General features: G+C 41.6%; 4 protein-coding genes across 4 annotated transcripts; 2 read left to right on the forward strand and 2 right to left on the reverse strand.

Moving 5' to 3' along the window:
• Positions 1–2,893: 2,893 nt before the first annotated feature.
• On the forward strand, positions 2,894–12,128 carry c4h15orf39 (chromosome 4 C15orf39 homolog). The gene is made up of 3 exons (XM_015964405.3): positions 2,894–3,059; positions 5,470–8,669; positions 10,640–12,128. The coding sequence occupies exons 2-3, from the start codon at positions 5,513–5,515 to the stop codon at positions 11,665–11,667; spliced, it is 4,185 nt and encodes a 1,394-aa protein (XP_015819891.1). The 5' UTR covers positions 2,894–3,059; positions 5,470–5,512; the 3' UTR covers positions 11,668–12,128.
• Positions 12,129–14,570: 2,442 nt separating this feature from the next.
• arih1 (ariadne ubiquitin-conjugating enzyme E2 binding protein homolog 1 (Drosophila)) lies at positions 14,571–31,079 on the reverse strand. The gene is made up of 14 exons (XM_015964406.3): positions 30,623–31,079; positions 25,873–25,940; positions 25,600–25,747; positions 19,904–19,996; positions 19,621–19,676; positions 17,829–17,895; positions 16,487–16,593; positions 16,341–16,383; positions 16,171–16,242; positions 15,931–16,061; positions 15,706–15,763; positions 15,151–15,411; positions 14,815–14,927; positions 14,571–14,732 (listed from the first exon to the last, which is right to left on the reverse strand). The coding sequence occupies exons 1-14, from the start codon at positions 30,905–30,907 to the stop codon at positions 14,648–14,650; spliced, it is 1,587 nt and encodes a 528-aa protein (XP_015819892.1). The 5' UTR covers positions 30,908–31,079; the 3' UTR covers positions 14,571–14,647.
• A 919-nt stretch (positions 31,080–31,998) lies between these two features.
• On the forward strand, positions 31,999–40,683 carry hexa (hexosaminidase A (alpha polypeptide)). Its single transcript, XM_070550749.1, is given in 17 exon segments — positions 31,999–32,056; positions 32,169–32,228; positions 32,284–32,361; positions 32,721–32,828; positions 34,190–34,255; positions 34,366–34,412; positions 34,584–34,694; positions 34,783–34,884; positions 35,012–35,144; positions 36,728–36,905; positions 36,996–37,082; positions 37,172–37,244; positions 37,407–37,567; positions 39,231–39,335; positions 39,448–39,555; positions 39,641–39,677; positions 39,679–40,683. Coding segments are annotated over 17 exon segments (1,539 nt in total). The 3' UTR covers positions 39,706–40,683.
• Positions 40,684–40,949: 266 nt separating this feature from the next.
• LOC139069760 (zinc finger MYM-type protein 1-like) lies at positions 40,950–43,877 on the reverse strand. The gene is made up of 3 exons (XM_070550672.1): positions 42,299–43,877; positions 42,095–42,203; positions 40,950–41,647 (listed from the first exon to the last, which is right to left on the reverse strand). Exons 1-3 carry the CDS (start codon positions 43,828–43,830, stop codon positions 41,120–41,122), a joined length of 2,169 nt encoding a protein of 722 aa, XP_070406773.1. The 5' UTR covers positions 43,831–43,877; the 3' UTR covers positions 40,950–41,119.
• Between the last annotated feature and the right edge of the window lie 18,643 nt (positions 43,878–62,520).

Here is a 62,520-nt window from a genome sequence, read left to right on the forward strand (position 1 = left end):
GCCAACATTTCTAAAGAATGCGTTCAGCACCGAGTTGAGTCAATGCCACGTAGAATTAAGGCGGTTCTGAAGGCGAAAGGGGTCAAACACCGTATTAGGGTGGTGTTCCTAATAATCCTTTAGGTGAGTGTAGAAACAGGTGTGGGGCTAATGTGTCATGATCCTTGCATAAATTTACAGCTGTGCTTTGTCATAAAGTAGCCCCAAGTCTAAAATGGCACCTGTGAATCCTTTATGTTACTTATTTTCACTTGCAGTCAATATGATTATTGAGGTCACCAAGCAGAATTAGAATCACTATTGAGTCATTTTAATGACTTTTTCACACTCAAGGCTAGTGGGTACCATTCACTAGCCTTGTTATCTATATTAGTGTACATTTTACGTGTGTTATTAAGTGAATTAATATGAGTGTCATATTTCAAAACAAGTCTGTTGCAAATTATATTTTCTATTCATGAAATAAAAAAAATCTAAATAATGTGGATGTTGACCCTGATGAGCCATTTTTGTTGACTTGAATGTTGGATCTCTCCTCTGAATAAACAAACCCATTCTGGAACACAGAAAAATAGTCCTGCAGAATTTTTTCTGATTATAATCGGTCACTCTGAGTTTAACATGAAGGTTAGACATGACGATAGGAAAGGGCCAAACAGAGCCAAACACTCAGTTCAGAAATAGCTATTGGCTAAAAGCCACGATAAGTTGCTGATTGATATCACCATCTTATTTGCATTACTAGGAAAGAGGAATGAAAGTGACAAGAAGTGAGTAAAAATAAACACACTAAATATGTGTCAAATTCTGAATGAATAAATCTTCTGTCATTTATTTTTAATGTTACAATTCCAACTAGTCCAGGTGTGGAGGAGTTGGTATGTATGATGACTGGGTCACCTGTGAGTACTTTTGTGATGTTGAACACATCACCTGGACATGTAAGTAAATAGCTTGTATATGTATAGCACCTTCTTGGGGTACTACAATCGCCCAAGGCACTTCGTAACACAATCCATCATTCACCCATTCACACACTGGGGATGAGCTAGAATGTAGCTACAGCTGCCCAGGGGTGCACTGACAGAGGCAAGCACTGACGTCGCCGGTCCCTCCGACCACCACCAGGAAAGGCGGGTTAAGTGTCTTGCCCAATGACAAAACAGCAGAATTCTCTGGTCAGAGCCAGGATCAAACCTGCAACCTTCCGATTACTGGACAACCCACTCTACCTTCTGAGCTACTGCTGTCCCAGCCGGAAATGTAATTGGTGTATGACCTCTGCAAAGGCAGTGAAAATTTGCCGTTAAGTCAGTGTGCTTGTTTCCACTGGGCGTGTCTCGACACACAGAAGCCCGTGTGGCAGCGCTCTGCTAAATGTACGTTTCGGGTTTATTTTTTATGTTTGCAGAACACCTCAAGCATAGCAGTTCAGATTGGGGCAGACAGATCAAGCTTTATTTCTGGAATTTATTAATTTGCATTGTCATTAAATTGAAGTTGGACAGATGACTTGATTATGACTTGAAAATCCAAAGTTAAAGACTTGGACTTCCACATCATTGAGTTTGGACTCAACTTGGACATGGTTGTCTTTGACTTGGACTTGACTGGAAAGACTTGTGACTTACTTGTGACTTGCAAAGCGGTGACTTGGTCACATCTCTGTTTAGAGGTGCAGATCACATGAAGAGGTGGAAGAGAACTTGGGACAGATTTGTATGTGTTAAAAAGTCTCTGAAATACAATAAAACAATGTAAACGCGTTATCTTGACTGACTGTAATGGGGGCTACCCCAGATAAGCGCTACACCCTCTGTTGTCCTGGCAGGTAATTGCTTTGCACCCAAAATTTGACCCTGGCATGTTGAATGTGACCGGGGGGTACCCTTGGGTATAACTTAGGCTTTAGTCTCTGGGCGACACCATTTTAGACGTGATGTTTCGTTCTACGTGAGCCCGTGAGGACGTAGCACATTTACTGATTTGTAAAAAGAGGTTACAAATATGTCACCATTCATAAATCTTTTACACATTTACCTCTTCACTCATGGCCAGTGATGAAACAGTCTGATGTGCTTGTCATTTTGCTGGAGGTTGAACTATCTTACATACAAGTTGGAAAATTGCGCTCCCATGGACTTTTGACCCCAATGGCCATCCTTTGGTAAGGTCTTACTCAAACACAAAAATACAGCTTGTTTGTAGTGATTTCAGTATGTACTGCCCACTATCTAACTGAACTTTCTAGTTCAGCATAAGCACTTCTGACTATGATTTCAGCACTGAAATCACCCTGCATTGCTTATATTTTGATCATAAAATGGAACTGACATTTAGATCTGTGAAACTTTTCAGACAAGAAAGTAAAAAATGACAAACATGTTTTGTAACTGACCATTTGGACCCTTTGTGATTCACTTTAATGGCCGGTCAGAACTGATCCACATTTCTCCAAACTGAGGTCGTTCATTGAGCCGTGTACAACAGGTTGGTTCACGGCCTTTTCATAGCAACGCGCGGGCAAATAGGCTATGTGAACTGTTACGTCTGGGAATACTTTTCGTTGAAGACACCGGTTCCCTGAAGGATACGGACTTTGTGGTTTTCGGAAACGGAGGAAGGCGTGACAGGAGAGCAGCCGAGGGCACACGCGCGAGAGCCAACAAACACATGACTCCAACTTCACTTTCAGGTGCCAGCTGGCAGCTGGCATGGTAGAGATACAGCCAATAAAAACGAGGGAGTCACCAGTGGGAGAAACGTCCCCTGTGACGAAAACAAGCAGAGGTTAGAGTCGGGCTCCGACTAACCCCGCCTATTGATCAAAGACCATCCTCCTCCACCCTTTTGTCTTTTCTCCGCTCTGTTAATTTCTCCGAATGCCTCGTGGATTTCGGACCAGCTGCGCAAACTTTTTGGCATGCTCTCTGTCAACTTGGCGGGATTTATTCGCATCGGGGATGGAAAACTCCAGAAACAGACCAGAGCTTCACCTCATGTGACTTATAAGCATCTTTACGGAATACATGTGGAGGTTATTGATAACAGCACGCGAGGTAAGACATTTTCATCAAACGCTCGCGCCGGAACGTGTGAAAAGTAGGGAAACAAACGACTTAAATTTGGGAAACAGCGAAACTACCAAAACCCCACAGGTGCCGTGTGAAAGTGTGTGTTTTGTCATCCGCAGTTAAGTTTCTTTTAACCAATGCTTAAGGAGCCTTTTGAAACTCCTGCGTGGAAAAGAGCAGCACAAACTCACTCGAGCCGAGGCGTAAAATGATTTCCATGTTATTTGCGTCCTGTTGAACGGAGCTGCGCTGTTTTGCGCAGGCAGCACAACGAGGTCGCGTTTACGCATTCCTCAAAACATGCAAACCATGCGGATGCCAGGAAAATCTCTCTGGCGAGTTCCGTTTCATATTTATACGCGAGTCATCTTTCTTGGACGATGTCATGTGAAACGAGTTGTTCATTAGAGTCAAACAGCAGAGACGTAACCCCGCTCCCCATCTTCTCGCGTGGTTTGTGGTCTGTTTGGACGGTTTTCTTTCGGAAGTCACTCGCACTCCATCACCCTTGCCCTACAGATCATGGGAGCCGGAGCGCGCGCGCGCGCGCACGCCAAACATGACGGAGCGCTCCTTCCTGCGTCGTTTCCCTCCATGCAGTGAAACCACACCCCTCCTCATTCTGCAGATAAGCTGTAGAAAGTGTTTTTTTCTGAAAGGTGTCAACAGGATGGACTGATAAGATCTGTGCTACTCCCCTGGATGAGGAGGCCATACCTGTTTCAGCACACACACTCGCATGATCTGATATTTGAAGGTATTTAGTGCACGTGGGTTTAGCAGTCTAAAAACCACCACTAATGTTAGGCATTATTTTGCTTCAAAACCTGTATTAGTGAAATTTATTTCCTAAAACTATCTGGAGTGATCCCTGACCTGCATGATTTTAGTTCACATCGCACTCATCCAGTGGTTAATCTACCAGCCGAGCATACCCAAGTTCGGCAGAAACCAGTTAATCACCTATTGAATTCCCAACAGGTGTTGGAGCAGAGAATTGTCTAACTGGTTACCAGACTTTAACCAAACAATTTGCATCAAAGTTGTTTTTCTGCATGTAAAATGTCATCCTGTTAAATTCTCTATCTCACATTACTCCAACTTACATCAACAAACAACATGGATTTATCAGAAAAAGCCTCAGTTTATCAAATGCATGTCCAATTTAAAAAGAACATCTTTACCAACAAGACAAGAGCTAATTTAGGCTTGACTTCTGTTATTTATTTTTTCTAATAAGTGGTTTGATGAAGCATTTTGTTCCTCCTGAGCTCCTCTGACACCGCTAATGGCTCCTTTTGGGCAAAGTGTAAGAGGAAACAAGAAAGGAGAGAAGAAGCACTTCTGTATTTTTTACTTTTACAAGTTGATGACCTGTGCAGCAGCCACGAGGTGCTAAAACCACAAGCACTAGAAGTGATCTTTTGAAATCCAGTTTCCTTTAGCAAACCTTCGTGTGATCCCTACTTCGTTTGGACACTGGTGGAGGAGTTCGCAGTCCTGGTCCTGGGGGCCCTGCTATCCAGCTTGTTTTTGTTGTTCCTCTGCTCCAAAACACTTGATTCAGTGGTTGAATCACCTCTTCTGCTCTGCAGAAACCTGTTAATCACCTGCTGGTTAAAATCTGGTGTGTTGAAGCAGGGAAACAACTAAAACATGTTCACTCCAGGACCAGGATTGAGAATCCCTGTTGTAGATGTAATGGGTTTCGCACTCATGAACCGGATGTTTGGAGCTTAAGAAGATATACTTTTTAAAAGATTCTGTTTTAAAACCCAAACCAGCAGCTTTGCTGAAGAGCATGGGAGGCAGTTACTAAAGGATGCAAAAAAAAAAAACCTGAAGTATGATTTGACTGAAAGTTTGTGGTCAGAAAAAGCAGAAGAGAAACTTTGAACGGGTCCAGTCATCTGGTGTCCAAAACACAAGAGGAGACAGGCATTTTACACTTTGGTTTGGCCGAAGAAGGAGTGATGGTAACGTCTAAAATACACCATGGCAACTTGATAATTATGGGTCAAACTAATTGCACCTTGATCAAAAGCAGCATGACCGGAGGCTTTGTAGAAGAGTTCCTAAATCCCAGCATTGCTCAGTGATTCATGTCCTTGCAGGAGTACTAAATAATAAATCATCCTCCAGCATTCCTCAGATTGCAAACTCCACAGCAGCTTGTTGCAGTGTTTCGATCATTCATGCGCATCAGCTGATAAGTATGCGCATGCATGTGTGTGATAAGCCATGAGATTCATCAAGGTTGTGAAAACGCCTCGAGCGGGTTTTTATCTGTTTCTTTTTATGTGGAAAGTGTTTTTGTTCCTGCTGTGAGTCTTTGTTTTGGAAGTGGGAGTCTCAGAGGGACGGCTTTATTTACTTTTTTTTTTTTCATTTCCAGGTCTAAAGCCCTAATCGCCGAACTGCAACGCCATTACCAGAAAATGAGCCGCGAGTCGATGCAGACCCTCACAGATCCAGTGTTTCTCAACAAGATGCCCTTTTTTGATGGAACAATCACATCTGCAGGACTCTCAAAACCACAAACTATACCTGGTTTCCTGGGAAAACAAAACCCGCAGTACAATGGAGCCTATTTTACTTATGAACCCTGGGTGACAGACAGTGCGGCCTTTACTCCTCCTTGGAGCAGCTCAAAGACATCCCCGCTGGATGACAGAAGTCCTGAGAGTCACCTTTCTGGTATGGTGGTACAAAACCACATGGTATACAGGAAAGACGGCATTTCTGCAGAGGACGGCCAATCTCACCCTGCCTCTGCGTGTCACACCCCAGTAAAACAGGGTTTTGTGCCGTACACTAAAAGTCCAGAGATCAACAGTCCAGTGGTTGCTTCATCGGTAGTTATGAGAAAACCAAAAACAGGAGGCGAGAGTTCGTCCTCTCCATCTCAAAGCTCTGTTTACATCGCAATCCCTAAACCGGTTTACAGAATGAACCCCTGCTGTAATGAGGTGGGCTGTGCGATGGGACAACAGTACAGTGTGGAGCACGTCTCTGCAAGGATACCAAACTCTGTATATGAGCACGACTGGGTGCAAAGCAATGGACACTACACGGAGAAACCTCCCGCCCAGAGAAAAGACACGCTGCTGAAACACAAAGATTTACAGTTTGAGTGCCACGCAGAGCAGCTGAAGAGGCTGAATGTGGAGGCGTACAGCCCAAATAGAGCCAGGACGTTTCCTTCAGTGATGGAACCAAACTACAGCAGCTTCTCCTGCACCCCAACTCACACATTGTTTGGTGCCATTAGAGATCACAGGAGCCAGCCTTTACAGACTCTCCCTGGAGGCTACGCCGGCTTATACGCTCCTCATCCTGCGTATGAGCATATGACCTCAGAGGTTTATCAGGAATGCTCTCCCATGTCCAAATATGGCCAGCTAGCGCAGCGCCCAGTGTTTTATTACTCCCAAGCAAACGGAGAGGTAGAAAGCAGGACACAGAGGAAGGATAGCGGCAGTAAGCAGGGGGAGGGGACCCCTCTTCTTCATAAACACAGAGTCTCAAGCCCACGGGAGCACTATGTAGTGTCTCGGCCACATCGCGCTGAAATCCCTTTGTCGTGCACCGAAATATTACCAAATCATTCTTTTATTCGAGAGTTTGAATATCCGTGTTACACACTTCCAAGGTTCCATCTGAGTGAAAATCATATCCAAGCTCCTTTAGAAAGGCAACATTCACTGTCAGCTTTCCACCCGAGTCACAGTAACATGGCCCAGTCCAGCCAACATATAGATCACCCCATAGCCAAGGATAAAGCGAGCTCCAGCCTGCATGCTGACCGGCATCATGGCTCCAGAGTGGACCAGAATAGTCCCTCCAGACGTGGAAACCAGTCGGACTTGTCACCGTCCAGCATTCAAGCTGGCAGGTTTTACCAGCCGTTCACCGGTGTGCACATAGACGCTCCAGGCGTCCCATCAGCCGGTGTTATTGTGGACAGAGTCTTGGACCAGTCCTCATGTGAGGCTCATGTAAAACAGCCAAAGAGTCTTCCTGTTTCCCCAGCAGCCTGGCTGCACCAGTCACCCGGTCACGGTTCAGATCGAATCCACACAGCTGTGCCCAACAACGCAAATGTCCGAAAAATTATCTACTCCCCTGTTGTTACAACGGGAAGTAAACACAATGGCCTTGTGTCCCATGCAGGAACCGCTGATTATAAAAAATGCTTAAAGAGAAGCACTTCTCCCTCATTTCCACCTATGAAAATAAAAGACGAGGACGAGGATTCATATGAGGCGGAATGCACCAACAAACGACAAAGGGTGGAAATGGAGAACGTCAAAGAGTGGAATAAAACAGACTCTCCCCCTATGCCTGTTATCAACAGTGTGTTCAGCTTGGCATTTTACCAATCCCAACTGCAGGAATCGGGAATAAAACAGCCGGAAGAAGACCCTCGGGTTTCTGAGCAGCGCGCAAACGAACTTGATCAAAACACCAAAGAAGAGAGGCCTGATCAACAGGATCAGCAGCCCGTTGTCAGTCTGGTTTCTAAAGAAATCTCAGATCCTCCAGCAGACGAAGCTCATTTTAAAGTTCTTAAACCTACAAGGATTAAATTAGAAAAAGTAGATGAAGATGAATGTGAAGAAAGCCACAATGACCACAACAGAGTAGCAATCAAAGCAGAGCCCAAAGAGACTGATTCAACTGAGGGTGAGCCCGTGTTGTTGAAAGAGAAGCATAAATCGGATGAAGTTGAGAATAAACTCTTACATGCAGGTGCAAATGCAACTTCAGGGGAGTTGAGACTTGCTGATCTGATGACACAAACAAACCCATCTTCTGAGGAAAGCACGCTGCACAGACAGATGGCCACACTTCACCCCAACGCCACGACTCCACTTCCGCTGCCTGTGAGCGAAGTCAGTTTCAAAAGCATTCCTCCGCATTGCCTTAAGCTGTCCACCTACAACATCATCGTACCAAACGGCAAACACTGCAGGACTTTCCCACACCCGCAGGAGAAGCCGTCTCCAATGCCTGTTACCGTAGTCGCATCAAAACAAGACCAACCACCGGTCCGCAAGCACTTTCTGGAGTTGCACCAGTCGCTCTGCAATCTGGTGACCAAATCTGTGTCTGCCTCTTCGGAGCGAGGCCTCAAAAACTGGTTGTCTGAGCTGGAAATAACCGAACACATATCTCAGTCGGAGAAGGTCCAGAAGGTTTCCTGCTTGTTGGGAGTAAAAGCTCGCGAGGCGTGGATCAACGAGGAGGTCAGATCTGCCCTCTGCCAGGTCCTGGAGAGGCTGAGGGAGTACACCGCTCATAGGCACTGTCCTTTTCCTCACGTCATGCGGACGGGAGCCGTGTTCCTCCCCATGCTGGTGGTGAAGGAGCTGCTGTTTCCGATGGTCCAGAGCAGCTTCATAGACCGGGTCCTGCAGGAGCACAAAGTGGAGCTGCGGCCCACGACGCTCTCTGAAGAGAAGATCCTGATCCAGCTTCATAAACGAGCCTGCTCCTCCAGGCTCAGGAGGCTGATGTCCCTCAAACACCTGCCGGACATCTACGCTGAGGCGGTCAACCTGCTGTATTACACATGTGTCTGCAAACATCTGGGTGAGTACACGTGCACCCCAGACTCTCCAAACGACACCTGTTTTTTGTCTTGTGTAGAACAGATCAGGTTTCCTTACAAGAGAATTGCTAAGTGCATCATCCTGGTTTCATTCATGATGTTTTAACACTTTCTGGTTTCTTTCCAAACCTGGGATGCTTCGTGGAAATGTATTTCTCTGGTACTTCCTTAATGGACTTAACATTAAAGCTGCTGCAGCACTCCCACGAGGAAGTGTTGGACTCTGCTTCTTGTTTGTCCAACGCTAAAAGCGAACTGAGACGAGTGAGGAGTGCATGATTTAATTTTCAATGAAAGAGCGCACGAAGAGAAAAGAGTGCAAAAGTTTCACGAGTTGGTATACAAGACATTTTATTAATGAAAAAATCGAAGCTAAAATAGCTCAAAACTTAAATTCTAAAAATTCTTTCAGTTTATTACAATTTGTTCTTTGTTGATAATTATTTGGATGTGTTTGTATATGACCGGGGAATCAAATGAACTTTTAAAAGTACATGGTGCGCTCTGATTGCAATATATGGAAACAAACAATATAATTTAAGGCATTTTTGAGTCTCTAACTTTCATTTTATGGGTCAAAAGCTAAAACGTTTGAAAAACGTGACATTTATGATGGTGCACAGACTCTTTCAGAGGTTTTCCATATTTTAGCAAAGCAACACCAAAAAAGGGCATAATGTCACACTCAAGTAGTTCTCCCAATTTATCCTATTTTTTTAAATAGATATGACGCCAAGAGTTAATGGGTTGTGTTTATATTATGTAGGTTTAAAGTCTGCTTCAGTGGCAGTGAAATAATATTTTTCTGCAAATGTAATACAAATGTTTATATCTTTGTTTTTAGTTTGAAAAGTGATTAATTTGGCTGGCTGTGTTTTATCAGTGCAGCTTGATCACCAAGCAGAACTTCCTTCCTTCAAAGGCTTTTAAAAAAATGTAGATTTTGGGAAATCCCCTCAGGGTGCACGGTGAGATCTAAAGCCAAAAGAGTTGGAACATTTGAGGCCTAGCTCTTGCATTTATTCCTATCCAGCATTCTTCATTTGTTTTATTTCAGGCATCAGATTTTCTGCATTTGTTGGCCCTTTTGTAAAGTTAAGAATACTTATTCCAAATAAAATTCATTTATTTTTTTACAGAATCAACCTCACCTGATGTCCAACAGAAAGTCCAGGTATATATAATATGTGCATCTATGTATTTTATGAATGTTATCGATTTGCTTTTTGTCTGATTAGAAAGCAGGAAATCTTTTCTGCTACTCTTCAAGCACAAACCAAAAGAAGCTGCATGATATTTTTTACTTGTGCACTTGTGCAGGAAGGGGCCGTGAGGTTGGCTGATTAATGTGGAAACACTCAACTTATTGATGAATTTATCCGCGGGTGAGATGTGATATTATTAGACACCAGACTTTTATGCACATGCATCCACTTCCTGAATGGGGCTTTTAATGGAATCTCTCTTCACACGGCTTGGAAACGCTCGACTCTGGAGACTGAACTCTGCTCCTGTCCTGCTCTCTCCTCACCACTGTTTTATCCCCTGACTAGTAGCATCCTCTGTAGCAGCTGACTTTGTTCCCAGCCTTTGTTTTTACTCCAGACAGCTTATCTCCCTCTGTCTATGCTGAAACAGTGTTCCGTGGTGGAGGATCACGGGATCATCTTATTGTTTTGGTGCACTGGAGAAGATGCCCTTGGAGCTCTGCTTTATTCTGTCTTTAAGGAATCTTGGGAAACAAAGCAAAGTTTTTCCTTTGAATCCTTAATTCTGAAAATTGCTTTCTTCAACCTTCTGTCATCTTCCTGAGCACTAAATAAATCCTATTAACTGCTTTAATCCTTTTTTCCCCCTCCCTTTGAGAAAGCAGCCAGATTTTTCCTATTGAATCAAATGTTTTGACGGTTGTTCAGACCTTCTCCTGACTGCAGTATTCCTTGTGTTGCAGGAATAAATGTGGATTCTTGTGTCAAAGAACAAGACGGGAGCGGTGAAGCTTCCGACAGCAGCGCTGCTGTGCTTTCAGACACTGCGTCCCCAGCCTTGCCGTCAGAGTTGAGCCAACATGAGAAATGCACGAATGACCAGGAAACGCCCAACGAGGGACAATTAAAACGAAGTCTGAGTCTCGTAGACAAAAACCTGTCTGATGAGGACGAGGCAGATGGTGTGGAGATAGTTGATGAAGGTTCTCCAACCGAATCAAACGGCGATGAGATTAAAGAAAATGACCACGTGGCTGCAGAGCTGGATTTCAAAGTGGCTCCACAGGATAATTCATGGACTTGTCCATTAACGTTAGACGAGTTTGCGCCCAGTGATACAGAAAATGAGAACTTCTCGAGTTTGACTCCTGATGATCAGCCCGTAGCATGCCAGGTCCAACCTAAGGGCTGCTCAAGCGTGATCCTCAAGCTCAGGAAGATGCTCGGAGGGGGGCTTAGCAGAAAAAAGGCCTGCTACCAAGCAGTGTCTGAGTCTGGGACTGTGGGCGAGACGTCGGTGCCACAAACTGATGTAGAGGACGTGTGGAGCAACTCGAGCCTGCACAGAACACCCAAGTTAGTTCGCGGCTGGAAAGGAAAAGGGAGCTTCTCTCGTACCTTGAGGCCCCTCCGAGGCCCCTCTAAAACAAAACCCAGATCCCTCCTGAAGATCAAATACTGTCCTTACTTGTCCGCCTGCCACAGCGCCGAACACAGGAGGCGCTGGGTGCTGCGCTCAGCCGTCCAGACGGCTCGTAGGGCCATGAGGCTCTACTACCCGGACTTGGTGGGAAAGAAGATCCGTCACCTGTATGAGGAGGATGACAAATCAGAAGTGTGGTACAGAGGGGAGGTGCTGCGCATCCACGAGGCCCACAGCAACCCTCTGAAAACCATATTTGAGGTCCGCTATGATAGCGAGCCTGAATGGAAGTACTACCTGGAACTGATGATAGATTATAAAAAAGGCTGGCTGAAAATCGAAGACTAGTTCCCACATGTAGCTGTTGACAGTTTAGCCTTTTTTTTAGGTCACGTGAACATTTGTCACTTTGAAGTGACATCCTTTACATGTTTTACAGGAAACTGTTGCACATTAAATGAAGTCAACTGTGAGTTGGTTCAAATTTTCATTTAACTCTAGAGAATTGTGGTAGAAAAACCAGCAACTCCTCGCACACATTTTTCATATAAAGCAGTACCTCACGTGCATCTATGTTTACATGACTTAATGTCAAGTTACTTGTTGCAAAAGTGATTTTTTTTAGACCGTATGTTGTTGTAAATAAAGTTCAGCATTAAGGTACTTTGTATAAAGCTGCTCTTAATGACGGAGTATTGAAACTAAAAAAAACTCGTCACCTTTCAGCCCCAAACCACTTCACTTTTGTAATATTTTTTACACTGAAATGTTTGAATTTTCCTGGTTTTGAATAAATGTTTTATACCGCTTTTGTGTTTTCTGTCAAACCAATGTTTGAATTCATTCCTTAAACACCTCCACTCTTACCATGAAAAAGAAGTCTTATCTTAAATATAAAGTTAAGTTGCATCGCAGCCATTTTCTTTTACCAAAACACTAAAAATCAGCCAAACTAGCAGGTTTAGGTTAACATGCAGTTTGTCACCCCCCTGTGGAAGAACGCTCAGCTGCATATAGGTTGGCTTTTATTTTGAAGGATTAGTAATACAAGTGATTATTGTACAAATAGTTTTATGTTCAAATAAAAGTGGAAAATTGTTGCAACAACAAATGCGGTGTATGTAATCAAACCACCCATACCAGAACATTTGCAACATCTTGCACTTTAATATTTTTTTCTCCAAAACAAACATCTAATTTCCCCCACATCTTTACACTATTAAGAAATAAAACACTTTTTGATAGCATAAAAGAAAAGATATGTAGAAAAGTATTCAAAGTTTTTGGATGTCTCATTTTTAATGAAGGTAGCTGCTTTAACTTCAAACTTAAAAGGTGAAATGGTTGTGAACTACTAGACGGTGAAGAGTGAGCCCCAGAGAGCGGACTAGGTTAAAGTTACTGCAGGACAACGCTGAGACTAAAAGATTTTAAAAAGCCCATCTTCGATCCATTTATCTTGCATCATCATCAGTTAAGACTCCAGACAAAATGTGATCTACAGACATAAAAACATCTTTAACGTACAATCTGCAAATAAAACCAGGTGCAAAAAAGCTAACATTTATTTTACCCCCAAAAAGAAAAAAAATAAACCTAAATTTTGCCAAAATAAAAGCTTTTCTGGAAGACGCAGCTCTGCCAGGGTCTAAAACTCATACTCCAGAAACACATGATGGATTTTCTGTTAATATGCTTGAGACCAAACCTACTCTAATTACTCACACAGTACTCCCAAAAAAAGAGATTTCTTATGACATTTATTCAAATAAACAACACAGTTTATAATTTGCTAGGATAAAATAAGTTGGAACACATAAGAAGCTTTTTTTTTAGGAGGGAGAAAATTCCCCAAAGAGCTGAAACTAGGGCAAAAGGATGTGTATTAATGATGGCCGATGCTTTGGTGTCATCTTTCTGACTTGGATCAGTGCCTGTAGTAATCATGTCCGTTCCCGTCAGTCCCGTGAAGACTGTCCCGCTGCAGACATGAACGAGCATTCACAAGCAGAGAGCTGGACGACCAGAGCCGAAACCACGTAGAACAATGTAAAAGCCTGGAGGGGGCACTGACATTTCAACGCTGAAACCCACGTACAAAAAAAAAATACTGTCATTATCGCTAAAGCATATTAGAAAACACCCCCGCAACCTTAAGAAGTTCCCCATCTTCTAATAGATAACTCAAGTCCATCTGCACAATCTGGTTTAAAGCAAAGTTCAGTCTCATCGAGCCGCGTCGTCCTGGCAACACCTGACCCCCTGTGCCGTCTGTACATTCTGTCAACCCCATTCTACCCCTAAAGGTGCAAGCTGAGCTTTGAACACAAGTGCCTCCAGCCGTGTCAGGAAATGAAAACTAGAGAAAGGAGTGAATGTCACTCATTTGGCTCTTGCAAATAATTAATAATGTCAAACATCTTTAAAAACAACTGAGGGAACGGCAAAGCGTCTGCGTAAAGGAACAGAGCCGGTGTGTGAAATAACCAACCTCGCTGCCTTGACTGTGTGCTTCTCTGAGTTACTCATCCGATCATCAGAGAAGATCAGAGTCCTCACTCAGATAAAGAGACAGAGGGTGACAGGATGAATGTCTTATTGCCAACATTTTATGGAGCAAGTAAACAGACTCAACCTACAAGGCAAAAGCACACCATTTTTTTTCTCCACCCAAGATCAGTAAAGAATAAATATTTCAAAATTATGCAAACACGTGCCACTCTTGCTCTTTAACTTCCATGCATATGGACTATTTACAAATTGAAAAATACAGAGTTGCTATTTGTTCTTTTCTTTGTCTGTTTTTTCTCCTTTTTCCCTCCTGAAATGTCTTTGCCCCTTTACAATCAGCCCATCAATATTCAGCCACCCAGAGCCAGGATTTCACCAAATATTGCAGACGTGGCCAGGACAATTAAAGCTGTTGAAAACATTTTCACACTAATGAGAAAAAAAGTCAAACTCAAAACAGAAAAAGGTCCACAAACAAAATAATAATAATAATAAAAAAAAAATAAGAGAAGATAGTTTAGGGGAGTATTACGATACAGGCCAAAAGGATGCAGAAGTTTAAGATGGACTTTTCCCGCTTTCTCAAGACTCCACTCAGTTCCTAACAATACTGTAGTACACTTTCTTTTATTACTCTACACTTTCTTTAAATATAATTTATTTTAAGGTTTCTGTTAAACAAATCCAAAAAAAAAAAGATGCAAAAGTGGTTGGTTGCCAAAGAAGGGACGACAGAAGGCTCGTGCTGCCCTGTTTAATTGCATCAGCGCTCTAGTTTTTCAAGGTACTCAATAGTCCGTTGCATTGGGACGTGTCCTCAATCTTCAATGTACTCCCACAGGTCCTTCTCATAGCCTTCATGTACATGCTGTAGCAGCACTCTTCGCCTGCTCTCACAGTATCTAAAGACACAAGAAAGATTTTATTCCGAGGTTCATGAAACCTTAAACTCAAAGCTAGCAGCATCACAACTCGTCCACTGACCTGTACTTATCTTGAACTTTCTGCTTTATGTCCTGCAAGGAATCCTGGGAGATGTCCCGCTCTAGGTAGCCAGACAACACCTCAGTGGCATTTTCCAGGTCTGCCTGGTTGTTCTGGCGGAAGGAAGATTCAAAGACAACAAAATTATGTATTAAAGATTTAATCGAATAAAAAGATTCAGTTTTTCCCTGAAGATATTCTGTAAACGCTAGAGGGTTTCATTTGAAATCAAAAATAAAATTTTACAATTTGACAGGAATACTATTAAAATGACTCATTTCTAATTTAGCAGAAGGGAATTTTATGTATTTATGAACATGCCACCTGTTTCCTCACCTCAAAAATAATGGACTGGTTGTTCTTCTTGAGGTAGAAGGCAAAGACGTAAGTGAACATGAGCGTGGAGCGGCACTGGCACAGAACATCCACTGCCTTCTTCAGGAACTGCACCTCGATCCAAGACATGTTGTGCTGCTGCATCTCCTCCATCTTCTGCTTCACCTGAGCGTAGAGCTTGTGCTCGAAGCGCAGACTCTGCATGTGGTTCATGTAGCGATTGCAGTAGAACAGGTACCTCTGCAAGGCTGCCCTGGAGCGCTGCAACACAGCATGAAGACTAAGTCAAGGACACACACATTCTGCTTCTATTGTGATCACAAACACACACTGCAGCAAAGCTTGCTGTGGTTTAAAAACAGTTTTCACTCATGGAGACAAGAGAAAATCTTCCTAAACAGCATCTTCAGCAGGGAAACAGAATGAATAAACCTTTAAAGGGCAGCTAGCTTTGCAAACCAGAACTCCATCTTGACTAAAACAAAATACACATTATAAATGTTTCTGGTTGCTCTTTCTAAATAAAACTGCATAAATAATCAAGTATAAAATTACCTCTTGAGCATCCCTTGCAGCCTTAGCATCATCTTCATTATAACGGTTGCAGTTGTACCTAAAAGGAATGAAAAGAGTTGAGATCAGGTAGAAGGTGATGTAGCCTGTTCCAACTTACTTTAGACGCTACGGACCATTAAAACCACTACGTTCTACTTGTTTAGGGAGAACCAAGCCATGCGCCAGGCACAACACTGACCTAAGCATTAAGACATGGTTTCTTACCAGGCGGAGCCGTGAGGTTCCCATGGGCCCAGACAGACCCAACAGAACTCGGCTTTACAGTTCTGGTTCCGACAAACCATGTGATTGCATCCGCCATCTTTCTCAATGGTCACATGGCATTTTGGACACTCCTGATGAATTAAATGAGCAGTAGTCAATTATGGGCTTACAGGGCTTCATTAACATCTCAATAAAGCTTAAACCAACTATAATTATAATAATTATTAATCGTTTACTTACCTTGGTATTTGCTGCAATCCAGTTTGAAGTTTCACTGTCATCGTCACACTTCTTAATCCATTTTCTCAGCCACTGAAAAGAACAAAACACATAAGGAATAATCCTCTTTACAATAGTTACTAATGTAGGTAAAACTTAAATAGAAGGGTTATATTTTTATTTTAACATACTTTACACTTCACAGGATCATGCCAGTTCTCTCCACAGTTGAAGCTGCAGCAAAAGAACCCAAAAGTCACACGACGTTTAAAAACACAATGAAGAGGTTGATCTAATAAAACTGTTTGCTATTTTTTAAGAGACTTTTTTCTTTTACCAGAACTGACGGCCACACTTGCATCTCACTGGCTTGGCATCTGGGTACTGGACTTTGACAACATGATGGCAGTCTGGTGCAGGGCACCACTTTAACAGTCGATTGCACTAAAAACAGAGATTTGAGAGTACTGATTACATGGGCCGGGACAAACAAGCTAACCATCCTGAGACTAATGCAGAGTTAAGTAGCATGACACACACTTAGAACCAGTTAAATCACCTAAAACATGGAGGCACACAGGAGTTTAAAAGCTAAAGGAATCACAAATATATAAAAAAAAACAGCATTATTATAAACACACGGGGATCTATTTTCCATCATTGAGGAATAATTTAGTTTTGTTAGAAGAACCACCAGGGTACTGTCTTCTTCCCACCGTAGAACCAGCGTTAGTGATGTTAATAGCTTTGGCTTCTGGACAGTGACCATTTACTCAACCAAAATAAAACATCTTTTTGTTTTAAACTGATATTTAATGGAACGTTTTACAGTTGACTACTGTTTTTGAGTGTAAACCTTGCTAGCACGCTGGATTTGCTCTCCACTGTTCTCATGAAACCACAAATGAATCCCTGATGAATATTCCTCCTCTTCCCCCTTCTAGTTTCTCTGGCTACCATCAGCTAAATTAAATTCAGGTTTATTTGATCAGACTAAGAATGTGACGACTAAAACAAAGCAACTGTTGTTTTGTCTGTAAGACTTAGTTGGTGTTGGAAACCCTGCTGGTGAGGCTTTTAACTCAATCTGTAAAACAGCTTGTGAACATTTGAAAACACGTCAACAATAACAACAAAAAAGCTAATTTTGGAAAAAAAGACACACAATAAACATCAGTGATCATAAAACAGAGCAGGAAACAGGAAGAAACCTGCCTTGTAATTAGAAGCAAATGCAGTTTGTGTTTCTCATTTATAAGAAATCTTTTCAGTAACTAAACCTGCTTTATTTTACAGCACATTATAAGTATAATAATTTAGGGCAGCAGCAGCTCAGGAAGTTGGGCGGGTTGTCCAGTAATCGGAAGGCTGCAGGTTCGATCCCGGCTCCGGACAGAGAATCCTGCTGTTGTCTCCTTGAGCAAGACATTGTAGCTCATCACCACCAGTGTGTGAATGTGTGTGTGAGTGGATTAATGATAAAGTGCTTTAGAGTCCCCTGACAGGTGCTATACAAGTGTGAGTCATTGTTTATTATGATTTTAAGATCACTATAAATGTCATTATAAAGCACAAACATATATTTCTTATTGTTAAATTGTTCTAACTACATTTTTAGTGTATTTAAGACACAGAACTATTTCCTCTTCAAGCTGCAAATTCACATCCCCAAAACTTACCTCTACAAAACTATTCGTGATTAAATGCTGGTACTTCAACTTCACTTTAGAGTCTGTTATGAGGCGCCTGTTGGAAAATACAGAATTATCATTCATAGGTTATATGAAACTGGTGTCACCTAAAGACATATATGAAAAAATATAAAAACAGTTCATTACCTAACAAATAAACTACAAACAAAAAATGTATTTAGTGTTTATGCAGACGTATCTATTAGAGGTGTGAATCTTCACTTGTCTCCCGATTCGATTACGATAATTGGGTCAACGATTCAATTCAATATCCCGATGCATCACGATTATTTCATATTAATTTGTTTTCATCGATAAATAGAAGATGTCAGATAATAGCTTTTAATTTGTATTTATTGATTTTTTTTTAATCAAAAACGTAATTGACACAACCTGCCATCCCTCAAAATCTCTCCATTCACAACAGGTTAGGACAAAACATTTTAAACATTTAAGAAGATTTAACAAAGTAAAACCATCTGTTTCCTCATTCAACACCACGCCTCAGGCTGAGAAAAACACGATTTGCAAAAACTCACAAAATCTGAAAAAGTACTGAAACCCTACCGGACACATAATGTAATAATAAAATACATAATGGGTTCATATATGAGTGTTTAATGTCTCTGAGCAGCTCTAGAGTCAAATATTTATGCCGCAGTTGAAGGGTGTCAGAAATAACACCAAATGAAATGTTTGACTTAGTTTGTTATTTTATTTGAACCCAGTGGTTCATTTCTGAAATGATGGAGAATGAATCAAGTTCTGTTTGATGCAGAAAACAATAAAACACAAAACAAATTCTACACTTCCAATAATATTTAAGATGTGTGTTTTTTTCTGTCTGATAACACCAGCAGAAGGCAGTGGGCTGGATTAGGATTAAATTACCCAGCTGATGGATCTCCTTCACTAACCAGCTAACTACAAACTTTTCCACTAACCTGTCCTGTGGGACCCTCACCATGTAACCCTCATGTCCATGCTGTCTCTGGAGGAGCAGACAGGAGACAAGACCTCCTGTAACCTAAAATGAACCAAAGCTTCCTCCCAGCTTCTCTTTAAGCTGAATTTAACATCAGTTTATCATCATGAAACAAAAGAATGAAGTGGAATAAAAACTTCCATCTTCTATTTCTCTCTCCTTTTAACTTCTCCGTGTCCCTAAATAAAAGAGACAGATGATTACGCTGCTGCCGTCATTGACCCCGCCCCCTCCCCAAGACCGGATCTCCCAGCATCACAACACTCGGTCTGACGGAGCGCTTCGAGCAGAAATAATAATGAAATTATGAAAATAATAATGCGTGTTTGGAGGAGCGTCCTCCGATCCTCTCTCTAGTGTGAGCAGACAGTGTCCCTCTCTCTCTTTCTCTCAGTTGCTGTGCAAGCGAGCGGAGCGCGCCGCGTGACAACCCGCTCAATTAACATAATTCACGGCCCAAATCCAACAGAACCGGTCGGGCTGATTCGGTTCCGGTTTGGTGTCTGGTTACAACTCCAGCGCTCAGCCCTGCAGTACCACATTAAGGTGGAACAATACTTTGTAAATGTGGAGGACGCTCACTCTGACAGCTTTGGATGCTGCGCTGGTGCCGCTGTTAAAAAAACAAAACTACATTCCACTATAATCGATTATGGCGTACTCTTCTACGATGCCGCATCCCGATGCATCAATTATTTGATTATTTTCCTCAGCTCTAGTATCTATCCTGATTTTTTTTTTTTTTTTTGCATTATTTTTCCACTGGCAGAACTAGAAACTCCATAAAGTACTCACATGACTGTGTTGTCATCAACCAAAATGTCACAACTATGAGCAGGGCAAGAAATAGTCTGGGAAAACAACGCAGAGTGGAAACCATTAGTGAGTTAGTCAATGACATCATCATTCTGACAACTGGTGCTAATTGTGTGAACAACAGAGCTCATATTTATCAAACAATTTGCCTTGATGGCTTGCTCTGTCACTATGGCAACGAACCACCAAACCTAAATGAAGAATGCAAATCTTGCTCCTGGCGGTTTGAAGACTACCTAGTCTTTTAAACAAAAGCTGGTACCTGTCCCATTCCTTCCTCTATGATTTTGGTGGTCAAATAATCTCCCCAGCACTGCATGCAGAACTTGTGTCCACATTCCAGGCCTGTAAAGAACTGCAAGAAAAACATCAATAAATTACAAACACACCTGGTCATCAGGTCACTTAAAACCTTCAACATCAAGTCATCAATGAGAAAAAGAAAATCACATCCAAATGAGACAAAGGTCTTCACAGAGATCTACATAAAAGTGGTCTTTAACAGAAGATCGTTTTTTTGACTTATACATATAAAAATTGAGCAGTTACTGTATCCATGTATGTAAGCACCATCTAGCATGCCTGCCAGGTTGGCTTTAGATTGTTCCTAGGCGTGTCTGCATGTGACCCTGTGATAAGACAGGTGGCCTGTCCAGCATGTCGCCCGTCTCTCCCTCGTTGACAATTGGAGGTCCACACCAGCTCTTTGCGACTCAACACTATTTTTCACATCTAACCAGAGTACAAGTAGCATCCACTAAAGTTCTTGACTTTCCAGCAGTGACGGGTCAATGCTCAACTTACTTCAAGCTCAGTGAATCACTAGGCTGGGCGATATGGCCTAAAATTAACATCACAGAATATTGGGGAGATCACATTGAAAACGATAAATGGACGATAACTACATTTATCCACAAAAACAAAAGTTGTTCACTAGATGGGGCTGTCACGTGTTATTGAGTCCGTTGTCATAGGACTCCAGGTGGTACAGCTTTATAAAGGGACATGAACATTGACAACCTACACACATCTATTCATTTTTTATTATCAAATTTACTGACATGGGCAAAAGGATCTTGGTTATCGGCCTAATTTATACTTCTCTGTCAGCTCCATGAGGAAGCGAGGCAAACAAATTGAGAGAGACATTTTACTTTCAGACTTCGGCGCCACCTGGGGAGTGTTGCAAAACAATTCTCTGCCAGGACAACAGAGGGCGTAGCGCTTTTCTTAGGTATCCTGCAACCATTAGTCAGGTATCCAGTCCACAACGGTGTACCTATCTACTGGTGTGTTTATATTGTTTTAATGTATTTCAGAGACTTCATAACACGGAAAAAATTTATACCTCATTCCTCTCCACCTCTAAAGCCAAATTTCTCATCTTTTCTGCCCACAAATAAAAAGCTTGCTGCAGATTTGTGTACTCCTTCAGTCACAGGTGAATAAACGTTCATATTTTCAGACTTTTTCTATGAGGTATTCTTTAATCTGTTCCATGTCTGCCGCTAAAAATCGTTTTACTTTATGACGGGGTAATGGCTGTGCTGTTGACGAGATCGCAGGAAGCAGCATCCTGACCAATCACAAGCTTGCAGTCTGTCCCTTTTGTTGAATAGTTAAAAGTTGGGCATGTCTCAGTCAGCCTCTGCGCGCTCGTCGGTGAGCCCTTTTGCACCGGCGCATAATGGTGCTGCTCGTCTCCGTACTGATGCAGACAGAGAAGTATAAATTAGGCTTTAGAGTCACAACTTTCAATAACGATACATTTTCGATATTTTACCCAGCCCCACTGCCCAGCCCAAAAAAAGGTTGTCACCTGGATTTAGCTAGGCCAATAGGTACATGCCTCCTATTGCATAGTCACCAGAGTAGATAATACTGTGAGAAACTGCATTTGCAGTCAAATTTATCAAGACTGCAGAGGAACAGGAGTTCTCCGTTTATGAGCATGTTTTGCAATCAGCTTCTAATTCAGAAAAACACACACTGGGTTTGTCGTGCTGAAGACAAAACAGACCATCCAAGTCAGCTGGTGTATGAGGACTTTGATTTCAACACAATCACATCACTGACTACCATATGTCTAAAGCTACCACTGACTACAATGTGCAAGCAACTTTTCTGGAATTTATACAGCTACAGATAAGCAGGGCAAGGTCACACCCTGCAAAGACAAACAACAGTGTGCTAAACTGGGTTTGCTTCCAGTTCAGATCTGCCTCAAGGACCACCACAGACTACAGAGCAACTTAAGCCTTGTCTTCTCATATGAGTTAGTACCTTTAGAAGCCCTTAGCCACCTTCTTCAATGGGACGACTCCTATCTGGACAGAGTAGGCTGCACTTTGTTGACAAGTTCTTAGAGAGGAGGTGCTTTCTTTTCTCCAGAGATTGATAAACATTACTTATTATAGTAAATATTTGGTAGACTGCTTTGTGGCATGATGTGGCAACAATACCCAGTCCTGAATGTGAAGACAAGAGACTGAAGACATTACAGGGAGTAGAAATAGGCCAAAAACTACCTCCATTCCAGGCAAGGTGGTGATGGTGGATATAAGCTGCAGAGAACTCAGCTGGAGAACAGACTGTACTGGAAACGCAACACTGACTTTTTCACCAAGATACAGTACAGCTTCAATAGAGCTGTAGTGAAAAGTGCTGTTGATTTTTCTTTGTAGCCTATTATTGTCAGCAGCAACAGAACCAATGACTCGAATAACTGAACCAAAAACATAATTAACAAGGTTGTCTCTGTGTTGGGCATTGCTCTTGACCCCCTAGAGCTAACAGAAGAAATATGCTGGTTAAGCTACAAAACAAAACACAAAGTTCCACAAGAACATCAAACAAACTGATGAAACACTTTCTCAGTTTAACAGTAACCTATTTCAAAAGACAATGGTGCCACTTTGCCGCCAAGCTGAGGTGGCATCAGGGAGGGGTCAGCCTGTGGCAGTAACGATCATGCATTTGTCACAAAAAATAAAGCGATGTTGGTAGAAAGGGGGTGCATGTGGTCTCTGAGCTGCTATGGACATGCTTTTATCTTGGATGGAACTGGTTTCCAACTGAAGCCTAGTGATGGGACTAATGGTCTTTTGAAAGGAGCTGTTTGAGTCGTTTACCTCAAAGAGCCGTTCCCAAAGGTTTTCTTTCACATTCCCTGTGAACTGTCTTGCGATCTGAGCTTCAGCTCTAGCGGCCATAAGCTACCGGATTTCTACATCACTCCAGTTTGCCATCTCAGCTGATACTGTTTACAAATGTGAAAGTTACTCCCCATGTTTTCTTGCATTTTAAGCAGTGATGTCAGCTGGGGCTCATGACATCATGACATCACCCTCTGTTGCAGGAAAGCGTGATCTTTATTCAAAACGCTTCCATTGTAGTAATATTATTATAAAGTTTGGTGGAACACTCAAAAGACACACCGTGGCAGCAAATCCACAGTGTTATTTGAAGCAGCTACTAGAATCAGTACAGAAAATCCTTACCTCTGGAAGTGAAACTTTAGATGGGGAGATTTTCTACAGTCAAATGCAAATATCTGCCTTTGTTTTGAATGAGTTTTTCTTTGCTTTGCAAAAATGAATAAGATAATGAAAGGTAAGGAAAAGAAAGGAAGATTAGCTCATTTAAATTTCCAGTTCAGAATATTTTTTAAGAATTGTTGGAGTAAATTTTACGTAAATGGACATTGATTTATCTTGCAAAAGTCAATTAGTATCATTAGGTAATGAAACGGTTAACTAAATCTCATCAAAAGAATCAGTTAAATAAAATCATGGTCAACATGCATCTAAAGTATTTTTGAGGAAAATTCTAAAATTGTTTACATTTCTAAACAAAATACCGTAAATCCTCTAATACAGGCCCGGGCCTGTATTTGACTCAAGCCCATCAAGCTCCAGGCCTTTATTGGAAGGGGGCCAGTATTAGAGGCAGGCCTCTATTTCTATTTGAGCTAAATTAACTAATGGTTCGCTGGAGTTTTTGACAATTAATATTGCGCCCACATTTTCAAAGTTAAACACATTTCTTTTAACAACGGTAGTTTCTGCTTCAGCCCTCTCTCCCCTCCCCCTGCGCAGCGGCCGCAAACTCACTGATGCGCCTGCAGCCTCTCAGAGTTCCTGCTGCTCTAAACATTAAAATAATTATTTCATTTTCTGTTCCTCACTTCTGATTACCTTCAATGGTGTCTGTTTGTTGCAACCACCAGGTACAAAAACTAACTTGTTTTTATTTGACTATTTTTCTGTCCTGTCTGTTTATTATCTTCCTGCATCTCCTCTCAGTCCTAAAGAGAAACTGCTACCTGGGTTCATATATATTCACCTTATGAGTTACCTTTGAACAGCAGTTCGAAAAGATCTACCGACCGCAAAAACAGCGGAGTGCTCGCTGCTTGCCGGCCGCAGTGATCAGTGCGTCGGAGGACAAGGTGTGCCCCGCTCCAGCAGCGAAACACATCAGGCGCAAATAACACTCTGGGGAGCAGTAGCAGGGGTTGTATGAACTAGTCGACTTCACTATAGTGACTTTTTATGCCTGTCGTTGACTAGTCGCTGTCACGTGATAATGACCGGCAAGATGCAGCCCTCGGAAAAGACAGCAGCCTGCTGTCAGCAGGTGACAAGCTCCTGCGCTCAGGGGGGCAACGCGCTGTGCCAGTGCGTCGGTACTGACGCGATCGTTCATGTCGGTTCATTTCCTTTAATGTTTTCTGTCTTTTATTTGCGCCTGATGTGTTTCGCTGCTGTGGAGCGGGCACATCACCTTGTCCTCCGACGCACTGAAGGAAATGAACGATCTCGTGTTAAATAATTTGGCAACACCTGATTGTTACTGTGGCCGTGCTCAGGAGGCAGATCCGACCGCAAAAACAGCGGAGTGCTCCCTGCTTGGCGGCCGCATCAGTGATCAGTGCGTCGGAGGACAAGGTGATGTGACCCGCTCCACAGCAGCGAAACACATCAGGCGCAAATAAAAGACAGAAAACATCAAAGGAAATGAACAGACATGAACGATCGCGTGTTAAATAATTTGGCAACACCTGATTGTTACTGTGGCCGTGCTCAGGAGGCAGATCCGACCGCAAAAACAGCGGAGCGCTCCCTGCTTGGCGGCCGCATCAGTGATCAGTGCGTCGGAGGACAAGGTGATGTGACCCGCTCCACAGCAGCGATACACATCAGGCGCAAATAAAAGACAGAAAACATTAAAGGAAATGAACCGACATGAACGATCGCGTCAGTACCGACGCACTGGCACAGCGCGTTGCCCCCCCGAGCGCAGGAGCTTGTCACCTGCTGACAGCAGGCTGCTGTCTTTTCCGAGGGCTGCATCTTGCCGGTCATTATCACGTGACAGCGACTAGTCAACGACAGGCATAAAAAGTCACTATAGTGAAGTCGACTAGTTCATACAACCCCTGCTACTGCTCCCCAGAGTGTTCTGCAGCATAAACGGCACGTTCTCTTTGAACTTGATATCAAATTTTCGCCTCCTCTTCGTCTCCGCACGGTTAACGTTACCCTCGCGGTCTGTCACTGGCAAATCAAAAATGAGACGATGACACAACCGCCCCCCGTACTTGCTTGTTACCACATTCCACACGGCCACAATAGGAGACCGGCCATTATGCACCTCCGCTGACTCCGACACCAGCCAAAATTGGAGACCCGGCCTTTAATTGAATACCGGCCTGTATTAGAGGATTTACGGTAATAAAAAAATTGTCTGTAATTTAATAAATTACAAACTGAGTGTGTTGCATTTCAGAAACCGTGCCTACTTTTTAAAATAGCCTTGAAGATCACGTAGGTAAATGTAAAATCCAATAGTCCCTTTTATCAACATTAAAGTTAAAATATAACCTCAATCAACTAGGAACTCCTTTTATACGTAGTAAATTTCAACGTAACTCTCCACTTGGTTTATGTCACTTACCGAGTTGGGGAAATTCAGGTAGCAGATCTGACATGGCATGTCCTGTGCAGATGATCTAGTATTGATTGGAGGACGCCTTTGAAGCTTCTTACTGGGGTTGATGACGTGACACTCAGAGAAAAGCTTGTCCAAATTACCATCAAAATATCTAAATAAAAACAAACAAGCAACAAATTGTGTTAAGAGCTTCCAGACACTTCTCAGCTGCAGTTTGATAGTTGGTAAGTTTTAAGTTCAAATGGAAAAGAACTTTTGTCATTCTGAGATTCCTACCTTTCCATAAGCTTTTCTTTATCCCAGTTGAAGTGGCTAAGAAGGATGCGTGTTATTGTTGCAGGATTCTTAAAAAGAACAAAAGAAACAAGGCATGATTGATATAAAGGCTGAAAAATACATTTTTGTAAATAAACTGTCGCTGACTTTCATTGTGTTCACCATAAAAACCTACAACAAACTAAAAATCATCATGGAAAACAAAACTTAAGCTTTGTATCAGTCAATAAAATACTATTTTATTAAGTATACATATAATTATAAAATCTAACAGACTATTTCTAATTTCCAGCAGCATTTGGTTCATCCTGCAGAATAGATCTTGTCTCAGATTTCTGGTTTGATTTGCATTTCAGGTTTACCAGTATGAACCACACCAATCACAAGCTCAACCTCATAAAATACCAGATATATGAATACCAAAAAATAAGAAAAAAATTAAGTGTCTTGATGTTACTTTTGGACAACTGTATTAAACTTTATATTTTGGGACTTTTAAAGCCACAATAGTAAAAGAACACAGATGCCCTCAACAATTTTTGCAAATCAGGGAAAAAAGTAGTCACATCATTTACCTGAATCCATTTAAGATCTTACAAACCAATCATAGTTCATCTATGGATTTTAATAATAATAATGCATTTTATTTAACAGCGCATTTCAAGGGACACAAGGATACTTCACAGCAATAAAATAACAACAAAGATACCAAGTTAAAAACAGTTAAAATCACACACAGAAGCCTAAAAATACAAACTAGATAATATCAATGAAGATGGAAAAGGTGACACTAGCAGTATGCAGTCTGAAACTGGTGGGTTTTGAGTCTAGATTTAAAGGAGGAGAGTGAGTCAGAGTTAAAGATGGCTTGAGGGGGAGAATTCCAGAGACGGGGAGCAGAGCTGCTGAAAGCTCTGCTCCCCATATAGCTGAGATGGAAAGGTGGGACAGAGTGTGATAGAGGATGATGATCTGAGGGAACGGATGGGAGAGATAATGTGAATGAGGTCAGACAGGTATGGGGGGAAAGGTTATGGATAGCTTTAAATGTGAGAAGGATTTTGTCTTGTTAAAATCCATATTAACCCCCAGTTTTTAAAAAGATGTCACTAAATTAGAATGTAATGTCACTGTGTTTGAAAATACATGCCTATTTAAATGCACGGCAGCTGCAGTAACGTGTAGCATAAACACATCTGTGTTGCCACCGAGAATAACAACAGAGAAAGACAGATCCTGACATTAGTAAACTGATGCAACACAAGCGAGAATGAATTATGATCCGGCACTAGGGCTCCACTGTTTAAGGAAAACACTTGGTGTTGTTCTCAGCTTGCATAGGATTAGCTATGGGAATTGTCTCCATGTAACTGTTAACAAAAACAACGGTTGTTTCACTGAATCCAATGTATCTAGAGGCAGCAACAGCTGAACAATTCATAAAACCTTCACTAGTAGAAATTGCTTAGAGATTAATCTAAGGATATTGGGTGGATTATGTTCAACTGTTTTATTAACTTTCTGTGTGATGAAATAAATATAACCAAGTTCATTGCATCGTTTTCCAATTAACACATTATTTTTCTAAACAAATACATTTTTTTTTACAACTCAGTAATACTATAACCCGAACAAATATGGTAAAATCACCAAGCATTAGCATGACATTTGAATCTCTCAAGTGAGACTGTCAAGTTCGTATAAAAGAAAAACCAGAAGTCAAAAGTTAAAATAACGATTGATTAAATAACAATTCACAACTTTTGTTTACCCCAGCTGACACAATTTTACACAGCACATCAAACCTTACTGAGCACATGAAGTCAAGCTGATATTCACAAGACTGTTTTTATTGGTCTAATCTCTATCAGAGATTTAGAGTTGGAGTCACATTTTGAGACTTTTTTTTATTTTTCGACCAGTGTGACTTGGAAGAATACTCCCACATCTGTTTATTTGGTTTTTAATTGTTATAAGCAACCAAGAGAGAAAACTTTTGTACTATGTTGACTAGTGCTTTGTGAGTTACTAGAGTTTGTTCTCTTTTCTGCAACATTGTGGAGGAAATAGTCCAAACTGTGTGCTGACTAACAGGACAAATAAAAAAGTATATCCCGTAACACACAAGAGTCCAGGATTAGATGTAGAATCTTCATCATACAGAGATAAACACAAACTATTTATGTCAAAAAACACCTGCCAGTGATGTGTGCAAGATGTGACAGAGAAAGGAATGTGGTGTACTTTATGCACAATGCTTTTGGGTAAAATCAAGTTTGATGGCAAACTAAATCAGTAATGACGACGCCAGTTATTTTAAAGAGCCAGAACTCTTCAGCTCAAAAAAATAAAAACAGCATTCTATTCTTTCACTTGTTAACACACCTAGTTTTAATAATTTTTTAAAGGTGTGGTTCACTTGTTTAATCAATACATGTGCAGTGGTCTGTAGTGGGAATGAATGCCTTTTTTTAAGTCATACTCTGGGTACAAAAAGACCCAGAGCACCTGTTTCAGGATCTAGAAGATTGCCAGATCAGAGGAAAGCTTCAGACGGATGGATTTGGAATCTTGCTTCCTGACAATTGGACATCTTACCCCTGATTGGCTAACAGAAATGTAACTACCACTGACTGTTTACTTTGCAACATGTTTTATCTCCACAAATAACACAAACCTGGAGGGGCTTCTGCAGTGTGGTGGAGTTGCTAATGCTAACAATTAGCTTCAACTAGCCAAGAAACTCTCTGCCGTTTCCTGGAAGCTAAACCAACAACAGCCTTCCCCGTTGTGAGTCAAGATGGGTGAGTCCATGAAAGTTAAGTGACCATGTGACATAGATTTGTCAGGCTTTTTAAATCCTAGAGTTTAACAGTTTATTTTCTATCATGAAGCTAACACAGAAGAAAGGTGTAGGAGACTATTTTAATGCTCAGTCTACATGAAAAACTCTGGGTGATGCATTAGAATCAGAAATTATTTTAAAAATGATTTTTCAGTGAACCACATCTTTAAGAAAAATAATAAAACTAGCGTATAACAAAAATACAAAATAACATGTTTCAAAAGTTATTTGCTGCTAGTAATTTGCATCCATGCACAAAGTAAAATGGGATCAAAATAATTTCTGTATATCCAAATTGATTTTTTATTATAAATAAACTATTATTTTACACACAAAAAATAACTATTTCATGAGTGATCTATTTCTCAACAAACATTTTTCTTAAAGGAAAAGGAGACTTGTTTCAGCTGTAAAAAAAAAAAATTATAAAAAGCTTTGGTTCCAAGTCACAGAACTGACGTTTTTTCTTAGTAAGCTGTAGTACATCTTTATTTTTTTAAAGCAACGTTTTAGCCCTTCATCCACCCATTCCCATTCGCTTATCCGGGGTTGGGTCGCGGGGCAGCAGCCCAAGCAGAGGCCCAGACTTCCCTCTCCCCAGCCACTTGGGGCCAGCTCCTCCAGGGGGATCCCAAGGCGTTCCCAGGCCAGTCGAGAAACGTAGTCCCTCCAGTGTGTCCTGGGTCTTCTTTTAGGTCTCCTCCTAGGTGAGCGTGCCCCAAAAACCTCACCAGGGAGGCGTCCATGCAGCTTCCTAATCAGGTGCCCGAGCCACCTCAACTGGCCCCTCTCAATTTTAGTCCTTTAAAGAGCAAGTCAACCCCTGCCAGATTCTTACTCAACTCCCTCTTCATGTTTGAAAAATGCAACAAATGCTGTTGCCTGGCAGACCGAGAGGGCAGAGACGCAAACACACACACAGGCTCACAATGACATTGTGACATCATAAGGACCAGTTTACATCATAGCATACCCCTTAGCCAATAGCAGTGGCAGATTTAAATTCAAAAGCAGTGCAGAGTTTTTACCTGACGACGGCACAACACTGACAGTTTTAGGCAGAATATTTAAATTTTAACTTAGATGCACTGAAGTACCAAATTATTGACTACACGTGTCTGCAGCACGATTAGACACGCATTTATGTAGTTTATCAGCAAAAAAAAAGTTGATTTTGGGGTGACTTGCTCTTTAATAACCTCAAAAAGCTAAACGTGATCCAATTAATACTATTTTCCATTTTATTCTGTACCCAAGCGAACCTACGTGAGTGAGGAAATGGAGGCCCAAGTTAACATACTAAAACGGAGATTTCATCCGGGTCATAGAATAATACGCAGTTTAAACAAAAGTACATTCCCTCAATGTGATCCGACTGTCTTTATTTTTGAATTATGATTCAATAGCTTGTTGATATAATCGTCACTAGCTTAACTCGATAACCAAACATACCCTGATGCTTAAAATAGCTACAGGTAATTCAACAGTTGAGTATTTATTAAAAAAGAAGGTTCAGATAAATTGCGAACTCGCTGGAAGTCGAACATATAGTTGACACGTTTTACAACCAAAAGCTTTTAGATTTTCGAGGACGGTGCTAGTGGCTAGCTAGCAAAAGCTAACGTTAGCTTAGCAAACGTTGCTGGCAACTTCTCAACAGGGATTAGACTACTTCCTGGAATAAACTCGTGAAATTTTTATACTTGAGTACTTTTAACAATGACCATAATGATATTTTAAAACACACACAATATGAAATATACATAAATAATGATGAATCGTATCTAGTTCACCTTTCAGCAATGAAACTGTTCTTACTGGGCTAGCGGTTCAACTGACGTTCATGGCCTTCTATACGATCCCGAACCTCGGTCTTTCCTAACGCTGGCATACCAAAATACCTACCTGGATGACCTCGTTGACCTCCCTGATACACTCCACCATATGCTGAAGGATCTGCTCAGCAGTCAAAACCTCGAAGCGGTAGTCTTCCTCCTCTTCTTCACCAGGACCGTGGCCCCCTACACCAGTCTCGCCGCTCTCGTCTCGTTCCCCGACCGCCACCACGGGTTCGACCAACTCAACCTCACCGAGGTCCAGGGTGTCGTCCTCGGGCTCCTCTTCGGCGCTGTCCTCGCTGCATTCGTCTTCTTCGTCGTATTCATAGTTATAACCCTCGTCTGAGTCCATTCCTGGGGTGTTTACCAGCTTGTTGTTCGCACACCTAAAGGTCTAAAGTGTGAGTAGCAGGTTGCGGAACAACACGAACAAGAAAAATTTCCGAGCCTGTTTTTCGGCTGCAGCGAAAATAACAACAAAACGTCGCCGCTGCTAAGCCAACAAAGAGACGCAGCGTCACGTACTGACGACGGACTTACGTCAGATGAAAAGGGAGAAAAATATGGCAAAGTTTTCATACAAACATTTCAAAGTAGGTCCAAACAGCTAAAATGTACATTGATCGTCTAATGTCCTAATTGACCTTTATTATCAAATCTCTAAAAAATACCCACACCCCTTCCCTTTCCCATAAACGGCTAAGCCCTAGCGTTGCCTAATAACGTGTTATCGCCATCTAGTGTGTATCTTACATATCTAACCAAGTTTGCTGCAAATCTAATACTATATTAAGTGTTGGTGCTGCTGTGACAAGTGAATATCCCCACTGTGGCATCAATAAAGTCTATTATATGGTATTCTTTCTCGTATGTATTATTATTATTATTATTATTATTATTATTATTAGTGGTAGTGGTAGTGGTAGTAGTAGTAGTAGTAGTAGTAGTATTATTAATCAAAGAGGTACTTCAGATCTTTCAGTGTGTTTGTTTGATAAGATACTAGGTTTTTGAACAACTTCATCTCGGGAACTCTGATCAAATTAAAAACAGTGAAAGTTGATGCAGGCAGTTTATTTGGTTATATTTGCGTCATTAATTCTGAAGACCAAATGCAGGAGACACTGGCTTGTTACAAAGGGCTGGATGTCTAAAGAATGACAAAAATAATCATAATCTTTTTACATTTCATACTGATGACGTGTTCTTCTCATTTACATAAATCTGTGTTTTTGTTGCAGCCAAAATTAGTGGAATATTCTGCTTGAATAGCCACAACATAGAAATTAAGATGACAAAGTATATACTAGAAATGTATGGAACGGCTGATTGGTCAAACCTAAGCTGTTTTCCTATAAACTGAGGTTGTTCAAGTAATACCCGTATCAGAAGACGTGACCAGTCTACATGTCCATGTAGTAATGTTTGTAGTATTTAAGCAGAATGAATCAATCAACACCGTGTCACGTGACCCCGTGCGCTCATAAGCACTTAGCAACAGGTGATGCACTCAGTTTGACAGAGAAAAGGCAGCTATGAAAGTCACATGCTCAGTACATTCTGGACAACACACTTGTATAATTAAAGATCTCCTCCTTATGCTCATCCTCCAGGTGGGCCTACAGGGAGTGAAGGGGGTTTGGCCATTATCACAGACTTTCATCACCTCCTCGGTGCGATACCAGCTGAACCCACACTTTTAAAATTTCGGTTATCAAAGACAATCAGCCGCACAGGAGGGCTGCTCTGTCCTGGATGCTGCATTCATAAGATACCATCGTCTCATATTCCCTGACCACACTGCTGGTAGGCGATATTATCACATGATTAATTCTGTTTTCTGACTGAATCGTGTAGACAACTGTATATATTATACAAAAATGTCATTTTTTTAAATATCCCTTATAGTGTTTGTGTTATAAAAAGTCAAAGGCTTTATTACAGGCTTCCACATGTTGACAAAGGGCTTTTTTGTCTCTTAAAGGGCATGAATGGGCTTTGTAGAGACAGCAGTCCTAGCAACACAACTACTAACAATAGGCCACATCAGTACATGCTTGGAATGCCAAAAAAACGTAGTTGGTTTGTGACCCATTAAGGTACAAAAGTCTCAGTTAAATGTCTGTAATTTGTTATACAATTATAATAATTACACTCATGATCAGCAGGAGTTAATAAACTGGGATTTGGTGACGGTGAGCTGTTTACTGTTGAAATCAGCGTTGACCATCAGGACTGTGAGGGTTACCCTCAAGAGGATTCATCTGAGAGATGTAAGCATAAACACACGGAAATCAGAGTTTATTTTTGGGAAGTAACAGGATGTTATGCAACTTTCTACTTGCTCAAAATCATTTTCCGTGAAATATAAGGGTTATATGTGATAAACAACTTGCTATTTTAGATCTTTGAAAGCAAAATAGGCACAACATGTGATAAATTATTACCTTTGGCACTATTGAGATTTGTTTATCTTAAAAATGAGTTATTTTTGTCAGCCTGAAATTATACTTGGATATGAAACAGTCCGTTATCGTGAAGCTCCGCCCACACCTGCTCCGATAAAACACACCTATAACAATAATTGAATTTGGTCTTTTCCAAGCATCATTTTAATTTACTCTGCTCACATCACATGGACTCACACTGGCAAAATAACCAAAGAAAGTAAAAAAAAAAGAAAATGATTAGTCCTTATGTTTTAAACTGTTTACCAATAAAGGGTTGAAAACATCATACTGGAAAGTGTAGCTAAACAAAGAAGAAAAAGCATTACTGCTGAGACTGAGAGTTAAACTGGTACAAAACAACATGCCACCCAGTTACTCTACCATTGGGCTGCCAAGTCTGTTACAAAACATTAGTGGCTGAAGACACATAGCGCTGTCCATTATGTGCATCTTTGTGGATAGAATGCATGGTTCTTACGATGGTGTTTTGTTCCCAGTGCAGAAATAATTTGTCAGAATATCCACTCTGGTACCCGTGGAGACTTAAAGCAGTCTGTGACATGAAGGTCACATTCTCATCTACAGCATGAAATCAGCCGCTCTATGCCCGCATCTTGGAGAAAGTGGGCATTAGTGTCCTACCTCCAGCGGAGGCTGGTTCCAGGTCTGAGACTAGCTTCAGGGGGAGGAGCAGTGCCTGATGACACACTTAGTTTCCATCCTTGTGTTTGCAGAATTCAGCTCAGAATCTGAAAAATTGTAGCCTAGTGAACTAGACCAAATTCTTGCGAAATGCATGAGTGCAGCCAAAAATGGGTTGGGGGTATTATTCATGAGGAACTAGAAATATAACATAGAAAAAAGCTCCAAAAATGTTTTGTTTAACCTAAAACTCCCTTTCTCATATTCATAAGCCTGTTTTGCTCTCATTTCACTCCTGTTGCCATCTTTGGCTTCCTGTAAAAAATTCAGTTCTTCCCATATACCACTAAAACATTTAACCCATCACACTCCATCTAGACCCCTTAGTTTTCTGATCAAGGTAGTTTTTCCTTGAGCACTCTAGTGTGCTATATATTCTTTATTTTTAAACCCTAATTTTAGTTTTTTTTTTAGGTTTTTTACATTTTAATATAAAGGTGCTATACTGTAAATAAATATATGCCTTCTCTTTTGTGTTGTAGACAATCTGAGTGTCTCTGCTGGACATGCTTCTGTAAATGCTGAAAGTGTGTGGGGTGTTCTGAGAGGTAATCATTGCTAATTCTAATAATATTAAATAAGATATATTCATTATGGGGTGTGTGTTTCATTTTTACTCGAATAAGAATGTTGATTGTGTGTTTATTTGTAAGCATAGGTCTGGAAACCTTTAGTCAGTTGGTATATCAGGATGACTTTGGCACAGTGAGTCTCTCTCTCTCTCTCTCTCCATATATATATATATATATATATATATATATATATATATATATATATATATATATATATATATATATACTTTATTCTCACAAGGTCTGTACAATGATCACATATTCAACACACATTTTCATGAGAATGTATGTCTCTTTTATTCAGCACTTTGTTAACAGAACAGACATTGAAGATTCCACTCAGTTTCAGTACAGAGGACTTTTACTGGACACTTCACGTCACTATTTACCCGTGCCAGTCATTTTAAAAACTCTGGTAATGGTCTGATAGCACAATCTCAAATCATGGCTTTTGTTTGGCTTGTTTTACTTCTGATTTCATCATCATGTTTCTTTGTTGACAGGATGCAATGGCCTACAGTAAGTTTAACGTGTTTCACTGGCACATTGTGGATGACCCCTCCTTTCCTTACCAGAGTCGAACATTTCCAAACCTTTCCAATAAGGTATGGGAATGAAAGAGGGCTGTTGATTTTCTGCAAAGTGCCTGGAGATGGCATTTTGTTGCTATACTCCCCGTGAGTGCTGGAAAGCATCCTCCAGCCTAGCCGTAGCCATCTGGCTGTGATTCAGGGGGCTTTCCATCCAGTGAGTCACGTCTACACTCAGTCAGATGTCAAGAGGGTGATCTCATATGCCAGGATGCGGGGAATAAGGGTCCTTCCGGAGTTTGATTCACCGGGACACACAAATTTTTGGGGAAGAGGTAAAATTACAAGACACAGTGAGAAGTAGGTTTGTGTGGATAAGCCTCCACCAGTTAAGCTGTTGACCAGATGTCATTTGTGCAGTAAAACTTTAGAATCTAGGTACTTGTTATAGGGTACAAACCTTTTAAACATTTCTTCCTTTTTGCGTGTTTCTTGTCTGTGGTTTTAGCAAATATCGTTAACCACTGGGTAGATTTTCTTTCAGTAATTAGGGGACCTGCTGCTCTGCCAGCAGGGTTATGTACCTGGGGAGTTGTTCGGACATGTGTATTTTTCCTGGGAATAGGGGGCAGTAGATACCTAAATCATTGGAAGCAGGCAGTATTTTTGTGTTGGAGTGAGACCTTACCAATGGGTCAAAAAGCCCTGGGGAGTGCAAACTTCAGCAAAATGAAAAGCACATCAGACTCAGTTTCATCAGTGGAAACAAGTGAAGAGGTAAATGTGTAAAACAACATTTAAGAATGATGAAAGTTTTCTAATGGTTTGTTACAAATCAGTAAATGCATTTTGTCCTCATGGGCTCCTGTAGAAGGAAACATGGCATCTAATATAGTCCTAATAGCCTCCCAGAGGCTTAGACCCACTCCCATGTATTTTAGACCTAATTTTCATGGTTATATGTTACGAAGCTGCCAAACTGGGAATCATTTCATTCATTTTCAACAACATTTTGATGGAGATTTCCAGAAATTAATGGTTAAAAACTACACATTGTCTCTTTAATGTAGCTATAACTTTTATAAGCGATCTGATTCACCATGGCAAAATTACTAGCAAAGAACACAAAAATGTTTTCATTTTGAGTGTGTGCATGTCTCAATCTGCCAGACCAGTACAAACACACATACTTTATGTGCTGCGACTTACTCTTCTTCTCCAGAGGAAATTATCTCTTAATTAGGAGCGTGCACCCCAACAAATGACACATAAAACGACTGGTTCGGCCGTGGGACATGTGTATGTCATGATTTTGGGGTGATCACCCCAACACAATCCAAATAAAATGATTTTAGGTTGTTCACCCCAACGTGACCCAAATATCATGACTTATTAATCACACGGCCACTCTCTTTTGCCAGTGAGCAGGTCCCTTTTTAAAAATTCTTCAGGAATTTTCTAGTTATTAGATATCCTTTTGGCATCAACCCAATTAAAGATGACCACAATAGCAAAGTAAGCTCAGAAAACACAAGGAAACTGGTGGAACTCAGTCGATGTTTGCACATTTCAAGCTATGGTTTGACATTATTACATGTTATATATAACACCGTAAAGTGTTTACAAATCAACACTTAGGAAAGAATTTGATCACATTACACATGACATTATGTTCAAAACGGAATCCAAACAGGTTTAATGGTTAGGTGATCTGTATTTTTTTGTATTCTGTGAAAATGGTCTAGAGCTAAACGAAATCAGCCAAAATCCTAAGAGATCCTTGGAAAGACCTAGAAAGCCTGGAGATTTGTTGATTTGCAGTACAGCGTGTGCTTTGGTTAATTCAGTCTTCAATGTTCAACAGATATACAAAATATTTAAAATTCTATTATAACACTGATTTCCATATAATGGCCAGGGCAGTCTGACGTTGACTCCCTGCTACAAAAGAGGCATCCATCAGGCACCTTTGGACCCGTTAATCCAGCATTGCCCTCCACCTACCAGTTCATGGCATCACTGTTTAAGGAAGTGGCATCTGTGTTTCCTGACTCCTATATTCATCTAGGATGAGATGAGGTGGACTTTTCTTGCTGGTAGGTTAGTAAATATTTTATAATGTTTGCATGCATTTAGAATATTCAAACTACATAAAGTTCAACATTTTTCACTGTTTGTTTCTGTAGGAAATCAAATCCTCACATTCGAGCCTTTATGCAGAAGGTGGGATTTGGTGTGGACTTACCCAAACTGGATGCATTCTACATGGAGAGGTATGTTATGTGGTATCATGCATGTTTAAAGATGTTGGGAAAATACATTTAATGGCATGTTGACACACTCCAACACACCTTTTTGACAGAATTGTAAACATCACATCAGCTCTCAACAAGACGTCCATTGTGTGGCAGGATGTTTTTGACTACCGTGAACGAGTAAGTACACAGCAACAAATTAATTCTAGAATCAAAAGCAACTTTTTTGCATTAGTGAATATTCACAGAAGGATATGGAGGACTATGATTATGGATTTCAGCAATTTAATAACCAGCTGACCAGTTTGCATTAGTCTAATGTTGCTTAGCTTTGTGTTTCAGCTCAGGACTTCCTCAGTGGTGGAGGTCTGGAAACACGGCTGTTACCTGTGTGAAGTACGCAGACTAACTAAAGCAGAACTCAGGGTGATTCTGGCCACCCCATGGTACCTGGACCAGCCGGGACCCACACACAACTGGGCTCGCTATTACGTTGTGGCCCCTTGTCTTCAAGGGTCAGGACATTTAAAATTGTGTTGTGACTGTGACCAGTTGTGTGTGTTGTAATTTGTGTCTTTTGTCCTTCTTGAACACAAAATAAAATATTTTTAGTGAGACCAGCTGGTGGCAGTGAACACAATCGTTTTAATCCTCATTAAAGAGCAAGTTACCCCCTGCCAGAATCTTAGGCCTTGGGCACACCGGAGGCGGACGCACTGGACCGCATAGCACCCGAGATTTTGAGAAGTCAAGTGGTCACACAGGACGCAACGCACCTCTGAGGGCTTCTTGAAAAGTTGTTCGACAGTCACAACATCACGCGGGATTTGAGGACAGAAAGCAGGAAGTGACTATTGTTTATATGTGATCAGACTTGCCATCGTGTTTTGTGAGACTCCACTCATTAAAAATGGGTAAGTACGTTATATATTAGAATATTTTAAGATCAATAGTACTTTAAAGTTATCAAAACTGTGGCTAGGTTCGTGTTGGCAGTTGACTTTGTGCTATAAAGCTGTTCCACGTTGTAATGTCGGTTATAAAGTACTCCACAGCTTCGTAAACAGCTGCAGCGCTTCTGGGACGCTGTGCGGTGCTCCCCGTGTGTCCACTCTCATCAAAGAGACTCCAAAATAACCTTTTTTGCTAATTAACTGAATAATTGGGTCTTTACAAATGCAATCTTTCTGTTTCTGTGCATTTTTGACATATTTGTGTCAATTTGATTAAATCTAGAATCTAGGTCTAAAAACGTCTTTGTGCTGCCCCCTGTGGCAGAACAGTAGCTACTGCATTTGAAACTTGTGATTGTGGCTGGAACAATTTCACGTCATCGGTACAGTCTCCTCCCACTCCCCCTCCCTCCCAGGATGGAAATTCCCCACACTTGGCCATGCCACTCTGTGCCTCCTGGCAGCGCCCACTTTCATGGCATTTTTCAAATCTTGACTAGAGGTGGAGTTACATTTTCTGATGGTGTGCAGTCCCTCTTTAACTATAATGACTTCTATTTAAAATGACGAAGCGTCTGCCTTTGGTGTGTCCTAGGCTTTACACACACACACACACACACACACAACTTTGTGAAATCATAATGTACCAGTGAACGTCGTAATGTACCTCTTAGTCAATAGCAATGGCAGATTTATTTTCAAACGCAGTGCAAAGTTTTTACCTGAAGAGGGCGCAACACTGACAGTTATAGGCAGATTATTTAAATCTTAAGATACACTAAAGCGCCAAATTATTGACTCATTTATATAATTTATCAGCAAAAAAATGTTGATTTGGGGGCGACTTGCTCTTCAAGAACAAATAAAGAAAGCAGTATATCTTAGAAATAGGTTTTTGCCATAACATATTTTGTATACAAAATTATCTGCAAATAGATCACTAGAGTGGCAAGTTTTTTTTTTACATCCTTCCAAGTATTTCACATCTGGAGGGTTGTCCCAGCTCATTTTCAGGCAAAGCTAAAAATCTGGTGGGAAAGGCTGGGACTAACTGATTTTAATGATGTGGACGAGTTTTTATGTCTCTTGTGTTTGTCTGAATAAAGGCCCTACCAGGAAAAGTCTGCTATGATACATAGAAGTGGTATGATGAATCTGAAGTTTAGTTTCTTAACAAATCTGAAAATACTTTGTTGTATGTGTGTGTTTTTTAAAATCACTTGACAGGAACAGAGGAACAGAAGAAGCTGGTCACGGGGTGGGGGGTCAACTTATGGGGGGAATATGTAGATGCCTCCAATCTGGCCCCACGTCTCTGGTAAAAGCTTAAAAAGACATTTTAAAGCCTATGTAAAAAAAAAACAATGTGGCATTATAGCCTTATTATTTACTTGATTACACACACACACACACACACACAGAAATCACAGGCCGAGAGCAAGTGCTGCTGCAGAGCGACTGTAGAGCGATGAGAGGCAGACCTCCAGCGTGGAAAGAGCATTTCCTCGACTACAGGATTTTCGGTGCAAGCTCCTGAGGTACATTAAACACTGAGAGCTAACCTACTTTACAGACACTGTTTTCTTTGTTATGATGTATGTGTGTTTTCCTCTTACTGTTCAGACGTGGAATCCAAGCTGAGCCTCTTTACGTGGGACACATGCAGACATGAGTACCAAGCTGTCTGAAGATCCAGGGTTTTAGGTTTAAAAGATAACAAGCAGCTACGTTGAATAGTTTGAGTGAACATTTAGTTTATTATTATTTATTTTTTCCACTTTGCAGAGTTTTGCCAATATCTTTCTCAGGGATTCATCATCCATATCGTTACTTTCTTTCTAGAATAAACACAAGAACTATAACTTTCCACCTCTGACCCAAATACAATAAAACAGTTTAGGCACAAACTTCTATTATTTTTATTTGTTTGTTCTCTTGAAATAATCTTTATTGGATAAACTACAATTTGTTGGCTGTGATTTATTTTCAGATAATATTGGTACTTAATATATAAAACAAAAAAACACTCAAGGAAAAAGTATGAAAAAATGAAAGGTGTTGGACACTCTTGCTCATTGGCCTGTGCTGCCTCTCAGTTTTTATCATTGCTATAAGTAAAATGTATTTGTATTTATTTATACACACAAATATGAGTATGAGAGCATTAATAACTCATAAATTCATGCAGGCAGTATCTCAAACAAAACATGCATTTTAGGATTAAAGCAGTGATTAGTAACTGGGCTGGGGTTTTACCTGTGCATAGTGTTCAGTCACCTGCAGAGCTATATCATCAGAGAAGTTTCCACTAGGTGTGTACTCACTTATCTGCAACAGTCACAAGGTTTCAGGTGTGATGAAATGTGACAGTTAGCCTGGAAGCAGTACTTAGCTGGTGGTTGCAGCATCTCAGTCTGCAAAAATGCAGTCAAGTTTCAAAGAACTGTTTAATTTCTCAGATAGATGTCTGATTGTGTTCACATTTTAATCCTGTAACAACGTGCATTGTAATATTTGAAAGTTTCTAAGCCATTTGCCTCTTTAAACAGCAATGGTGCTTTTCTCAAAAACATGCTGTATCACATCTCATTTATGTCCTCTGCTCTCTTGTGGAGAATTGAAATACTGCAGGGAAGTGATGGCTGCATTACTTGTAAGCAGTGGCGGCTGGTGAAAAATATTTTTGGTGGGGCTGTGCCTTTTTTTTTTTTAAACAAACTTGTGCTTTCTGAGCTTTGTGCACAACTTCACCATTTCCTGAATTAAGCACAGCTCTTTTATTTCCTGTCTTACATCATTGGACAAACTGATTAATCCAGGTGTGTCTGACTATTGGCACGCTGCCTTGCGGACCAAGGTTGAAAAATACTGCATTAAATTGCACATAAAATAACATGACCATAAATGGTAAATAAGCAATGCAAGAGGCAAGTAACAAAAACATTGTTTAATTTCAACATTTGAGCAGGTCACTGTTCTAGTAATGGTAGTAAACACTAAGACAAAATGCCAGAAATTTACACTGTTAAAATATTTCTGGAGTGTTGTGCCAAGGTCAACTTTATACAAAGATCAGGTGGATGCATTTGTGTGTGTGATCCCTCATTTGTACAGAAACTTTGCCCTTCTGTCCTTCTGAGTGGCAAAGCTCTCAATGACCTTTTTATTGAAGTCAGGAATGTTTGTGACAAGCTTTTTTTCCATGGAGAGCATGGCAAGAGCATTCAGCCCATCCTGTGTCACGGTGTTCCTCAGGAAAGTCTTAATCCTCTTTAAAGTTGAGAAGCACCTCTCTGATTCGGCTGTGGTCATGGGTGTGGTAACAAGAATCTTCAAAAGAGTGACAGTCTCTGTGAACGTGCTTTGAAGATTGTTCTCCATGAAAAACTGGAAGAGAGTCAGTGCACCAGTGCAAGCCCTGAACTCCTGGTTCTCATAGATGAGGGATAGCTCTGTTCTGAGCTTAGCTTTGTTCAGCATGGGGTAGGCCTCTACAGCGGTCGCCAGTGCTACATCTGGGAACTGCGCTGTGTGTTGCACAAACAAGTCACTTTGAAGCAGAGTGGCAGCAACGAGGTGCTTGGTAAAAGAGAATCGCTCTTTTGCATGGCTCAGGATGGTGTCACAAATCTGTCATATGATGAATAAAAAACAACAGATAAGTACGTAGGAAACACTTTCATAGGAAATAATGTCATCAGTATCCTCTTACAAATGTCATATTTCCCACTTTTTGGGACAATAACACATTTCTGATTCTCAATTAGATGTTTTTACTTCAAATGTAAAAACATCTAATTGAGAATCAGAAATGTTTTATTGTCCCAAAAGCTGGGAAATTTGTTTGCTGCAGCAGAAGTGTAACAAGTAAAATGGAATCAGATTGATGTATGTACAAATTTACTTGAAATACACATTTACATGATTAAATATGTATAATGTGTGTTGAATTGAGTTTTTACAGTTATTGCACATTAAACAATGTACATGTTATTAAACAAATGTCCCCGTTTGTGGGACAACCAAGGATTTCTGATTCTGATTGTCTTGTTCACAGAAATGTAATGTACAGCTTACCTCTGCACCCAGCTGCTGTTGTTCTCCCTGGCCAAACGTCCTCCGTTTTTTTGTTGGCTGCTGCTGCATTGATGCGCTGCATTCCTCAGTCAGAGAATGAATGGAATCCCTAATGAGACACAAGTTCCACATCCACATTACTGTTTGTGAAACTAACATACTGGAGAATTTCAACACAATAATATTAAATAAACAAGTATGTACCTTATCTTTTGCATGCTGTTGGTGAAGCTCTGGATGACCCCTGTGATGTAGACCGAGTCAATGTTCCTCTTCTGCAGCTGGTTGAACAGCATGTCCACATGTGGCATGATCTTGTGGAACAATGCCAGCAGAAAGCAGAAATCTTCTTCCTCCAGCATTCTCACAAAGCCTCCTGCCTCTCTCTCAGTGATTGGATCAAAGTCATCCGAGTCTCTGATCATCTGGAAACATCTGAGGAGGTCATCCTTGTGCTCATACACTGTGTTGACAGCATGACTGTGGAAGTTCCACCTGGTTGCTGAAGTTGCTGGAAGTCTGTGCGCCACCACTTGATCAAGCACAGCGGTTCGCTTGAATGACCGGGAGAAGAAAGCAGCAAATCCACCAAGGTCTGAAAAGAAAGTTCTGACCCTGCGGATGTGTGAAGTTGCCTGTTGCATGATGAGGTTCAGCTGATGGGCATAGCAGTGGATGTAGTGTGCACTTGTGTACACATCTTTCACCTTACACTGCACTCCACCTGTGGCTCCCCTCATCACTGCAGCCCCATCATAGGCCTGGGCAATTAGTTTTCCCTCTTTTCCAGCAGGGATGATCTTGCTCAGCCTCTCCAACAGTGCTGTAGAAATAGTGTCAGCAGTTGCATTCTGAAGAGGGATGAACTCAAGAAAACGCTCTTGAATGCTGTTCTGACTGTCGAGATAACGTAACACAAGCGCCAACTGGCAGCGGGTGGAAATATCTGTAGTCTCATCTGCCTGAATAGCAAGATAATCTGCATTGTTCACCTCTCCAAGAATGTGGGTTTTAATAACTGACAACATACAGTCCAACAACTCGTTCTGTAAGGTCTTTGAGGTGCCTGTCGCCGTCTTCAGATGATCCTCCAACACATTATCAAGTGAAGCAACCAGATCCTCTAGGCCCCTGAAGACGCCCGGGTTGTGTGAAGATTCAGTCTCATCATGGCCACGCAAAGCCAGCTCAAATGCTCCACAAAATTTAACACAGTCAATTATCTTGGACAAAGTGTGCCGGTTCCGATCCACTTCTTCATTGTGCTTCCTCACTGCAAGCCTGTGCCCCTCGTCGAGCTGCATGGCAATGTTAGCTCTGCCTAGCATGGCTAGCTTCACCGTGTTGTACATGTGTGGCCGGGATGACTCGTGTTTCTTAACCTTCTCAGAAAAATGTTTCATGTCTGTGACTCCTGACTCAATCCATGCCTTATCTGTCCAAGTCGTTTTGAATAACAAACACGGAAAGCAAAATAAAGCATTAGCGTGATTGCATCCAGCTAGCCAAGCCTTCCTTGTGTACCAATTTCGGGAGAAGCCTCGTGTGTACAGTTTACCCTTCTCCTTGTCCTGCTGGCTTATCTTTACGTCGGGCTGATCTGGTCCAAGCTCTTTGACATTAAGCTTTTCAACCATAGTTCTCCTCTCGAACGGATACTGGAGAAGAGACCGAACTGAATTCGGTGGCTGCTGAGATCCGGTATCCATGCTCGTTGTAGAACCACTCTTGTCCATCACTGCATCTGCTGCGTCACCAGCACCATCGACATAAATATACGGTCACCACCATAGGCGGAGATCCCAGGGGGGACGCGTCCCCCCTTCACACAAAGTTCCCCCCCCCCCCCCCCCCCCCACACACACACACACGCACACAAGTTATTGTAAATGTATAAATCATATCAGTAAACCTGTATTGTCTTCTAAAACCACAACGTAAAAGTTAGTCTGCAAATACAAAACAATGTGTTTTTAATTGTTGAGAAATTATAGTCCCCCCCCCCCCCCCCCAATTCCTCAAGTTGGTACGGTCGGTCCGCACGCGCTGTTTCCAACGGGCGGGGCTGCAGGTGTTGTGCCATAAATCGACTCGCTGCCAAAAAATGATTAGCCACTAAAGAAAGGAAGGGGGAAAAATTAAATCGCTGGAGAATTGTTTATTTACATTTATACAACGTTTACATTCAATACAGGGCGCCATTTTACATTGTTTATTTATTTTTTAGTATCAAGGCTGTAACGTAAAGAAAGCCAGTTCTTACCACAAACCATCTTTCAATCGCAAATATTGCAAAAAGGATTAATATATCCTCATTGTGAACGTTTAAGACAAATAGCAACACTTAAAACAACTTCCGAACTGGAAAAAACTAAGCTAATCATTTTTTGGCAGCGAGTAAAAAAAAGTTGTCACTTCATGTTCTCTGGTCATTCCAGGGTTATTCCGCTATTATTATTCCATTCACTAAAGCCGGGCGTACACTGTGCGACTTTTTCACTCGCAGCGTTCAGCTTCAGCTCAAACTGTACGACTTCCTCGCAGAGCAGATCTCACGAGTCGCACTGTACGACCCAATTCTCGCATGCGACCTGACTGCTCACACTGTACGTCTGGTAGCAACACGTCGGCCCTAAAATGTGCTAAAAATAGCAGTTTTTACACAACACGTCAGACTTTTTTGTCTTGCCTGTTGTCCTTCGGGATGCTGCAGGAGGACACACAGGGATTTATGGGGGTTGGATGAGGAAAACGAAATAAAGAAAGTGAATCTGTGTTTTATGATCAGTTTAATTTGACATGAACACGACAAACACGCTTTCTTGACAATCTTTGTGAGTAAAAAAACGTGTAGAAACAAAAACGAACAGCGTGTGTTATAGGGAAATAGCGACCGGCCGGCATTGATGCAGGATGGCGCGCGCATGCGCCGTGAGCGGTTCTGATACTTTTTGGATCGTAGCTGCTCGCAGCGCCGCTTCAACAGTGCGATACCCTCACGAGGGACGAGCGAAATATTAAACACACCAGAAGTCCCTGCGACCTCACGACTGCTGATCGGCGGCTGGTCACGTGGTGTTAATCGCCTCTCGTAACCCCCTGTACACTACACGACCGCTCGGCGCAAAACTCGCCCCGATGTCGTGGCTTCTCGCACGACTGGAAAATCGGCTCAAAAAAGTGAAAAAGTCGCACAGTGTACGCCCGGCTTAAGGTGACCAAAAGTTCCTTTTTCCGGACACGTACGCTTTCACGGTCTTCCCTGGAATCTGCGGAGCATTTATAGATCGATGAAAATGTCCGTGTTTCATCAGATGAATATGGAATCAAAACTAACTGGTCCGATGTATGGAATACCACAGCGTTTAACCGCTCTTATCCCGTCTTCCCCAGGCTCTGCAGTTGTTTACAATATGTCAAAGTGCAGGTGCACCGTGCAGCTTAGGGATGAACTGGTTGCAGCAAATGTGTGGTGGAGGCAAGTTGCTCAAAGCTCTCAGTGTAAAACATAGAGCTAAAGATCCTGTTGGCCACAGACCCAAAAACACTATGAAAACTGAGAAAAGTGACAGATCGATTAAACTGAAAGGTAAAGCATGTATATGTTTAGTGTATTTGTAAAGTAAATGTTTTTAATTTTTATTATTTAAATGAAACAAATATTTCAAGAATATATTTTTAGATTTTGTGTATCTTTTCGTTCAGTAGGACTTAGATAAAGTTATTAAATTTACAGAGTTATTCTCTAATAGCCTACAAACATTTCTATGATTTATTAAAGAGATTTCAGTCATTTTGATACTTGACTTGTGAAAGCTGATTTGAAGTTTGTTATTTTTTCTAGCCATATTTTGTCACGGGCTGTTTTTATTCTCACAATCAATGTTTTTAGGTCTAAGAGTCTGCAGGTGGGCGTGTCTGGAGAGCAGGAGCAACAGCCAGCTGCAGCTCATCTCCAATCATCCTCCAGGGTGTATTTAAGGAGCTGACTTCCTCAACACTCTTGCCGGATGATTACTCAACCTGGGTAGTTCGAGTCAGAATAAAAATCTATTGTTAAGCTAAGGATTAAAACTTAGACTAAGAAATGTTTTTGTGAAGCAGCTTTCTACCAGACAATAGGACCAAGATTAATCCTTCCTCTTATCCCTTCAAGGAACCATCTCCTCCAGCCATTTCCAAGAACTTTTCATCAGCTCCACTTCATTCAGCTCCAACCCCTGGCTGTACGCTCTCCACTACGCCCCTACCGCCTACCCTTTCAAGCTCACCACACAGGAACCCTGGACCTCGTCTTCATCAGAACCCCTTTACAACCCTTCTTCATAAACCAACCTGTGCTCCTTCGTAGGCCCTCTAGCCACCTCCTGACAGTAAGCCTAAACCTTCAGTTATCCATCCCATCATCTCTCACGGATATTAACCTTTGTCTCTCTTTTAGAACATCCTGGCACATCCTGCATCAGTTTGAGCAGCACTTTGAGTTCTCCAGTTTAAAATAAATTATTTATTTTCTTACCTCCCTCTTCCCGTCTCTGATTCTGCATGTCGTGGGTCAAAAGAATACCACAGAACATGACATATTTAGAAGGAACAATTTAAATATATTAAAATCAATATGGAACTATTTGGATTTTAGTAGCTTTCATGTTATGTGATTTAATAAAATTTTAATTTGACATTTATGTTCTCTCTCTTTGTTGTGAAAAAGTTAGATATGTTTTAGTACTTAAAATTAATGCTTTGCATTCGTCCACACATGTAGCTGTTGGTCAGCTGATAGCCGTGTCATTTCAGGACATGTTGCTTCAACTATTAACGATCTACTTTAAAATCTTTATTCTGAATTGCTTATTCTGTTTTAGGCCACAGTCTTGTTATTGAAATGAAAACAAAAAGGATGCTTATGAAGATGTACAAAATTGGCAAGATATTATTGTTCAATATCCTCCAGCTCCGTTCAACTGACAATATCCCATCTGTGTGTGAGTGTTGCTGTCCAACTGTCAGCAGACCAGGTCAGTTGAAATGGCAGAGAAACGAAAAATGGCAGACATCAGGTCGTTTTTTAATGCTCCAGAATGTCAAGTAAGTAGAACTTGCATTTTAATAAAGGCATCTATAAGAAAGAAATGAAATGCCTATGAAATTGTTTCTAAATGGTTTCATTAGGCAAAGGCCAGTCACTTGAGGACAGGCAGCCAGAGCCTGTCAGACACAGGCACAGAGTCTCTGGTCAGTCTCTTATAAGGACATACAGTGTTGTATGTAGAGCACTTTTTTTTAATGTCCCCCCCAAAAATTACTCTCTGCAGTTTTACTGTTTATTGTCCCCCCCCCCCCCCCCCCCCCCCCAAAAAAAAATTGAAATGGGATTTCCTCCCTTGGTCACCACCAAATACCTTGCTCGAGTCGAGCTCAACCCGAACACCATCGAACAGCCTTGGGCGATAGCTCTATCGCCCTTCGGGCTTCCGAATCGACGACGCTGATTGGATGCAGTGTTGCCAGATCCAAAATCCCACAATATTGTACAGAGAGGCCTAAATTATCGTTTTTCAGTACAAATTATCGTACATTATAAATTTGATAATAACGTTCTATAAACGACTTCTCACTCCAATATAATATAACAAAGAAGGTGTTTTATATTGCCCTGTTTAATAAACATCTTTAAAAACAGTAATATAATGCCTATAAACATGCAGAGTGTGTTGGCACCACTCTGACCTCCATGCATTGACACAATATGCACATTTGCTCAGTCCTATTTGTTTCATTTCTACATAGGTTAAAAGCACGCGACAAAACATCACAACAGTGGAAAAACTGACCCAATAAATGACAAAGCAGCCTACTCACCTAATTGCTGATCTCGATCTCCGTTTGATAGCATAAACCTGTAAGCACTGAGGTGAAATCTGACTTCAGAACAGTTTAAAATTGTGTAATTGACTTGGGAAAGCCACAGCAAACGACGGTGATACTAGATGCAATGTAAAATTATCGTACATTTGAGGATTTTTGAAACTATTGATCGTACATCGTACAGAGCCCAAAATTATGGCACAAATACGATAATTATCGTACATCTGGCAACACTGATTGGATGCATTCCCATTCCTATGCGTTTTATTTTCTTGTCAGCAATTGGCTGGCTGCTTCACTGCTGTTTGGGCGATCTTTCTGTCACCTCCACCGCTCGGCAGGGAGCATCTCACCAATGATATATATATATATATATATATATATATATAAAACAGACTGGGATGTTCTTTGTGATTCAAATCAGGACAATATTGACAATCTAACAGGCTGTGTTACAGACTATATCAACTTCTGTGTTGACAGCGCCCCAAAAAACCATACTGTGCTTTCCCAACAATAAGCCCTGGGTTTCCAAAGACATAAAAGCAACCCTGAACAAGAAAAAAAGAGCTTTCAGAAATGGTGACAGAGATCAGCTGAAACTGGTGCAGAAGGAGCTGAAAGCCAAGATTGCTGAGGGGAAAGAGTCCTACAGACAGAGGCTGGAAAACAAACTGCAGGAAAACAACACCAGGGAGGTGTGGAATGGAATGCGGGCTATCACTGGCCTGAGACAAAAGAGAGGTGTTGGGATGGAGGGGGATGTCGAAAGTGCTAACAACCTAAATCTACATGTAACCCAGAAGCTAGAACCTTAATGAGGTATTAACTAATTGGCTTACTAATATGATCCATCCTCAATTTAGATAAAATATAAAATATAAATTAAGGAAATTAACAATACTAATTAATAGATATCTAATTAACTAATAGATAATTTCATAATGAATTATTGGAAGGGTGAATTACTAAAATAACGAGTTTAATATTAAACATCGGTTAAAACAAGAATCTTGAACATCACTAACAGAAACAGAATAGGAAAGCTGTATACTATTGGTCCAGGTGGGAATCTGAAATTTCATTGGCTGAGAGAAATAAGTCCCGCCTCCGCGAAATAAAACCGTGCGACGCAGCTGAGCGAGAGGAGAGACAAACGGCTGTGCAGCACGCAGATACAGAAAGCAAAGACTGAGCGGTTAGAGAGAGAGAGAGAGAGAAAAAAAAAACAACGGTCGAGGCCGTGAAGAACCCTGATTTGGGTGCCGCATAGATAGAGGGAGAGGCGGACTTGACTCCTTCTAATAAGAGCTAGGAACTTGGAACCAACGCGGTGAGTAAAGAAAAAAGAAGAGAAAAAGCTAACGATGCAACTTAAAAAAAAAAAGGAAACTTAAATAGCTTATCAAATTAATTCCATTCTTATAGATTTGTGTGGAGACGACAGAGTGAACCAATCCTCTGTAGGAGGGAACCGTTGGAGCGCGTTGGTGAGTGAATGAGATTAAATTCAGTAAATTATTAAATTCAAAAAGCTAATTACAGCAACCGAGGTGACAGCAGTGGGCTGCTAGACGTTAGATCCCAGGAGTTAACATCTCAAACTACCAGTTAACGGTGGTAGGGCATATAGGAGTTAACGGCTCAAACCGCCAGTTAACGGCGGTAGGGCATATGGGATTCCCAGGAGTTAACGGCTCAAACCGCCAGTTAATGGTGGTACGGCCTAGATGTACAAGGTCCTCAGGGGCGTTATAGCTAACGCCATAGAATTAGCAATGCGTCCCTTAACCAAACATTTAATAATAAAAAAAAATAGATAAATAAAAATAAATAAAAGCTAACTGATTAGGGAGGAATTATTTTACAAAGGTGGACCAAAGGACCAGAATTTATATTTTGTTGAATTTTGTTATAGAACATTTTATTTATTTATTTATTTATTTATTTATTGTGTTACAGATATACAAGGTGTCACAATGCTGTATAGAAACACAACTAAATGTATCCTTGTTGTCATGAATGTATTTCTTGTTGAATAGTGTAGAGTAATAGAATCTAACTGAGCCTATTGAGCTGAACAATTGTTGTCATATGTAATTATATTTCCAGAGCTACTGAGAATTATTTTAATAGACAATCAAATTGATGTTATGTTAGTTGAACTGTGAACCCAAACATGATTGGCTATGCCAATAGAGTGAAGCATTTGTTTAAGTCTGTAAGACTTTATGCTGTGATGTGACGAGAAGGGTCGATGCCAACTCGCTAACAGTCCTGTTGTTTACAGGCTGGGTTTTTTTTTTTCCTTGGGTTTGATCCCGACTCCTATGATCACTCACTTGGAACGAGAACTGGATTTCTTCCTGACGAGGGAGATGGCGAGCCTTAACCACTGAACGAACCAGGACATCTCAAGTAACTGAAGAGCAGACTGCTCTCTTCTGTGAACAATCTCAACGGTGTGGTAGGAAAAAATCGCACCACCGGACTCTGACTTTCACCCCAAGCGTGGGGATTTGACTTGACGCCGGCTGACTTGTGACTCATATGATCAAATCTCATACCGACCATTTTACTATTGTCGATTGTTTTCATCTGTTTTTGTGTGTTATCTTTATGTGTTATATTTCCCATTTTTATTAAAATTTAGTATATAAACCGTTTCATGCTATACCCGTGACTCCAGTCATTCTTAAACAACCTCCAATTCTCCCCGAACCTAATTATTGGCCCATTTGTTTATTTTTTCTTTTAATTATCTTATTGTATCCTGTAATCCGGTTACATAAAACTTGGCGAGCCAGCCAGGAGAATTGTAGAGTTGTTACCTTAGCTAACCATTGACTGACATCATAAGAGTGCCTGGAGGTCACAGTGGTTTGCCATTTTGGCATTATTGGTACTTTTGAGTGTTTTAAAATGGAAGTTGTGAAAACAGAAAAGGTCAAAGTTTCAAATGCTGTTTTAATCAGTGGGTTAACTGATACAGACCTTGATAACGAAGTCTTTGGGTTTATGGAAGGATTCGGACTAGTTAACAGGCGCATTAAGTTACCAAACTGTGATCAGATTATTGTGGAGTTTCAACATGAAGCCACTGTTAAGGAATTAAAGAAACAATGTTTACCCTATGACAAACCTTGTACTAGGAACCCAGATGTTTTCTTTCATATTCAAGACCTAGCCAGCGCGTACAGTCTAGAAACTAGCACATCTGCCACTGATGCCTATCTGTCAGAGCTCAGGGACATAGCTGCGCGTAGCAATCAATCATTTAAAGACCTTCTAATGGAGGAACTGGCAAAAATTGGGGAATCTTTAGGAAGGGATACCCATGCATCTGAACCAGTCACTGAACTAGAGCCAATGCTCCATAGTGACCAAGTTACATATTCCCTGCCTTTAACACCAGAAGTTAACTATATGAACAACTCAAAGGACAATTGTCCACCTACAGAGACTGGAAAACAAAACCCTTGCATTCCACCAAATCTTTTAAACACACCTGAGGTTCAGCGAGTTATTGTGGAACACATTGTTAAAAGCAGTGAGGTTATCCCTCCGCCTACTTCACAATACAGACTAAAACCGTTCTCAGGGCGAGTTCCACACCCTTCTTTTGAAACTGACTATGATACTTGGCGTAGTAGTGTAGTGTTATGCATAAATGATCCTTCACTCACCAAGTCCCAAATTGTACGAAGAATCGTGGAGAGTCTGTCAGCCCCAGCAGCGAGCATCGTTAAAGCTCTTAGTCCAAAATCCGACCCGGAAACGTACCTTGAACATCTCGATTCAGCTTACGCAGCTGTCGAAGACGGCGACGAGCTCTTTGCTCGCTTCTTAAACACAAACCAGGACAGTGGTGAAAAACCTTCCGATTACTTTCAGAGGTTATACACCTTGTTAAACCTAGTTATTCAGAGGAATGGAATTTCCTCCAGTGACGCCGACCAGCAGCTGCTCAAGCAGTTTTGCAGAGGCTGTTGGGACAGCTCGCTGATTTCAAACCTGCAACTCGAACAAAAGAAAGACAACCCGCCTCATTTTACAGCACTTCTCCTCAAACTGCGCACTGAAGAAGACAAACAGGCTACTAAAGCAGCACGCATGAAACAACACTTAGGGGCACAACGAACTAGAGTGTATTCAAATGTGCAAACAACATGCTCTCAGAGTAAAAACACTTGTGAACTGGAAATAGATGATAACTGTGATGACTTACGCAAACAAATCGCTGAGCTCAGGAGCCAAATTGCACAGCTTAAGGTTAACAACACAGATAAAAAGGCAAAGAAAACTCAAAAAGAGTCAAAACCCCGTGTGGGGACTAAAATTCCAGATGAGCCCAAACAGATTCAGCAGATAACAGCAGTGGTGCCCAGACCAAAGCCTGGATACTGTTTTAAGTGCGGAGAAGATGGGCACATAGCTTCTAGCTGTAGCAACGAGCCAAATCCAGCACTAGTTGCAACTAAAAGACTTGCTCTTAGACAGAAGCAGCGCGAGTGGGAGATGTCAAAGCCAATTGCTCAGTCTCCTCCTTTAAACCGGTAGAAGCTCCTATCGTGGGACAGATAGGTGCTAAAGTAGAACCAAGTCCCTCTAAGGAAAGGACAGAGAGACTTTTTTGCAAGCCAGTTCATGCTCATTCAGTGCCAAAACTTCCCAAAAGATTAGTGGGTGGGCGATGCACAGCTACAGTCTCAGTTAACAGTGTTGAATGTAATTGTTTACTGGATTCAGGGTCCCAGGTAACCACCATTGCCAATTCTTTTTACCAAGAACACTTACCTGACCTCTCAATTAAACCCATCAGTAATCTGTTAGAAGTCGAGGGCGCAAACGGTCAAGCAGTTCCTTATTTAGGATACATAGAGATAAGTGTCACATTTCCAAAAGAGCTCGATCAGTCTGGACTTGAGTTACCTACCCTTGCGTTAGTGGTTCCGGATATAAGCTCAAACTCTGATACACCACTACTCATTGGCACAAACACACTCGATCCTTTGTATGAGCAATTGTCTGCCAATAACTTACCTGATTCCAAGGCACTCTCTTATGGGTACCAACACGTGCTAAAAGCCTTAGCAGTCAGAAAAAAACAAAGCAAAGATGGACGAGTTGGTGTGGTGAAGCTTCGAGGGAGAACCCAAGAAGTTCTCCCTGCAAATAAAAAACTGTTACTAGAAGGGTTTATGCAACCCAGCCAAAACAAGCATGAGCCTTATGCACTCATTGAACAACCCACCAATGGTTCTCTACCAGGGGGTATAATTGTAGACTGTTGCCTCATTTCCTTACCTTCACATGGTCCATACAAAGTACCTGTTGTACTAAGAAACGAAACTAACCATGACATCACATTACCCACTAACTGTGTGATCGCTGAGTTAGTTAAAGCCGATCGTGTTATGCCATATCCAGAACCTGACAAAAGTGATCAGAAAGTACTTGCGGCGTGTAGTTCGCAGCAACAGACTTCACCTTCAAACCCTCCTCTCAGTTTTGACTTCGGTACTTCGCCCTTGTCCGAAGAATGGAAAGGGAGGATCACCAACAAACTTAACACTTACTCCGATGTGTTTTCGCACCACGATCTTGATTTTGGTCATACACAACAGATAAGACATCACATCAACTTAAAAGACGAGACCCCATTCAAACAGAAATCTCGGCCGATCCATCCACATGATTATGAAGCTGTGAGAAAACATTTGGAAGCCCTCTTGGAAACCGGTATAATAAGAGAGTCGGAGTCTCCATTTGCCTCACCAATAGTGGTAGTTCGGAAAAAGAATGGTGAGGTACGTCTATGTATAGACTATAGAAAGCTTAATCTGCAAACCATTCGCGACGCATATGCCCTGCCTAACTTGGAGGAGTCCTTTTCTGCTCTCGCTGGATCACAGTGGTTTTCTGTGATGGACCTCAAGTCAGGTTACTATCAAATAGAGATGTGTGAAAAGGATAAACCTAAAACTGCTTTTGTTTGCCCGTTTGGGTTTTATGAATTTAACCGTATGCCACAAGGAATAACAAATGCTCCAAGCACTTTCCAACGGGTTATGGAAAAGTGTATGAAGGACATTAATCTGAAGGAAGTGTTAGTTTTCCTAGACGACTTGATCGTCTTTTCCAACTCCTTGGAAGAACACGAAACCAGACTTTCTCACGTTCTTGAACGGCTTAGAGAATACGGACTCAAGCTATCACCAGATAAGTGTCGTTTTTTCCAGACATCTGTGCGTTATCTTGGACATATAGTATCTCGAGATGGCATAAAAACCGATCCAGATAAGGTGGAAGCACTCAAAACATGGCCGAAGCCTCAGACTTTGAAGGAACTCCAATCTTTCTTAGGATTTACCGGTTATTACCGACGCTTCGTTAAAGATTACTCAAATATTGTCAAGCCACTAACATCTCTCACGGCTGGTTATCCACCCAAACGGAAAAACTTTAAAACACCACCATGTAGATCAAAGTACTTGAACCCCAAAGAACCCTTTGGGAATCGTTGGAGCCAAGACTGTGAGAAGTCCTTTCAAACTATTATTGAAAAACTTACCACTTCGCCAGTTCTTGGCTACGCTGACGCAAAACTCCCATATCTAGTACACACAGATGCTAGTACGACCGGACTCGGTGCAGCGCTATACCAAGTGCAAAACGGTGTCACACAGGTAATCGCTTATGCAAGTCGCGGTTTAAGCTCTAGTGAAACTAGGTACCCTGCGCACAAGTTGGAGTTTCTAGCCTTAAAGTGGGCCATAACAGATAAGTTTCATGACTATTTGTATGGGAACACATTCACTGTCATTACTGATAATAATCCGTTAACTTACCTCTTAACAACGGCAAAACTCGATGCAACGAGCTATCGTTGGCTAGCTGTGTTGTCCACCTATAATTTTGACATCAGATACCGTGCAGGTACACAGAACGTTGACGCGGATGGCCTGTCTAGGAGGCTGCATGATAAACCTGAAGACAACTCAAAATTCACTGAGGAATGCCAACGACTAGATGAGTTCCGATCTCATCTTTTATCCTCTGTCAAAGAAGTCGAGCTTCAACTTCAAGCCGAAGCAGTGAAGGCAACATGCCAAAAGCACATGGTCTTGGATGAGACTGATTCTCCTTGTGGTTTAGTTCAGTCACTTGCCATGTCTGCAGCGGCCATTCCAGACCTATTCCAGTTGGAAGACAATAGTGACAGTTTCTTTGCTGTGCCCAAGTATAACCATGCTGACCTTGTCTCCTTGCAGAGGAAAGATCCAACCATTGGCCGAGTCATTCAGCTGCTTATGACTGACAATAAACCGCCAACTGATACTATTGCAGAACCCCCGGTGGTTCTTAACCTTTTGAGAGAGTGGAAACGGTTTGAGTTTCAAAATGATTTACTGTACCGGAGACGCCAATTAGGACCAGAGACATCATTGCAGTTAGTCTTGCCTGATTCATTACGTTCAACAGTCATGCAAAGCCTACATGATGATATGGGGCATCTTGGGGTTGAACGTACGACAGATCTCATTCGGTCCCGTTTTTACTGGCCAAGAATGGCTAGTGATATCGAAATCAAAGTTAAAACTTGCGAAAGATGTATCCGTCGGAAGGCCCTCCCTGACAAAGCTGCTCCAATGGTGAGTATTACCACCACCAGACCTATGGAGTTAGTTTGCATGGATTTTCTCTCCATAGAACCAGACAGTAAGAACACTAAAGATGTCTTAGTGATTACAGACCATTTTACAAAGTATGCAGTGTCCATCCCAACCAAAGATCAGAAAGCCACCACCGTCGCGAAGAACCTGTGGGAACATTTTTTAGTCCACTACGGGTTTCCTGAGCGTCTTCATAGTGATCAGGGACGGGATTTCGAATCACGTACAATCAAGGAACTTTGTTCTTTACTTGGTATCCGTAAAGTCAGAACGAGCCCTTATCACCCTCGTGGCAACCCCGTTGAACGGTACAATCGTACATTACTCAGCATGTTGGGAACTTTACAAGCCACTGAGAAACATCACTGGCGCGATTTTGTAAAACCACTTACTCACTCGTACAATTGTACAAAAAATGACGTGACGGGATACTCTCCCTACGAGCTAATGTTCGGTAGGCAGCCTCGGTTGCCTATAGATATTGCCTTTGGGTTACCGCATTTGAACAAGCCCTCTATAACTCATTCTCAGTATGTTAAAGAACTGAAGAGTCATCTGGAACAGAGTTATGACATTGTCATAAAAAACTCTCAAAAAACAGCGAGGAAGAACAAAGAACGGTTCGACAGAAACATTCGTGAGTCCACACTAGGTGTGGGAGATCGTGTTTTAGTCCGAAATCTTCGCTTAAGAGAAAAGCATAAATTAGCAGACAAATGGGAGCAAACAGTGTATATAGTTCTCAAACAGATGGAAAACTTGCCAGTATACACTGTAAAACCAGAGAACGGAGAAGGACCCAACAGAACACTCCACAGAGATCTTTTACTGCCTTGTGGTTTTCTCTCTTCATTAGAAAATGAAACAGAACGCGTTACGAAACCTAGCAGACCTCATACAAGACAGAGTTCAGCCTTAGAACCTGACCCAGATGAGCCACTTGACGAAGAGGTAGATGAGTTTTATTACTCTGATCTTCCACAAGTGCTAAACCGACCATCCTATCAAATAGCGGTCACCTTGCCAAATAGGGAACTCATAGCAGATTCAGGACCGGTAAATAATATTCAACAACAAAACACACTATCCTTACACACAGGGGATCGCAAGGAACCAACCTTAGCTGGTAATGAAAATGCTGAATTGTCCTTACTTGACAAAGGCATCAACACCGAAACATTCTTACCTGACAGAATGAGTGAAACTGCGACATTCTTACCTGAAAGAGTGAAAGAAGCAGCAACATACTTACCTGAAAAAACGAAAAAAAACGAAGTATACTTACCTGACGTAGAAACGGGGGATGAAACTAACACAAACCTACCTCAATTGGATGGTGTCCTAAAGTCGCAGCAACGTGATGTAAGTTTTGAACCCATCATACACGATCAGACACATACATCTGAAAAGACCAAAGTCTTAGAGAATAGCTCATCAGCTCTGTCGGAAACAGAGAGCTCACTTCGTCCTGTCTCAGTTGAGAATCAAACCGAAACGGATGAGCATGATACTGTGCAACCAGAGATGTATGTCAGGAGATCTGAACGAAGTAGTCAGCCTCCTCAAAGACTAACTTACTCTCAATTGGGCAATCCACTAGTGACCGTAGTTAGGTCCCTTTTCCAAGGACTTAATAAAGCTTTTATTGACTCTCTTACTCAAGAAGTTGTGTACCCCGTAGAAACAATGCACAGGGACGTGCATGATATTTAATGGGGGAGGATGTAACCCAGAAGCTAGAACCTTAATGAGGTATTAACTAATTGGCTTACTAATATGATCCATCCTCAATTTAGATAAAATATAAAATATAAATTAAGGAAATTAACAATACTAATTAATAGATATCTAATTAACTAATAGATAATTTCATAATGAATTATTGGAAGGGTGAATTACTAAAATAACGAGTTTAATATTAAACATCGGTTAAAACAAGAATCTTGAACATCACTAACAGAAACAGAATAGGAAAGCTGTATACTATTGGTCCAGGTGGGAATCTGAAATTTCATTGGCTGAGAGAAATAAGTCCCGCCTCCGCGAAATAAAACCGTGCGACGCAGCTGAGCGAGAGGAGAGACAAACGGCTGTGCAGCACGCAGATACAGAAAGCAAAGACTGAGCGGTTAGAGAGAGAGAGAGAGAGAAAAAAAAAACAACGGTCGAGGCCGTGAAGAACCCTGATTTGGGTGCCGCATAGATAGAGGGAGAGGCGGACTTGACTCCTTCTAATAAGAGCTAGGAACTTGGAACCAACGCGGTGAGTAAAGAAAAAAGAAGAGAAAAAGCTAACGATGCAACTTAAAAAAAAAAAGGAAACTTAAATAGCTTATCAAATTAATTCCATTCTTATAGATTTGTGTGGAGACGACAGAGTGAACCAATCCTCTGTAGGAGGGAACCGTTGGAGCGCGTTGGTGAGTGAATGAGATTAAATTCAGTAAATTATTAAATTCAAAAAGCTAATTACAGCAACCGAGGTGACAGCAGTGGGCTGCTAGACGTTAGATCCCAGGAGTTAACATCTCAAACTACCAGTTAACGGTGGTAGGGCATATAGGAGTTAACGGCTCAAACCGCCAGTTAACGGCGGTAGGGCATATGGGATTCCCAGGAGTTAACGGCTCAAACCGCCAGTTAATGGTGGTACGGCCTAGATGTACAAGGTCCTCAGGGGCGTTATAGCTAACGCCATAGAATTAGCAATGCGTCCCTTAACCAAACATTTAATAATAAAAAAAAATAGATAAATAAAAATAAATAAAAGCTAACTGATTAGGGAGGAATTATTTTACAAAGGTGGACCAAAGGACCAGAATTTATATTTTGTTGAATTTTGTTATAGAACATTTTATTTATTTATTTATTTATTTATTTATTGTGTTACAGATATACAAGGTGTCACAATGCTGTATAGAAACACAACTAAATGTATCCTTGTTGTCATGAATGTATTTCTTGTTGAATAGTGTAGAGTAATAGAATCTAACTGAGCCTATTGAGCTGAACAATTGTTGTCATATGTAATTATATTTCCAGAGCTACTGAGAATTATTTTAATAGACAATCAAATTGATGTTATGTTAGTTGAACTGTGAACCCAAACATGATTGGCTATGCCAATAGAGTGAAGCATTTGTTTAAGTCTGTAAGACTTTATGCTGTGATGTGACGAGAAGGGTCGATGCCAACTCGCTAACAGTCCTGTTGTTTACAGGCTGGGTTTTTTTTTTTCCTTGGGTTTGATCCCGACTCCTATGATCACTCACTTGGAACGAGAACTGGATTTCTTCCTGACGAGGGAGATGGCGAGCCTTAACCACTGAACGAACCAGGACATCTCAAGTAACTGAAGAGCAGACTGCTCTCTTCTGTGAACAATCTCAACGGTGTGGTAGGAAAAAATCGCACCACCGGACTCTGACTTTCACCCCAAGCGTGGGGATTTGACTTGACGCCGGCTGACTTGTGACTCATATGATCAAATCTCATACCGACCATTTTACTATTGTCGATTGTTTTCATCTGTTTTTGTGTGTTATCTTTATGTGTTATATTTCCCATTTTTATTAAAATTTAGTATATAAACCGTTTCATGCTATACCCGTGACTCCAGTCATTCTTAAACAACCTCCAATTCTCCCCGAACCTAATTATTGGCCCATTTGTTTATTTTTTCTTTTAATTATCTTATTGTATCCTGTAATCCGGTTACATACACTTCAATAGGTTCGACTGCCCAGCGTCTCCTGTCTCCACAGCCAGCTCTTCCCATCATCCCCTTCCATCCCCCCCATCCCCTGCCTCCTCTTACTGTCTCACCCTGTCCCTCTCAGCAGATGAAATCAAAAAAGGGGCAGACTCCACCCCGGCAAAGCTGCTGGTCCTGATGGTGTCAGTCCAAGGGCCCTTATGGGCCATTCCCATCTGTACTGGGTCAGCCTGGGCCGGGTAGCGTAGGTTGTTTACATATCTGGGTGGCCTGGTATTTTTCCGGGCCAACCAAGGCTCATTCTCAGCCCTCTTCTCGAGGGGGTCTGCTTCAAGCCGGGCGTACACTGTGCGACTTTTTCACTTTTTTGAGCCGATTTTCCAGTCGTGCGAGAAGCCACGACATCGGGGCGAGTTTTGCGCCGAGCGGTCGTGTAGTGTACAGGGGGTTACGAGAGGCGATTAACACCACGTGACCAGCCGCCGATCAGCAGTCGTGAGGTCGCAGGGACTTCTGGTGTGTTTAATATTTCGCTCGTCCCTCGTGAGGGTATCGCACTGTTGAAGCGGCGCTGCGAGCAGCTGCGAGCAGCTACGATCCAAAAAGTATCAGAACCGCTCACGGCGCATGCGCGCGCAATCCTGCATCAACGCCGGTCGCTCGCTATTTCCCTAATAACACACGCTGTTCGTTTTTGTTTCTACACGTTTTTTTACTCACAAAGATTGTCAAGAAAGCGTGTTTGTCGTGTTCATGTCAAATTAAACTGATCACAAAACACAGATTCACTTTCTTTATTTCGTTTTCCTCATCCAACCCCCATAAATCCCTGTGTGTCCTCCTGCAGCACTCCCGAAGAACAACAGGCAAGACAAAAAAGTCTGACGTGTTGAGTAAAAACTGCTATTTTTAGCACATTTTTAGGGCCGACGTGTTGCTACCAGACGTACAGTGTGAGCAGTCAGGTCGCATGCGAGAACTGGGTCGTGCAGTGTGAGCACATGACTCGTGAGATCTGCTCTGCGAGGAAGTCATACAGTTTGAGCTGAAGCTGAACGCTGCGAGTGAAAAAGTCGCACAGTGTACGCCTGGCTTCAGGCTGACCAGGGCCAACACACCCACTGCTGACAGCAAATTCACACCTTCCATTAGAGCAAGCCTCTGATTGGTGGGTAGAATCAGCCCACATGGGCTTAAGGCAAGGATGTGTGGAATCAACCGGGCCAGGCTGGGGCCGACTGGGGCTACCCGGCCCGGGCCGACCCGGCACAGATGGGAATGGCCCAATAGGTGTTGTGCTTCCCAGCTGTCTGGAGTTTTACAACGGATCTTCAACATGAGCCTGGAGATGCAGAGAGTTCCATCACTCTGGAAGACATCCTGCCTGGTTCCTGTCCCTAAAAAGATCAACCCGTCGACCCCCAGTGACTACAGGCCAGTGGCTCTGACCTCACATGTCATGAAGACGCTGGAGAGACTCATCCTAAAACATCTGCGGCTGCTGGTGGAGCCATGGCTGGATCCCCTGCAGTTTGCTTATCAGTATCGGTGTGGAGGATGCCCTCATCTACCTGCTGGACCGGGCATATTCTCATCTGGACATTGCTGGGAGCACTGTGAGGGTCATGCTTTTCGACTTCTCTAGTGCCTTTAACACAATCAGACCATCACTGCTGGGGAACAAGCTCACGGAAATGCAGGTGGACGCCACTTGTAGGTTGGATTACGGACTATTTAACAAATAGACCACAGCATGTCCGACTGATGAGCTGCCGCTCAGATAACATCCTGAGCATCATGGGGGTGCCGCAGGGGACAGTCCTATCACCCTTCCTCTTCACCCTTTACACATCTGACTTCATGTACAAGTCTCAGTCTTGCCATCTGCAGAAATTCTCTGATGACTCTGCTATCGTGGGCTGTATCAGTGATGGTCAGGAGGTGGAGTACAGGAGTGTGGTGGACAGCTTTGTGGAGTGGTGTGAGCTAAACCACCTACAACTTAACATCACAAAGACTAAAGAACTGATTATGGACTTTAGGAAGCAGGCCCCACCTCCTACTCCTGTCACCATAAGAGGGGCTGACGTTGAGATCGTTGAGGACTACCGGTACCTGGGGGTTGGACTGTAAACTGGACTGGACCAAGAACACCAATGCTATCTTCAAAAAAGGGCAGAGTCGGCTTTTCCTATTGAGGCGGCTCAGGTCCTTCAATGTTGGTAGGAAAATGCTGACCATGTTCTATCACTCGGTGTTGGAGAGCGTTGTGTTCTTTGCAGCTGTGTGCTGGGGCAGTGGGGTGAAGATAGCTGATGCCAACCGGCTGAACAAGCTGATTAGAAGGGCTGGGTCTGTCCTGGGTGTTAGACTGGAGAACCTGGAGGAGGTGTCTGAGAGGAGAATGCTAAAAAAGCTTCTCTCTATCATGGACAACCCCTCCCACCCCATGCACGCCCACATGATGGACCACCGAAGCACACGCTGCAAAAGACTCATTGCCCCGAAATGCAGAACTGACCGCCACAGGAAATCCTTTGTACCGGTGGCAATAGGACTGTTTAACTCTTCCTCACGCTGTAGGTGATTCTCCAAATACTATTACCTTGGTTATTCTGTTCCCTCCCAGACTGTGCAATATTACCCAAGAGTTCTGATTGTAAATATGTTTTTATCCCCCCATCATATCATATGCTGCTACATACCCATATTCTTTTACACAATACTTTAATCACTTTTGTGAATCGCCTGCACCGACGGCTTAATTACTTATTCACAAGGACGCAGTCATGTATTTAATTATTGAGATATGCGATTGTTTGTTTTGCACTATCCTACATGGTACTACTGTAGATCTTTTTTTGTTTAAATGAATATATTGTACATCATATTTCTATTTCACCTGTTCCTTTGTCTCTCCGACTGCTTTGAGCATGTACATGACACAAGAATTTCCCTCGGGATAAATAAAGTTGATCTTACTCTTATTCTTATATATATATATATATATATATATATATATATATATATATATATATATATATATATATATATATATATATATATATATATAAAACAGACTGGGATGTTCTTTGTGATTCAAATCAGGACAATATTGACAATCTAACAGGCTGTGTTACAGACTATATCAACTTCTGTGTTGACAG

The sequence above is a fragment of the Nothobranchius furzeri genome, chromosome 4, assembly GCF_043380555.1.
Source record: "Nothobranchius furzeri strain GRZ-AD chromosome 4, NfurGRZ-RIMD1, whole genome shotgun sequence".
In the NCBI taxonomy this organism is placed as follows: domain Eukaryota; kingdom Metazoa; phylum Chordata; class Actinopteri; order Cyprinodontiformes; family Nothobranchiidae; genus Nothobranchius; species Nothobranchius furzeri.

Coding starts and splice junctions, on each gene's coding strand:
- c4h15orf39 (XM_015964405.3), top strand. CDS start 5,513: ATGAGCCGCGAGTCGATGCAGACCCTCACAGATCCAGTGTTTCTCAAC. Junction 8,670..10,639: donor ATGTGTCTGCAAACATCTGG/GTGAGTACACGT, acceptor CTTGTGTTGCAG/GAATAAATGTGGATTCTTGT.
- LOC139069760 (XM_070550672.1), bottom strand. CDS start 43,830: ATGGACAAGAGTGGTTCTACAACGAGCATGGATACCGGATCTCAGCAG. Junction 42,204..42,298: donor AACAGCATGCAAAAGATAAG/GTACATACTTGT, acceptor GTGTCTCATTAG/GGATTCCATTCATTCTCTGA. Junction 41,648..42,094: donor AACAGCAGCTGGGTGCAGAG/GTAAGCTGTACA, acceptor ATCATATGACAG/ATTTGTGACACCATCCTGAG.
- arih1 (XM_015964406.3), bottom strand. CDS start 30,907: ATGGACTCAGACGAGGGTTATAACTATGAATACGACGAAGAAGACGAA. Junction 19,997..25,599: donor ACCTGAATTTCCCCAACTCG/GTAAGTGACATA, acceptor TTTTTCTTGCAG/TTCTTTACAGGCCTGGAATG. Junction 16,384..16,486: donor AAGTGTGGCCGTCAGTTCTG/GTAAAAGAAAAA, acceptor CTTTTGCTGCAG/CTTCAACTGTGGAGAGAACT.